The sequence below is a fragment of the Pipistrellus hanaki genome (assembly GCF_964339955.1).
Source record: "Pipistrellus hanaki genome assembly, chromosome: 1".
Lineage (NCBI taxonomy): Eukaryota > Metazoa > Chordata > Mammalia > Chiroptera > Vespertilionidae > Pipistrellus > Pipistrellus hanaki.
In genome coordinates this window covers 194130400-194202488 of record NC_140503.1, presented here as the reverse complement: position 1 = coordinate 194202488, position 72089 = coordinate 194130400, and positions in this window count along the sequence as shown.

Genomic DNA, 72089 nt, shown 5'->3' with positions numbered 1-72089 from the left:
AAATATCATTTAGTCATAAAAAGGAATGAAGCCTGGATGCATGCTACAACATGGAAAAACCTCTAAAAAGTTATGCTAAGTGAAAGAAGCCATATACACATAGACAAAAAACAAACAAACAAACAAAAAAACCACCACATATTATATTATTTCATATAGATGAAAAGTCCAGAGTAGTCAAGTTAATAGAGACAGGAAGTAGATTAGTGGTTACCAGGGGCTGGAAAGAGGGATGGGTGGGAGTGACTATTACAGGTACATGGGTTTTTGGGGGGTGATGAAAATGTTCTGGAATTAGTGGTAATGGTTTGATAACTTTAGAACATACTCAAAATCATTGAATTATACACTACAAACAGGTAAATTTTTGAGTATGTGACTATCTATATATTTAAAACCCTAATGTGCAAAAGACTAAATGGTGGATCAACTGTACAACTGAACTGAACCGGTCACTGTGATGTGTGCTGACCACCAAGGGGCATATGTGGAACATGGTGGGTGTTGGCAGCAGACAGCAGAGTGTGGAACATAGCAGGCATGGGCCACAAGAGTATGGTGGAGTAGGTGAGTGGAGGCAACAGACCAAAGCAGGGTGCTGATCATCATCCTTGGGGTGAGTCTCTGGTGGTTACTGAAAATTATTCATTCCCACTCACCTCGGTCCCACCAAGCTGCCAGCCCCTAACACCTCTAAGGGCTTCTACACTTTCCCCTGCTCCTGAGGGGTGATCAGAGGGCAACAACCACTGTTTATACCCACTGCTGGTGCTGGCCCCAATTGCTCTGCGCTGTCAATAGGTGCAAGCAGGGTCAGTGCTGTCATTGCATGGGAGAGGTGGTGGTAGGAGTGAAGCTGCTGGCAGACAGGGGATATGGCCTTGGCAGTAAAGGCTGGGTGAGGGCTTAGAAGATGGACCAAGACCCACCTCTGTGCCCACTGAAGCCTCTCAGCCTACAGTTCCTTTCAAGGTGCATGAATTTGTACACTGGGACCCTAGTACCTCAGTAAACATTTATGATGGACAAATATGTATTGTTTGTCTTCTTAGTGATATATTTTATTTCATTGTAGATACTAAAAATATTCTCATAATTAACTGATCTATATTTGAATAGGAGAATCGCTGAATTAAAAGAGATGAGATAAAGGAGTGCTTTGAAATAATGCAACCCAATTTTTGTCTTTTTGCTTTATTATTTTTGTCAGCCTACCAATTGGCATACATTTTCTTAACAAGTACACCAACCGTAAGTACACAGCAGTGTGTGATTGTCAACTGCTGTGCTTGCCTAAAGAAACATGAAGAATGAAAATGAATCTACCCCTACCAATGCAGGTTTTCAGGTTTTGATCTCAATTTCTCAAAGACATTCCCTGCAGTTGTAGTTAGGGGTGGGCTGTGTGTCTTTAAAACTGCATGGATCCAATCAATGTGTTTAATGATGTTTTAACAACAAGAACGTGTGAATGGAGACACTTGAAGTTGTCAGTTTACAGATAAAATCTTGCAGGGGCAAGTAATTGGCAGTCTCCAGCCCTCTGCCTTGCAGCACAATCCCTGGTAAAATGACAGAGCATCTTACCTCCTTCCCTGCCCCCAATTTTAAGCTCAAAATAAGTAAATTACAAAGCTGGTGTTTGATCAGCTTTAGTTATTCACAAGAAAGACACAAGAAAGAAATTGGCAAACAATAACTCAAGGTTAAAACAAAATAAACAAAAGCAAAATCTGAGGTCATGCTATGGCAAAAGATGCTATTTTAAATATCAAAAGATAAAATCTAACATGTGAATATCTTACTCTTTCCTTCCAGAGTAATTAACCTCAAACAACTCAGCTTAATCCATAGAGGAGCCAACAGCATTTAGATAGAAAGACACAACAAAGATATCTGAATCCTTTTTAAGACTTGAATATGCTGAATCATCTATAGAAGCAAGTAATGATGTTGCTAAGGGATGCACTTCTGTCCATTAAAGTCTTTTTTAATTTGCTCATGGCAGGTTGCTGAAGTATATTTTAAATCAGTGTGTTATTTTTTTTTCTTTCTACTTTGTTGGTAGAGATTTCATATCCTTTCACTCATATCAATTTTTATTGAACATGCAAAAGCATTGCAGGGAAATGAGCAAACTGCGCAAATGATAGTCATTTATTGAGGTGGTCAAACTTCCTTAGCCAAGCACTTCCCTTTCCTATAGTTTAATTTTGCATTGAGAAACAAAGCTGACCTCATGTTTGTGCTGCAGAATGTACATGTAAGAGATTCAGTAAAACAGCATAATCCCATTCATATTGTTATCACAATATTTCAAAAATATATCCAAAAGAAGTAACTATTTTTATGAAGCGTTGTTCCAACAAGATGTGATTTTAAAAATGACATGTAGAACAGGCTGTGAAATAAACATGTTAATGACCAATTAGTCTCTTTGTTCCATTCAATTTCTTTCTTGCTAATTTTAGTACCAGTAATTGAATTTTGTTTCAGCAAGTTGGGTAGAAAATATTCTAAAATAAAACATTTTGTACAGAAAGCTTTTTTAAATTTTATTTTATTACAAATGAGTACTAAGAAGACATTACATCCTAAATATTTGCTGGTAATTATAATATTTATTGAGAAAGCATGCAAGGAAAAATAGATAGTAGTAAATATTTGTTTAGTCAGTCAACATTAGAGAGTGTCATCAAGGGGAAAGGAACAGTCAACATCTTAAAATCTTGATTCATTCTTTATTTTGTACTAGAAGCCCAATGCACAAAGATTTGTGCCAAAATGGGCCTTCCGTTCCCTGGCTGCCAGCACTGATTTCACTCTGGCTGGAGCCACCTTTCCACTCTGGCCCAGAGCAGTCTTTCTGCCTTCCTACACTGAGCAGCCTTGTATACAAACTAACCCGCCATCTTTGTTGGGTTAATTTGCATGCTCACTCCTGATTGGCTGATGGGCATCACAAGGGTATGGTCAATTAGCATGTTTGTTTATTATTAGGTAAGATGTGTTCATGGAAAAAAAATGTTTTACCTATCTAAGCCTTGATATCCTCACTTTTTAGGGGTGGGGGAAGTCCCAACTGAATCCTGGGGTTAGTATTGTAGAATCAGTGTTAAAGAATTAAGAGGAAAATGGAAAGAACTTAGTCTCTTGCCTGCCTCAAAACAATTTGTCTGCAAATCCTCCCTCCATTCTTTCCTTTCTTCTTTCCTTCCTCTCTTACTTCCTTCTTATTCCTTCTGATTTTAGTTATTTAATTTGCTAACAAGCAGTACTATTTTATCACCTCATTTAGCCCCACTCACCCAAAATTTTGACCATCTCAATCAATCTACATTACATCAATATGATAGACAAAAATTTAACAGATTTGTTTTTATAAATATGCAATTTATGATAATTTGATTTTAAGTTAATTGATTAAGTTCAGTTTTCCCACCATTACTTAGAAGTCAGTGAGTATTTTTTGAAAGACTTAGTGAGATATGTAACCAATGAAGTTTTCAGTTGAATATTAAATTTAGCAATGAAGTGAAATAGTTTTGCAAATACTTATTAATGTGAATTAAGATTCCTGCCATATTTTAAGATGGTGTACTCAGTTGTACATATTTTTCCTACCGTCAAAGAACTCTGTGGTCTTTTGAAAAGAGAGCATCTAATACACTGTGGATTGAGTTGAACTGTTGTTTGATTATTATAAAAGCACATTAAGTTATTGCTACTTACTATTGTGGTTTTACCAATTAATCTAACAAACATTAATTGTCACTGAAAAAAATACACACAATTGATATATTTTTCACATACCTGATAATGATGGAGAAATATAAAAATCCACATGGCTATGTGTACTCCATTGAATTGTCCATACTAACAACTACCTTCTATTTACACAATGGCTGCATTTAGTTAAATGTTGTTTTGGAAAACATCATTTGAAAACTCAAGGCCCTTGGATGCAGGCATAATTCATTTTCACAAGTCATGATTTTTAGGAAATTGCTTCAAGTCTAAGTGAGAGAATGTGTTACACAAAGTTATAGATGAAAAGGCATCACTTACAAGTAGTTTTCTTTTTCAAACACACAGGCTTTTTTGCCAACAAGATGCTTTTGTCTGGGGGCTAAGATGTTACTACTGACGTTCTGACAAAAATGTTTTACTCATTTTACAATTATACTAAGTGAAGAGGGGGCCGGGACAACACTGGTTAGATTGCACTCTATTTCTTATTTTACAAGTGTGTGTCCCTATACTTTTGAAGAGATCAAGAACAATGCTTCAAGACATCCTAAGGAATAGCAAGCAGTGTTCAGATTTGGAATGTTCTCATTTGGAGTATGTCTGATTCTAGCTGGGAAGTAGTTCTCTCACTTCTGTAAGAAGAATAGGTAAACTGTTTATTTGTCTGAAATTGTTACTTATTGGTATTATGGTGTCTGTTGGAAAGCCTGAAATAAATAAGTTTAATAAATTGATTCAATTTTGAGTCTGTTTTAATTGAATGGAAATTAAATTGTACAGAATTATTCTGGACACTTTAATTAGAGGCCAATTTCAGGTCAGTGAATTGTTTCATTTAGATCAGGGCATCAAAGATAGGAAGGAATTATATATTATAATGTTTTCCATACAGTCATTTGGGTTTTTAAACTAGTCAAAAGGTTTATCTCTTTCTCTCCACCAAGAACAAAGAGACAGGAATCTAGTCTTTCAGGAAAAGATACATGTGCTGACCACCTGCTCTATGCTTAGAAATGCATGATGGTTCAACTTATAGAAGAAAAATTATGCTCCTCTTCTCCCTGTATGTAGTAAGGGCAGGTAAGGAAAGAAAATTTTAATGATGACAATTAAAGGACAAAAGCAATATAATTTGTTAATTACCACAAGAAGGTAACATAAGGGTGAAATGGTACATCCGTTGAAGGTTAACATAAATCTTGAATTGTGAAACAAGCTATAACCATGTAATTAAGCTGAACTACTTACAGTTGCTCAAATGCTTTGCAAATTTTTCCATCTCAGATCCTTTGCTGAGAATAATCTTCACTCTGCCCTATTAGCTTGTTACTTAAAGTATTTTGAAAATTTTCATCCTTCTTTAAGTCTCCTCTGAACTAGGCAGAGCAAAATGAAATATTTCCCCCATTGTCCTCTCTTAGTACCAAGTACATACTTTTATCATATAACTATTTAGATACTTGTTTTTCTTAAATTATATTTTATTGATTTTTTTTTTTTTTTTTTTACAGAGAGGAAGGGGAGAGATAGAGAGTTAGAAACATTGATGGGAGAAAAACATCGATCAGCTGCCTCTTTCACACCCCCTACTGGGGATGTGCCCTCAACCAAGGTACGTGACCTTGACTGGAATCCAACCTGGGACCTTTCAGTCCACAGTTGAGGCTCTATCCACTGACCCAAACTGGTTAGAGCCAAATATTTGTTTATCTCTCCAACTTGACCTTAATCCTCAAGTAGGCAGAGTTTTGTGTCATCCATTTATTCTCTATCTCATTTACTCCCAGATCTTACTCCTTTACCCAAACCCTACAGCTGTATCTAGATAGAAATTACCTTCTGTTTGGGCGAATCTAATTTGGTGCTACTATTTTAAGTTGCAGCCCAAATTTCCTCCAATTATATCTCAGACTTTAATTTAATGGATTTCTCTGAATTTTGACTTATATTCACCTATCTCTGCCTGAGGGTTGATACAGGTGTCTTTAATACCACACTTTATAAACTCAGCTCACTTTTTCCATGAGCCATATCCCCTATTGTGTGTTTAAACTTGGATATTGGAAGTTGTCTTTGATTCTTCTCTGTTTTTAATTCTTCACATAAAATATCAACCATTATTGGTAATCATATGTCCAAATTTCATCTCCTTGATCTTCATCATTGTTTCCACCTGGTATTTTCTAACATCTTTCTCTCCTTTCATTCATTGAATTTCAGTTGCACTGGACTCTTCCATGAATTTAGCACTGTGACTATTACCCAGTCATTATTCATAATGCTTATATGTCAGAAAAACTCAAATTTGAATTCTTAGGCATGACTAGGTACTTTTCACTGAGTACTCAGCTTGATTTTGCTTCTCTGAAGCCAACACTGACTGTCCAATCTACATTGGAATCAGCCCTCACCCAACTGCTTTATAACAGAGCATTATCTATCTCCTTGTAAGCACTTATAAACTCATTATTTTGTACTCATTTATGCCTTTATATCTTAGTATTTACTCCCCTATTATAATTTAGGAACCATGAAGGCAGTAATCATCTCACTGATCTTTGCCAATCACCTAACACAAAGCCAAGAAAATAGGAAACCCATAAATATTTGTTTAAAAAGGTGAGTGCATAGATTGAAAAAATAATCAAGACAAATGACATAATCAAAAGACTAGAAAGAGAATAAACTAGAATAAATATGCTATAATGCAAGCTATATGAAGGCAAGTACATTTAGTTTTTAATCATTACATTTTTTGTCTAAGGGCATTTTGACATGTATATCTTCAATAAAATTTTTTGAATAAATGAAAGAATTGGAAAGGCAATGTTTAAAGTAATTTTGAATGACAGCATAAATGTTAGAATTGGCTTCCAATATAAATGAAAATTAAACTTTTTTTCTCTTTCATATACATGATGAATAAGGACTTCTTTATTTTCCACAAAAAATAACTTTATTCATTGACTTATGAACCAGTAATGAATAAAAGAAGTAAAAACTGTTATTTGGGTCATTGTATAAGATAATGTAATCAAGATAATGAAGAAGCCTAAAATAACTTAAAAATCAAGGTTTACCATAATAAATGTACTATCAGAAAGATTTTCACATGGAGAAAAAAAAGTGCCCATCTTTTAAACTTTGATATGTATGATACAAAAACAATATTTTTTAAAAAAATGTACACATTTGCAGATTTAAAACTTTTATAAAGATTGGTTTTCTATCATTTCATATAATAGTTATACAAACAAGACATTATTACAATAGTTTTGGCATTTATTTCTTCCTAAATCTATGCTTTAGGCTAGCTTCTCCTATCCCCCTAATATATTACCCACTATCTCCATGACAGTATGAAAAAGACTTCTAAGATAATTGCTGCTTTTATTAAATTTAATTTATTGGATAACATTGGTTAATACAATTATATAGGTTTCAGGGATACGATTCCATAATATATTATCTATATATTGTATTGTGTGTTCACCACCACAAGTCAAGTCTCCTTCCACCAACATTTATTCCCCCCTTCCCTTCTCCCACGTGTCCCCACCCACTTTCCTTCTGGTAATCACCACACCGTGGTCTGTGTCTATGACTGTGTTTTTCCTTTGCTTAACTCCTTCATCTTTTTCACCCAGTCCCTCACCCCAATAGTTGTCGATCTGTTATCTGTATCTAAATCTAAGAGTCTGCATCTATTCTGTTAGTTTATTTTGTCCATTAGATTCCACATGTAAATAAAATCATATGGTACCCTTCTTTCTCTGACTGGCCTAACCCACCTGGCTTAATACTCATTGCTCTTTTTTAAAAAAAAAAATCACAATGGAGAAAACAAAAAAGCAAACAACACATGGAGCAAAATTAACTTCTTATAATTTGGGTTTTAATTTGCAAATGATAAACAACTCTCAGTCTGATACTATTTTAGAAAGAATTATACTATAATGTAATTTAATTATATTACATTTTTATATAATTAAATATTCCTTCAATTCTGTAAGTTTCATAAACATAATATAAATAGATTTGAAAAAATAATATACAAGCATGATTTAAATCATAATCTTTCATAAAAACAAATTGAATTTAATCCTTATGAAGTTGTACATATATTAGCATAATGGTCAGTGAAGATTTCATAAAATACGTACCGTATTTTTCGGACCATAAGACGCACCGGACCATAAGACGCACCAGTTTTTAGAGAAGGGAAATGAAGAAAAAAAGATTCTGAAACAAATAGTGTCCTAAAATATTTTATGTGCATTAAAACCCAACATCACAGTCATAAACACATGTAATCAACCCTGTAAAGTAAACAGCAGCATTTAGAACCATTTAGAACCATTATTAACAAATACAGTCAGCAAAAGACAAAATGTACTGTAAAACACAATAACGAGAGACTTCAGTAATAAATTAGAATAAAGTTGAAGATTTATGGTAAAGGTTCTGCTGAGATCTACAGTACGCCTACCCAGTAGTCAAGCATGGCAACAGAGGGTGGACAGGAATGATTGGGGGAATAGACGCGGCATTCTTCCGGGCACGGAGTACTGGCCAGCAAGGGGTACAGGCGATGATTACGGTTTGGATTATGCATTTACCGTACACCACACCTGGGCTGACATGGAGATATGGCTGCGGCGAGGGCATGGAGGCTGACTACCATACATGGGAACTCCTCTACCACTCGGGGTTTACAGAGCGGGGCAGACACTCTGGGCACGGAGGAATGGACAGTGGCTGCAGCAAGCACACAGAGCCGGGCAAGCACACAGAGACCACACAGAGCCGGGCAAGTAAAAAAACTTTTTTTTTAAAGTATATGTGTAGGCTATATTTGGACCATAAGACGCAGGGACTTTTTCCCCCCACTTCTGGGGGGAAAAAAGTGCGTCTTATGGTCTGAAAAATACGGTAATTTCCATTAACTATTCTCAAAAAACAAGGGTTTTGTTTTGCTTCTGATATATTTAATGATATTTGTTTCATGGTGTATCAAGAGAGATACTAGGAAAAATTCCCTTCATAAGCGTCAAGACACTTGATACCACCATGAAGAGGTTCGTTTTTAACTTAGAAAACAGATGGGATTCATAAATAGTGATTTTTGGCTATTATTAATAACAAGGTACACAAAAGTTTCCTTGTAAAACTGAAATTGTATAATGCAGGAGGGTTTATTATGGACAATGATAAATTTATTATGGTTGATAACTCATAAAATCCTGGTTTGGGGTCTGGATCTACTATTTTCCTTTGAATAACAGATTCTTCCCCAAATCACTTGAACCATTTAGTCTGTAAACTATAAATAGGATAGTGTGATTTTGTCATAAGAGATTAAATTTAAGCACAACAATTGTGCTTCCTTGAAAAGAGTGTAACGGGGCTATGATGACATAATTCTAAATGTTGTATTAGGTGCCTGAATATTCCATGAGTGAAGAATTGGCTCCTCTAATCCAGAGCAAAGCTTCTCAACTTTGGCACTTCTTAATTTTGGACTGGATTGTGTGACCTGTCCATTTTAAGATATTTAGCAGCATCTCTGGAAATATATATATATATTTCCAGATATTACCAGATAGAAGTATCCAAAAAAACAACAACAAAAAAACAAAAACAAACTCTGAGCCACCCCACTAACCACTTAGAAGAACATGCCCTCAAGCTCCTCTCTGAGAAACCTTTGGGAAATGGGGCATGTTTTCTTACTTGATGTCAGGGCTGCTACACATCATGGTAAATAAAATATATGTCAAGTAGGTACTTGAAAATTCATTTTTTCAGCTACTTTCTTTGAGCAAATGTGGTTGGATTATTTATAATGTTAGAGACACCAATGACTTTCAGTTGTGTCTTGTTTGTATTTATGTGATTTTGACAAAATCAAGAGTTGAAAATATTAGTGTAAAGTTGATTCAACTAAAGAAAAATAATAATTAAAAGGCTAATCAGTATTATTGACAGCAACACAAACTATAATTTTATGACTCACATGGTAATTGTTTAATAATGCCTTTCATAACATGGTGAAGAAAATGAAGCCCAGCGTTACAATGTATAGAACTATTAAGAGTACTTCCTATGTATTGACACATCTCTGATTTTAATGATGGTGTCTAGAATTAGAAAGTATAAGGTTATAGCCTCAGTTTGTTAGATATTTAATACCATGTTTTAAGAAGAAACCACACACATTATTTTTTTTAGCTCAGTGTACATTCTGTTTCACCAAACATGCTAAATACTTCTAGAAATTAAATAGAAGATTATTTCAATTATACAGAGAATGGTTAGGTAAGGCCAGCCAAGTATTCTGGCAAAGAGATAAAAGGATTAGTCACTGACTTTAGGAAGTACCTACAGTGTAGATTCTACACTAAAGCAAAAATCAGGTGTCAGGTTATTACAAATCATTACAATCCATATGGAAATTGACCGAACAGCGGACCAACCAGTCGCAATGATGCACACTGACTACGAGTTGGCAGCCCAACAAGGATCATAGGCTTCAGTTACTTTTTCCACTTGTTCATTTGGAGTGGAGCTACCTCCTTTCCTCACCTTTATCTCATTAAAGGTTTCATAATGCAGTGCCCACCTTGATTGCTTTGGACAATTTCTTCGACATCATTGGGGATTGATTCAGTGTCCCATCTCTGTGTCCAGATACCATATTATACTTTCCAAAGGCATGTGATATTGGAGCACAGTGGGTTTGTGTGTGTATTTTTAAGTGAGGGTGTTTAATTTTTTCCCCTGACAGATAATATCACTGTCTTCAAGAAAATGCTCTGCAATTAGAAGAAAATCCCCCCCCCCAAAAAAGCTTTCCACAGCCAACTTAAACCCACCCTGTCCCCCATAAAGCCCTTCGTTATTTTCTTCAATCCCACTAACTTTTTCCTCTCTTTCTTTTCCTCTTTTCCTCCTTTCTCTTTCTTTCCTTCCTTCCTTCTTCCTTCTTTCCTTCCTTTCTTTTTTCTTCAGTTCTTCAAAAACTTCTAGCCCCTCTTCACTTTATACACCAGTACAAGATTTTATCTAAGCCTGCAGTGTCTTTCTCATATTGGCCTGTCTTAAAATATAATAACTATGCTAAAAAAAAAAAAAAAAAGCCATTCAGAACATTTGTTCTAAAGCAACCATAGGAACTTCCTCAAGCAGCTCTCTATCCCACCACCCCATTTTGCTTCATTTGCAACAGTGTTTTATGTTCTAACATTAGCTTATTTCATTTTTAGTGTATCTCCACCAATTAGAACATAAGTTTTTATTTTTTAATTAATTAGCTTATTTTCAATCCTCACTTGAAGATATTCTTCCATTGATTTTTAGAGATAGTGGAAGAGAGAAGGAAAGACAAAAAGAAATATCAATGTGAGGGAAACACATTGACTGGTTGCTTAATCGGTTGCCTCTGGTACAAGCCCAGGCAGGGCCCAGCCCGTATATGACCAGAATCAAACACAAGACCCTTCAGTCAGCAGGCTAACACTCTATCTATTGAGCCTAACTGGCTAGGGCAGAACATAAGTTTTTAAACAGCAGATTCCCAGCCCTTTGGTATAGTAAATGCTCAGTGAACACATACATACATAGATTTATATTCTTGGATGAGTAATCTTTTTCTATCAATAGATAAACAAATATATTCATGTGGGTTGGAGAGGGGAGACTCTCTGAATCACTTATTTCACATCTAATTCTTCAAGAATGGGTGGTTTGCTCCCAGAACATATCTAAGCCAATATTATATTCCCCTATGTGTGAGGGAAGTTTACTCTCACTTCACTAAAGCCTCACTCAAATCTCCTTTATCTTAAAAACGTTTAGATAGCTGCTGTGCTACATATGGCGGGAGGGAAAAGGATAGAGAAAACTGCAAGCTACTTGGTTTATTGCCTTCCAAGTCAGTTATATTTTTCAATTTAAATGTGAGAGATAATCAATACCTCAGAATGTATTCCAGGTGTGTTTTCAAAACAGCAAACTGCAAATGTGATATGACCTGAGGCTGGCGAAGCTGTGAGTGTGTGGGTATCAGTCGATTTCAGTAACATTGCTGAGCAGAAGCAGCAAGAGGAATTCGGAAAGCTGGGGGATGCAGCTTTCTCAGTAGAGGCATTCTAAGCTTCAGGCAGGTCCTGATTTTTCTCTTCCCACACTACTGAAGCATCTTATCAAATGTCATTCACCACCTTTCAGGAATTTTTCTTTACTTATTTACCATGGCTATTGCTACTTAAGCTTGAGCTAACCCACTATGAGGAAAGCAATTTGAACAGAGACACAGTGAATTGTTACAAGGTATGAGTCACTGTAGGTTCTGATGGGGGGGAAAAGGTATCTATGTTACTCAAGAAATAACTTATGCATTAGGAGAATTGGATCAATTTTCTTCAGGAAACATGAAATATTTTAGCTAACTGCTCAGACATTTTTCAAATAATAAAATTTATTCTATGAAGCCTTTCATTACCTTTGCTCCCATTCTTCTTTTCTTTAAATTCCTTAGGCTTTTTATGAAGCTTTTTTTTTTATCAACTTCATTATAGTCTCTCCTTGATTCATTCACTCTATAAATGTTTGTTATGAAATTAACAAGGATCAGGTACTCATCTATACTAGTGAATTAAGCAAGTTCCTAGCCTCGCAGAGCTTGTGTTCTATAGGAATTCATTAGCTAGCTTTTAAGCAACAGTTATTACATTCCAGCATTCTCCTTAGTGCTTCAGGGGACACTATTGTTGCTGTCATTTCCCATCTGAAAGATAAGGAAAGCAAACCTCAGGCATGTAAATCACTTTTTTCAAGGTCACCAAGCTGGTAAGTCATAAAAATGATATGGAAACTCAGTTTGTCCATGCCTAAGTGTTTAGCTGCCACGTTATTTGGCCCTTTTAAGAGTGGACTCTTTAATACTTTATGTCTATGCTACTCATATACTTACTAGTGTTTTTAAATAAACTTAATGTTCTAATTATAAAAATATAATAACTTCCAGAAAATCTTAAAAATGTAGAAAACATTTATTAACTCATATTAACACCATGTTATAACAATTATAACATGGGAACATGTGAAGATTATTATAGATATCATTCTTTTTTCCTTTAATCTTAACTATGAAGATTAATTTAAAAAAATAAAAAGGCGTCTAATTTAGTAATGTAGTGCTGGTGAAAATGGGTGGAATAGAACAGGCTTCTGGACAGAATGACGCTTCTACCAGAGGTTTAAAAGAGGGCTAGAAATTGGTTGTTTGGGATAGTGTATTAGTTTGTTCAGGCTTCTATAAAAAGATACCACAGACTAGATAGTTTAAATCACAGATGTTTATTTATTTATTTATTTATTTATTTATTTTTAAATTTACTTTATTAATTTTTTACAGAGAGGAAGAGAGAGGGATAGAGAGTTAGAAACATCGATGAGAGAGAAACATTGACCAGCCGCCTCCCACATACCCCCAACTAGGGATGTGCCCGCAACCAAGGCACATGCCCTTGACTGGAATCGAACACGGGACCTTTCAGTCCACAAGCTGACTATCCACTGAGCCAAACCGGTTTTGGCTCACAGATGTTTATTTTCTCCAAGTTTTGGAGGCTGGACATCTAAGATCAAGGTGCCAGTAGTTGTTTTCTGGTGAGACCTCTCTTTCTGGTTTGTAGATGTCCACCTATCGCTATGTACTCAGAAGGCCTCTTCTCTGTGTGAACTCAGAGAGATAGAGACCTGTTATCTTTCCTGCTCATAAGGACACAAATCCTTATTTTTATTATGGTACTATATGTGTACATATCTTACCATTGTCCCCCCACCCCACCCCACTCCCATACATGCCCTCACCCCCCAGAGTTTTGTGTCCATTGCTTGATAAGAGACTTTTATAACATATCATCTAAGAAGAGATCCAATAGAAAGTTCCAATAAAATTAACAAGATCAATTTTATCATATCACTTGAAACAAAATAGGAAATCAGTTGTCTAACAGCATTTTTGGTTTTTAGATTTGTTTATAGTCAGGGTCAAACACGAATGATTAATTCACTTGATTATAAATTCATTCTGAATAATCTGCTCTTAATATTTTTGCAAAGATAATAAGAAAATTGTATTCATAAAATGTGAGAGAAGACTATATATAGAGAAGGCAGGGTAGATTGTTGACAAATATGTATCCAACAGAAGTCTCTAAAGAAAGTAAAAGTTTGTCAGGAGCAGATTCTTCTTTTTGGCCAACATCTGGACAAAGAGATTCATAAAGTGAAAATATCAAATTTATCTTAAACATATCACAGTGTTGTACAAACATATTGAAAGGCCACCTGATTTTTTGATATATGAAATTTCTTAGTATATTGAGGAGATAGATTCATAAAATATTCCTTTTTGGACCTGCAATATAGGTTAATATGACAGCTAAATTTTGTACATATTCTCAGAGAATAAAAAATGATCTTTAATAAAAATTTAACACTTTGATTTATAAAACAGCTGGAGATAGTAAACTGAAATAAATTAATCTATTGTGAATTATGAAATTATTAATACAGCTCGACTTAAACATCTGTGGTTCATGGAAATTACATGGAATTATTTATCAGTGCCATTTCCCCTTTCTGCCTTTCCTTAACCACATTTGATGAATGGGGTTGGCATATCTTTGTCATTACATAGAGAAACATATGGCTCAGGGTTTAAAAGTTAAATTACATGAATATTTATAAACACACTGTCAAAAATCCAGAAATTCTAAAATATTTAAATGATTGAGGTTTGGTGTTCAACTTAAAAGAGGGAGAAAAGTGGGATTTAAAATAGCTAATATTTCTTAATTCATTATTAATTGTTACACTGAGCTAACAGCTTTAATGCCTATATTTAATTTAACTGTTCAAACATTTTGTAAATAAAGATGGAGTAACTCACTGAAATTCACATTGCCAGTAAGTTATGAAGCCAAAATTTGAAACCTAGTATAACTGATTCAAAGTTCCAGGTGCACCTTTCTCATCTAGAGAACTGGAAAATTATAACGTCTTCTTTGAGTGAAAATAATTAGCAAGTTTTACTATTTAAGTTGTAGTAATATTATTTCTTCAGATGCGGTTGGTTTACCTACCTCATCCCCTCTGTTAGCTGTCTATATAAGGGAAACAAATACTATAAGTCTAAAAAGAAGCCAGATGGAAAGCTGAAAGAGAGTTCCCTTGTTGCCAACAATACAGTACCCAAAACAGTCAAGGTGGAAACACTATTTTTATCTATGTCATATTACATGTTAAAAGATCCAACCTGTGGTTCAGTGAAAACCTCCCAAATGAGTGGGATACAAAGTTCTTTGGACACCTGATGTTAAATAAGAAAAAAAGAAACTTTTTGGACAACTCCAATAAACCAAGTGACAGTGGTGCCATGTGTTTTTGTCATGGTTCAGAACAAGGAAGATTGCAGATGGTGTTCAGTGAGAAAGGCAAAGCTTGTACTTATTGAAATTGGTGGACTGTGGTAGTTAATATGAAGATAAACTCTCTTTTACTAATTTTTTACACCTTAATCCAATTCATTTGAGCCATTTCAAACAAGGATTCTTAATGTTATTCTTCCTCCTTTTCTTAATATAAATTCATTCTAACTAGCATTTATTCCCAGATCAGAGCCAGGTCAACTAAAACTCATTTAGATCCAACTTCATATATATAGAGAGTTTGGGACTTGAAGTTATATATATAACTCTATAGCTTAGATTTGAAGCAGCCCAATAAATGTCAAACTTATTTCCCATCAAATTTGAAACCAAGAGAGAAACACTCAGGATTCAGATAAAAGTGAATGCAAATATTAGTGTTATTAGGGATAGCACAGAATGAAAGGATGTTTTATAAATATGTAGCATCAATGGTATTCATGGTACCAAAATCCCACAAGTAACCATGGATAATGACAGATATATCTAGAGGGTCAAGACTTTTACTTTTTAATTAACTATGTGACCAAGAACTGTATGCTCTGTACATTCATCTATAACTGAGGGAAAGAAATGAAATGGACTAAATAAACATGCTCATGTCTGGATCTCAAACAACCAGTAAGAAATTTTTTTCTTTAAGAAACTAGAGAGGGTAGAGGTAATAAACAAATTATTGCTGATTGCCTGGCCAGGGTTGCTCAGTGTTTGAGTGTCTGCCTATGAACCACGAGGTCATGGTTCAATTTCCAATCAGGGCACATGCCTGGGTAGCGGACTGGATCCCCAGTGTGGCACATGCAAGAGGCAGCTGATCAATGATTCTCTCTCATCATTGATGTTTCTATCTCTCTCCCTCTCCCTTCTACTCTGAAATCAATAAAAAATATATATATTTTTAAAAATAGTGATTGCTGATTATGTTTCTTCATAAGGAAAATATAACATAAAAAGAACAGAGACTTATACAAATACTAGACTCAAAGTATATATATTCAGTGCCTAAAAGGCTTCTGTTTTAAATACATACATATATATATATATATATATATATATATATATATATATATACACACACACACATACTCTGAGAAGTATTCCAATTTCCTCTGAGACATGGGACCAATGTCTAAAAGAGAATTAGATAATCTCCTCAGATTGAGCCCATGTTCTCTCCCAAATCACTGAAGATAATGCAAAAAAAGGGATACGTTGAAAGCAAAGCCAAAATAACCTCAGCCAGAACTAGGCACAAAGGAGGAAAGATGAGGTCTTTCCTTCGGAGCTAACTGCCTAGCTGCAGCTAAGACAGAATCATGGTGGCTGCATGACCAACCATAAAGTGTACAGGAGGTGGAAACCCCTGCACTGGCTCATAGCGAGGCCTCACTCTATGTTTGATGTCCATTCATTCTCACACCTTGAATATCTATCTATCTATTCATCTATCTATCTAGATAAGCCCTAAGTAGTATTCTATGTGTTGTGCTCCTGTGGCTGGGCAGAACAAGGAACAGTGATACCCAGGAGGCTGGGCAACAGAGAAAAAATGTAAGACATTCAAGAAGTTCATCTGACCTGTTTTTTTGTTTTTGTTTTTGTTTTTTACTCTCCGGGTAAGAAATATGCCAACTCTCCTTGTAGTCAAAACAATTGGCCTCTGACAATGTTACTTTTTATTATTTGTGTCGAGGATTATACATAATTCATGGCATTAGCAGGTAAAAGCTATTTCTAGCACAAATAGTTAAAAAGGTGAAATTCTACTTTTGGTTGTTTTGGTATTGTGTTATTTGTATAACGAAAAATGTGGTTGACACATTAAATAGTTATCCAATTTTTGATTCAGAAAGATACAGAGCCCAAGATCCAGAAAACAAAAATGACCCAATTGATTTTTTGTCAGAATAAAATTTGTCCATAAGAAATCACATCAAATTTTGACCTTTGCAACAAAATCATCTCGTATTGAGTCTAACTCTTTCCATAAAATAATTACAATTAATCAATTGTGTACAATTATAGTTAATTTGTTAATATTCTGTTTTCTTATGTAACACTTGTTTTTTAAATATTATAATGCATGTGAAATGTGTTTTTAGAAAATAATTTCTGCAAGAGCCACAAATGCTTTAGATCTTAAGATTAAGTAAAAATTATGCTGAAAACTTCTGGGAAAATGCACACACCTTTTATGTCCGTATATTTTGATTAAATAGCTGCAGCGGTGACCAGAGGCCGTGACATTTGTAGAGAGCTCTACAGGTTGGCCCCGGTCTTGAATGAAGGGCGCTGCTGTAACAATTGTTAAGAGAAAGCCCCTCTCTGCCCAGGGTGAGTTTCACCAAACCTTTGCTTGGCTTGCTCCTATCAAGGTCGCACTGTTGAGATGAACTCTTGCAAGAGGCCTCTTTTGAACCCTCCTGTCACTCACTCATATCTCCCTGTTTAGTTTCCTCAGAGCTCTTGTCAGGCACTCTACATACACTTTTTCCATATAATGTGCTCATGGCTGTATCTTAACAATACCTGCTCAATAATGTGAGATGGATAAATATTTATTTGCTGAATAATAATATAAGGTACCAGAGGTTAATTAGAAGCTCTAATCAGAGGAAAAATGAATTTTTCTTACTTAAAAAAAAAATTCAATACAGAAACACCCCACTCACATAAATGAAAATCCTAAATGGAGACAAGAAATCTTCATTAACAGATTCATCGCCACACCCCCAAAAAGAGGGTTTTTGAGTTCCTTCTATTTTAATTATTATAATTATGTATCATGCATAACGTCATGCTTTTCCTTCCACATTTTCCACTTTCTACCTGTAACATGTTGTTGGTGACTCATCCATAGTCTTTGGAATTTTCATTGTGCTCTGACCAACTTCTGATTGCCAGTGTTCTCATCCATGTGCCTGAGATAGACATTCTAGGCATATAAATACCCTTGTTCCCTTTGTTGTCAAGTGAGAAAAATTTGAAAAAGGATTTTTTTCACTTAATATTTCCTCTTGTATTTCTATGATTTTGTCTATAGTACAGGAAACCATCAAGATAATAGATTTCCTTTATATAAATCATAAAACCCTTCAACTGATTATTCTGCAATTAGCAAGGCACAATAAAGAAGTTAAGTTCCTAATATTTGCTCGTGGTTTACAATTATGATGCCATTATAATTATCTGAGAAGTTGACTACCGTGCTGGGTATACTTAGTAATGAAAATAAGACCCATGTGTCTGTGGCCTAGCACAATGAACTACAATATATTGTATTTATGCAGCAACCTCTATAACATAAAGGGTGGAAGTAACATGTAAATAAAGCATTTTTCTTATATTTAGGGACTTTATTCTTGGATTAATATCTTAAAAAATGTTTTTAGTGTGCAATAAGTCTCAAAAATGTAGGTGATTCCGAAATACACATATGTTTATAAGCAAATATATTTAATTATTCTCACATCCAACACCCACACAGAAATACACAAAATATCTGTTATATGTAGTTATAAACATATATAAAATTTTTCTTTTTCATACTGAAACTATCCTATTTGTATTTTAAAAACACATTGCTATTATGCATCAAAGAAAGACTGCATTACTTATATCCTAAGAGATTATTGATCTTTCTGTGGAATAGGACTATTACTTCATGATCTATTATCTCTAGATACAGGCCCCTCTTTCCTCCTCTCTTGTAAAGGAGACATTGGAGAGTCTGTGTTGGTGGAGAGAGGTAGATGGCAGGGCTACTAAATCAAAGAATGAATACTCCTTCCCCTGGGTATTAGATAGAGATCTGGTACACAATATAACCCCATTCATCAAAAGAAAACATTTAGGGACAGCTTAAATCTTCTATAGTTCTGTATGTTAAAGGCAGTATGCTTAAGGTGACCTTTTGCATAGTTTCATGCTTTTGTGAAAAATAATTTTTGTCATAGAAGAAGTTTCCCCCTTGTTGGAAAAGGTCTTGCCATCAGGAACGGTCCCAGGATACTCAGAAGCATGCTCCATTAAAGAGAAGAACTTCCTCTATCAGGTCTTTGTACGTGTTCTCAGGTGAAGCTCCAGAAGGGTTTGAGTTATTTCAGATATTGCTCAGTATCAAACAGAACGGAGTTACTACATGGTCCCAAATAGACTCAGGGCCAACAGCATGAGAACTCTGAAGTCCACTTAGCTACCTCATGTGGTGACTACAGAACTCAGTCTCCTTTAAGACGTGGTGCCATTTGGCAAGAGGCTCTGTGGTAGGAGTATCTTAACCTACAAAAGACTTGTTCTTGGGAACACCGTGCTGTGTCTCAGCATCAACAAGTAAACTAGCTGCCAGATGAGACTAGAATAAGATTTAGAACTAAATTCTGGCTCATGAAAATTCAAAAGCATGGGAGAACAAAAGCAATGTACATATAAAAAGGAGCAGAGAGAGAGTGAGAGAGGCATGGTGTGGGACACCAAAAAAGACTGAAATCCAAAGGAAGAATCAACGTGGTGTAAAAATCAAGGGCTTCCTTGGCTAGCATAAGGTGACCAGACATCCCGCTTTTGGCGGGACAAATTGTTAAAAATCGGGACTGTCCCGCCAAAAGCGGGACGTCTGGTCACCTAGCACTATGCTTGTTATTTGTAAGTATTATGACTTTAGGCAGCTAACATAAACTTCTTTATGTCTGTTTCTTTGGTTATAAAATTGGGTTGATAAGGCTTCCTAACTCATAGTATTGGGTCGGCAGCTAAGTAATTGCGGATTTTTTAAAGAAAATCAAAGACAATTTTTTCATGGAACTAAATAACTTTATTCTGTAATGTATTGCCCATTTTGATCAATGACCTTTTGCCATCTTTCAGGCAGCATCATAATCCCACGTTCAAAAAACTTCTGGTTTTAATTAGCAAAAAACTGAATCAGGTACAATTTGACATCATCATCATTATTGAAATTTTTATCATTCAAGGAGTTTTGTAAAGATCGAAACAAAAAGTAATCAGATGGTGCAAGGTCAGGACTATATGGTGGATGTGGCAAAACATCCCAACCAAGCTCCATTAATTTTTGCTGAGTGACCAAAGATGTGTGTGGCCTTGCATTGTCATGATGGAATACAACACCTTTTCGATTTGTCAATTCGGGCCGCTTTTCTTCAACTGCATTGTTTAATTTCGTTAGTTGTTCAATGTAGACATCAGAATTGATCATTCGGTTGGGTGGTAAGAGTTCAAAGTAGACAATTCCTTTGTAATCCCACCAAACTGATAACAAAACCTTCTTTTGATGAATATCAGCTTTTGATGTTGTTTGAGTTGGTTCACCTGGCCTGCTCCACGATCTTTTCCGTTTGATATTGTTGTAAACAACCCATTTTTCATCGCCAGTTATCAGTCGTTTTAAAAATGGATCATTTTCATTACGTTTCTTTAGCAAATCGCAGCTGCTAATGCGTTGCGTTAACTGTGATTCTTTCAGTTCGTGAGGAACCCATGTATCGAGTTTTTGAAAATAGCCAAGTTGTTTTAAGTGATTTTCAATGCATGTATGTGATACATGAAGCTTCTCTGCAATCTCACGTGTTGTACTGTGACAGTCTGAATTGATTATTGCTTTGATTAGGGCGTCATCAACTTCAACTGGACGACCAGAGCGTTTTTCATCTTTGAGTGAAAAATCACCAGAACGAAATTTGGCAAACCAATTTTGACACTGCCGTTCTTTTAAGGCTTCGCCACCATAAACAGCACATAACTTTTTATGAGCTTGCGATGCGTTTTTCCCTTTGCGGAAATAAAAAAGCAAAATATGACGAAAATGTTCCTTTTGATTTTCCATTTTTCAACGAACAACAAACGAAAACTACAAAACAGATCAAAAAACTTTTTTTACTGATTAACAGCTGAATAGCCAACTATCAAATAACAAAATGTGTTTTACATTTGTACTACGTCTGCAAACCTAAAAATTCAACTGAAGCCATGTATGTGTGAAACCCGCAATTACGTAGTTGCCGACCCAATATTATTAGGATGGCTTGATGAGATAAAATATGTAATTATTAGAATAGCCTCTAAAATTTTATATTATATTTTTATGTTATTATCATTAACATCCTTATTAAGATTAGAACTTAAAAGTGGTCATTTTTTCAATGATTCTCTACGTAAATATTTTTATTATTATGACTTTAATCCTTATGCCTATTTTCAGTTCAGGCTCTCAGGCACAAAGACTAAAATGTTGCTATTATTTTAAAGGGCTAACACATTCTCTTATGTGGAGATTACCCCACAGATGAAAACAAAATGATTGATAAGGCCTCCCTGTAGCACTTGCTGAAGCACCCTGCGTGATATTTCCCACTTCTAGAATTGTGTTAAAGGACAACATACAAATGACTTTCATTTAAGCCAAAAATTCTTCAGATATTCCGTCATTTAAAGACAGCTCATCCTAACTGAATCAGATGTCCGCTTTGGAAAAAAAAAAAAATCAGGATTATAAACGTTTCTTGCTTCACTCCATTACCTCTTTTACCAGGAAGCAGTTTTTGTTAATTTGTAAAATCAGAGAGTTTGAAGCTGCAGAAAAAATACATCAACTCTGGCTATAGAGTCTTCATTTTTTTCTTGTTTTGCCATTTTAAAAATATATATATTTTATTGATTTTCTTACAGAGAGAAAGGGAGAGGAACAGAGAGTCAGAAACATGGAGGAGAGAGTAACATTGATCAGCCACCTCCTGCACACCCCACACTGGGGATGTACCTGCAACCAAGGCACATGCCCCTGACCCAAATCAAACCCAGGACCCTTGAGTCTGCAGACAGACACTCTATCCACTGAGACAAACTGGTTAGGGATGTTTTGCCATTTTTTTTTATTTACCCGGAACCCTCCTTTTCTCTACTTCATTTACTTCCACTGATGCATTTTCAAATCATTCATCTTTCCTATCAATTAACAATAATTTATATCACCATATTTGGTTGAGCAAGATAAGAAATAATTACCAATGCTAATCCAAATAGCAGAAAATTCAACTATCACTGACTACACATGTATAGCATATAATTTTGTGCATTATATTTATCTTTGCAATTATGCTACATTTACCATAACATTAACATTACTTAGATTTCTTCTACCTGTGTCAATTGAGGACAAAGAGAAAAACATTCAGAGAAAAGCCAGAGCAAATTACAAAAATGCAAAAATTTACAAAGCTATAAGGTTAATAGAAACTACTTACTCCAAGTTCTTTATTCTGTTCATGAATATACTAAAAATGAGAGAAGTGAAGTAATGTCAACACTGGGTAGTAGTAGAGTCAAGATGAAACCAGGTTCCTAATTACTGACATGGCTCTCTCTAAATTGGATTATATGGCATGCTTTCACACAGAACATCTTGGGTCACTTGCTTTGCCTCTGAGATCTGAAGGTGAATTAGACTTAACCAAATGAAATAGCAAATGAAAAGATGGATGCATAAATGTGATACAAAATGAGGGACACAAAAAGGCTAATTTAATTTAGTTTAAAACAGTGTAGGTGAATTTTCTCTTTAATATAATCTTCCCTCAGGTGTCCTAGTTCCACGTTTATTCCTATCATTCCCATTTAATGCTAACATTGTTTGATTTTTTTCTTGTGTCTATGTGTATATTTTTAAACTTTTATCTCTCTACATATTAATTTAGCATATATCCAATAGAGGCCTGTTGCATGGAATTAGTGCACAAGGGTAGTATGTTCCTCAGCCCTGCCTGCACCCTCTCCAATCTGAGACATCCCTCTCACAATCCAGGACTGCTGGCTCCCAACCACTTGCCTGCCTACCTGCCTGATTGCCCCTAAATGCTTCTGCCTGCCAGCCTGATCACCCCCCAACCACTCTCCTCCCAGCCTGATTGAGGCCTAACTGCTCCCCTGCTGGCCTGGTCACCCCTAACTGCCCTCCCCTGCCAGTCTGGTCACCCCCAATTGCCCTCTTCTGCAGGCCTGGACCCCCCCTCCCCCAACTGCCCTTTCCTGCAGGCCTGGTTCCCCACAACTGCCCTCTTCTGCCGACCTGGTTGCCCCTAACTGCCCTCCCCTGCAGGCCTGATCGCCCCCAACTGCTCTCCCCTTCTATCCTTAGTGCCCCTGACTACCTTTGCCTCGGCTCCACCACTGTGGCTTTGTCTGAAAGGAAGTTGGAAGGTAGGAAGATGTCCAGTCTCCTGTTCTAATTAGCATATTACCCTTTTATTTGTATAGATTCTTAAGTGCCTTCCTTTTCTCCAGAATTTCAGATTTTAACTCCATCTAGTAGTCTATCTCTAGATCCACCTCCTTCCAAAGCAACTCACATTACATCACCCTACATTCAAAAATTTTATATTTCTACCTTGAATGAAGTCCAAGCTCTTTTGTTATATGACATTGACTAAAGTGATATTTCAAACTTCTCTTGTTTGGTATACTCAGTAGAAGAACTTTAAGCAAAGATCCAAATGCAGTATTTGGGAGATGATCAATGAAACAGAAGAGAATGAAAAGTGAAACAAAATGGAAGGCAGCCAATAAAGAATACATTACCAAGCAAGTTTCCATTGTGTGCATCTGGAAGTTTTTAATCCACATAAGGGACTTTGGGAATTATTGTAGGATATATGTCTCCGTATTTTCCAATACAAGGGGCAAGAGAAGGGACTTTTATTCAACAATGGATATAATGATAAGAATTATACATTTAGTAAGTATTTAGTCTTTGTTGGGCTCTGATTAGATATGTTCATATGCATTATTTAATTTAATATCATGAAATACCTATAAGGTTGATATTACAATCACTTCACAGTGTTTGTAGATGTCAGGTGACTTGCTTAAAGTAAAGGTACACACTGCAAATTTACTCATATCTGTTTGTGAGTTATGGTCAATAACTCAGCACTGCTCATTGGGCACTGCTTTTAGTGATAAGCTTCAGATCTTCATTGGAATCACAAGAAAGTAGTGCCAGTTTTGTGAATTGATATGCCATTTAGCAGCTGTGTCTGTGATCCATCAGATGACTTACTGACTCCTCAAATTCTGTAATCATTTTATCAGTTTCAGCTTTGTAGATTTATACGGTAAATTTTCTTAGTGCAGTGACAATTTTATCTACATTATTAGTAACATACAATTTAACATATAATTATTTACTATAATATTGCTCTAGGGTGTTGATTATAATTCATTTTATCTTTTATATTTTACGGAAACATTGTGTCTAAATATTTTATGGGCACCCAGCCAGTGTGGCTCAATGGTTGAGCATCACCCATGAACCAGTAGGTCATGGTTCAATTCCCCATCAGGGCACATACCCAGATTGCTAGTAGAGGTTGTGCAAGAGGCAGCCAATCAATGATTTTCTCTTATCTTTGATGTTTCTCTCTCTTTTGCTTACCTTCCTCTCTCTAAAATCAATTAAAAAACACATATTCAATATTTTTAAAAATATATTTTATTGATTTTTTTACAGAGAGGAAGGGAGAGGAATAGAAAGTTAGAAATATCGGTGAGAGAGAAACATTGATCAAGCTGCCTCTTGCACACCTTTTACTGGGGATATGCTGGCAACCAAGGTATATGGCCTTGACTGGAATCGAACCTGGGACCCTCAGTCCACAGGCAGACGCTCTATCCACTGAGCCAAACTGGTTTTGGCCATATTCAATATTTTATGAATCATTTTCAAAAGTTTTTTGATATACAATAGTACATCTACTATAATATTTTAAATTATATCTCTATTGAATTATTTATTATATAGGCTATATATATATATATATATAGCCTATATAATAAAAGGCTAATATGCAAATTGACCTAACAATAGAACAATTGGTTGCTATGATGCACACTGACCATCAGGGGCAGATGCTCAATGCAGGAGCTGCCCCCTGGTGGTCAGTGCACTCCCACAGGGGGAGTGCCACTCAGCTAGAAGCTGAGTTCAAGGCTGGAGAGTGCAGAGATGGGGAGCAGGCTTAAGCCAGCAGTTGGACATGCCCCAAGGGATCCCAGACTGCAAGAAGGTGCAGGCTGGGCTGAGGGACCCCTGTGATTGCACAAATTTTATGTTCTGGGCCTCTAGTATATAGAAGATTTGTGCAAGAATGGGCCTTCCTTCCCCTAGCTGCTGGCACTGCCTTCAGTCTGGTTGGAGCCTCCCAGAGCCACCTTTTCACTCTGGCCCAGAGCTGCCTTTCTGCCATCCAATGCTGCCCAGAGGCTAAGAGTGGCTGGGGTGGTGCGGAACGTCTGCATCCTACCCCTGACCATTCGGTGCCTGTGTATGCAAATTAACCCTCCATTTTTGGTTAATTTGCATACTCACTCTTGATTGACTGGTGGACATCACAAAGGTACAGTCAATTAGCAGGTTACTCTCTTATAAGTGTAGATATATTGATTTCAGAGAGGAAGGGAAAGGGAGAGAGAGATAGACACATCAATGATGAGAGAGAATCATTAATCGGCTGATTCCTGCAAGTCCCACACTGGGCATCAAGCCCACAACCCAGGCATGTGCCCTGACAGGGATTTGAACTGTGACCTCCTGGCTCATAGGTTGACGCTCAAACACTGAGCCATGCCAGCTGGGTTGGATTATATGTTTCCTATTCAATTTTCAATTCATTAACACTAAAATGTATGTGTATGTAAAAATATATGCATATATAATGATATGCATCTATTTTATTAAACACATTAAAATTAAGTTAGGATGCATAAATTTGGTTGCTTGAAGTACTATTAAAATATACTAATAAAAGCATCTTATTTAAGAAAATTTATATTTTATTTTTGGCAGCAATAATTCACTATGTATCTTTGTAGTAGATATTTCCTACAAGTATAAAGAAGCAATGAAGCAAAAGCATGAAAAGACATGTAATCAAAAGATTATTAGATATGTACAAAATTTTTAAAAACTTGGCTCCCTTTTTCTCATCAACAATGCTTATGTTATTTATAAGATAATGCAAATATTCCCACATTAATTCGCCACACTCTTCTTTAGAAATATGAGAAAATGTTAATGGGGTGAAATATGCAACACATTTTTAAATTAAGCTATTATGCTAAATTTATGCAAATATGACTATTGCTAGGTAAAATAATAATTTTTGAAATGTTGTCTTTGAAATGTTCATTTCATTAGCATGCGTGTTCCTTTTTTATGAAACTTATTGGGGTGACATTGGTTAATAAGATGATATTGATTTCAAGTATATATTGTATTTCTATGATATGTGCTCTGTATACTGCATTGTGTGCCCACCACTCAAAATCAAATCATCTTCTGTCACCATATATTCAGACTTTGTTACCCATTACTACCCCTTGTCTATGTTTTAGCTTTATATCCCACATAGCAATGGAATCATATGGTTCTTAGCTTTTTTCTGATGGACTTATTTCGCCTAGCATAATATTCTCAAGGTCCATCCATGTTGTTGTAAATGGCAGTATTTAATTTTTTCTTATGGATGAGTAGTATGCCATAGTATATATGTTCCTCATCTTCTTTATCCAATCTTCTATCGCAGGACACTTTGGTTGTTTCCAGATCTTGACCACCATGAACAACGTTGCAATGAACATAGGGGTACATACATGTGAATAAATGTTTTTGAGTGTTTTGGATAGATACTCAACAGAAGAATTGTTGGGTCACTCTATTCTTAATTTTTTTATTTGCATAGCTAGTGAAATTGAGCATCTTTTTTATATATCTGTTGGCCATTTGTATGTCTTCTTGGGAGAAGTGTCTGTTCAGGTCCTTTGCCCATTTCTTTTCCCCAGTCCTCAGCCAAGGACATATTCATTAATTTTAGAAAGAGGAAGAGAGAGAGAGAAACATCAATATGAGAGAGTAACATTCATTGGATGCCTTTCTTATGCTCCCCTACCAGGGACCAAACCCACAACATAAATTTTTTAAAATATATTTTATTGATTTTTCTTACAGAGAGGAAGGGAGAGAGATAGAGAGGTAGAAATGTCGATGAGAGAGAAACATCTACCAGCTGCCTCTTGCACACCTCCTACTGGGGATGTGCCCGCAACCAATGTACATGCCCTTGACCGGAATCGAACCTGGGACCCCTCAGTCCACAGACCAACGCTCTTCCGCTGAGCCAAACGGGTTTCGGCCCCACAACATAAATTTGTGCCCTGACCAGGAATCCAACTATGACCTTTTGGTATATTGGACAGTGTTCCAATCAACTGAGCCACACCAGTTGGATTGTTTGTTTGATGTTGGGTTGAATGAGTTCTTTACATATTTTGGATATTAACCCCTTGTTGGAACTCTCGTTTGTAAATATTTTACCCCATTAGGTTGGTTCCCTTTTTTGTTGTGGACAGTTTCTTTTGCTGTGCAGAATCTTCCCAGTATGATATAGTCACATTCATTTATTTTTGCTTTTATATCTCTTGCCTTAAAGGTCAAATTCATAGAATTTTCTCTAAGACCAAAGTCTGTAAGTTTAGTATCTATATTTTCTTCTACATAATTTATTGTTTCAGGTCTTACATTTGGATGATCTGTATAGAGCTGTCAATTGAGTATTTAGGTGCCTAGCTAAGATTGTGTGTTTGTCAGTTTCTTCCTTTAGTTCAAGGAAAGATTTTTGAACCCTAGATTAAGTTCCACTAAGAAGGTGACCACTGAGTAAATGTCTAAATGAAGCAAGCTGACTCATGATAATTTATTAGCAAAGAGTATTCCAGACAGAGAGAAACAGCAAAGTATGAGCCTCTCAATCAGAATTATGCATAGTGTGGCCAAGGATCAGCCAGTAAATTTCTGTAGCAGGATTAGAATGAAGAAAGGAGGTGGAAGATGGCAGCTGACAGATGGCTCTTAACACCAGCTACAGATTTTGGACTTTCAGAATAATGGGCAATTTATTATGCTTAATCCTCTAAAAAAGAGAATACTTCACTTTCTAAGGTGCTAATTTTCAGGTCCAGGTTGATTTGAATATATGTGAAAAAGTTTCAAGTGGCAGAGTTGCAATAGTGATCAAGACTGCAGACTTTGAAATCTGAAATCCCAGCAATACTAATTGGTAATGTATGACCTTTAGTAAGTGATTCAATCTTTTTAGACTTTAGTTTTCTCAATTCCAAAATGGAGATGATGACTATGCCTCATAGATTATTAGAACATTAAATGAACCATGCACATAAAGCTCTTAACACCATATATGTCAAGTAAATGCTCAAAAACTCTTTGATATTTAATATTATTACTTTAGCATTTTAAAAGTAGAAATAATAGAAAAGTAAGTCTAGTAGCATATGGTTACAGAATTATTAGGTTACAGAATTAGTAGGGCTGGTTTTGAGAGTTATTAAAAATGGTAAAGATGCAAACCATTTATACAAATATTTTCTTGAGATTCAGAAAAACAAACAAAAAGAATAATATTTGGATCACATTAATCAACTATACCCTAGGAAACATGTTGGTGATACAGAGGGATTGTAGACTTTTGAAAGAGAAAATTATAATTCCTAGGGAATAGTGAGGTTTGAGTAAGAGTAAATAATGCTAAATGAACCATGTAATGGAATTATTAAACAATCAAAAAGTTCGGAGAGATGCTGTAAGAATTACATATATTAATTTTATCAACATGTTAATAAATCTTATAATATCCTTATAAATGTACACTACCAGCCATAGACATAGTGTTGTCTGAAGTTGGATTCTCTGGAAAGCATTCTGAGACAGATTTCAATGCAGAAATTTCCTGGAGAGGGTTTATGGGTGAAGACCACAGGGCTGATTAGGAGAGGTAATGGAACAGAGGTTATACATTCTAGTTGATGCCTCAGTCTGATTCCCCAGGGAGCTCAGAAGCTACGGTGGCCACTCACCATTGAACTGAACTGAAACAAGGGGGCAGGGCTTTTCTAATTCTATAATCAGCCAAGAAGGTGGGGGTGGGCTGCTCTGGAAGATGGGCTGTAACTTTGGATCAGGCAGCTACTTTGGGTAAAGGCAATTACCAGAGAGGGACTCAGTTCATTCTGTAGAGAAACTCCTGGAACCCAAGAAGGTGAGGGTTGGTGATGGCCTGGGCCCTGAAGAGCAGATAGGAGACTATCTTTTCACATCCTCCATATAGCCCCAAGACTTAGTTGTGGCATTTTTCCAGCATCTCATTTGTAAAATATTCATATAACAGAAAGCTTAGAGAATTAATTAACTAATCCAAGACAGAATGGATATTACAAAAAATTATCTTAATAGCTCCTGAAACGAGTAAAATAACAATAATGTGAATGTAAAGTCTAATAACTTAGATTGAAGAACTGAATTATAAAAGTAAGATAGCTTAATGGTACAATATACAATAAAACAAAACAATATCTTACAAAAGTAAAGGATACCAAAAGTTTGGACTACATACTTACACTGTAAAATAGCAATATAGCATTTGTGTTAAAGAATCCTACTCTCCTTATACACAGAATATCCTGTTCAGTTTGGAAGAAATTGGATCTGTAACTAGAGTTACTCCAGAGCCTGCAATGGTAACTACTAGACCACTACTGATCTCTATGCTTGAACAATCCAAATATGTAACCTTGGCTCAATATAATCTTGACCAAATCACTTCATTTCTAGACCAATTTAGGAACTCTCCCTAAAATTTGTTTGTATTCTATCACACTTATATTTCTTATTTTGATGAGACAATATTGGCACTTCATGTGTATTGGGCTTGTATTAACTTTATTTTATAGTAATTATGTTAGCGTAAATTACTATATAATGTATGTCAAATTTTATATAATTTTGGTCTGAAGGTGAGTACATGTGTTTTTCTTTTATAATTGTTATGTAGACTAAATGCAGGCATTATAAATACTCTTTCATGTGAATACCATTTTTAATAGCAAAGGAAAGAATATATAATATAAATAAGTAAGACAAATAAAATATAATATTCCATATCTTCAAGTTTCAAGATGACCATCATTGATGCTTTGGAAAAAATCTTTGGCGCGTATGTATCAAAAATATTAGATAGTCTATAGACTTTATAACCTGCTTTTTTATACCATGAACCTGTTCTTATTTCAATAAACATTTGTTAACAGAATTATATTAATGACTAAAGAGTATTCTACTCTATAAACATATCACCATATATTCAATGATGAATATACCATTTATTCCTTCACTACTATTGGACATTTAACTTGCTTCGTTTTTTATTTCTGGTATAATGCTCTAATAAGCAATCTTTCATTTAAAGATTTTTTTGTGCATCCTTATTATTTCTTTAGGATACACTCCTAGGTATGTAATTGTTGAGTCAAAGTGGATCAATGTTTTCAGGGTTTCTTTTTAACATTTCTTGTTTCTGATATTGTTAGTAGTTTGATTACTTCTGCATATATATCACATTTTAACTCACTCATATTTAATTGTAGTCCAGTTAAAGTAAGAGTAAAATGGCAATGCCTAATACTGAATATTTAACATTAATTGAATTCTGTAGTAGATCATGTATAGAGCCACCAAGATCTTTCCTTCAGGACTTGGACTTAGTTCCCCAGCTCCTGGGAATGTTGCCAGTAACATGTCACAGCTATCAACCTGTTCTGAGAATTGCTGGTATCTGAAGACCCAGCTTTGCCTAGTGTCATATCTATCCTGGGAGTAGTCAGCTTCTGATGACTCTGATATTAGGGTACTAAACGCCAGCACCTAATCTGTTTATTTTGTTATGGAAGCCCACCCAAAGGCACTTGGGCAATCTTAAACATGGTTTTTGGTCCACAATGAACCTGTTTCCTTGGGCTGGCACAGCCCTCTGCTTTTATCTCATTACAACTTCACCATGTCGCTCTCTCTCCACAGACTGCAATTACTTTAGGAATTTAATGTGACCACATTTACTCTTGATTCCAGCCAGGTTCTCCCACATGCTATTTTGTCTATCTACCATTGTATTCAGTCCCTTTGCTCCTTTTCTCAATTCTAAAGAACCTTTATTTGTCAGATTCTTTCTTAATACTGAACACGTTTATAATTGCTAGAACATTTATCTTCCTAACATTTGTATTACAGTGTCTCAGGGCAGGGACAAGGTCTATCTTGGTTATTAATATATTCTCAGTGCTTTCCAGCATAGTATAGGGCACAGAGTAAAACCTCAGTGATGTTGTATTGGATGAAAGGTAACTAAAATTATCATTGAGATAAATGATACCCAAAATACAGACAGTGATAGATAGCTTAGAGTGTATATTTTAGATGATGACCAAAAATATATAGCATCATATGGTATCAGTTTCTGGTATGTCCTCATTAAATAAATGCTAATAATACTTAATAAACATAGTTAAGGGCTGATCTCTGTAATTATGGGCCTTAGAGGGTCTTTCTAACATTTACATTTACCCTTGTTCTACATAGACAGGCAGGATAGGAAATAATTTCTTCTTAATTTGTAAACCTTGTTACCAATTATATATAATTCTAAATCTTTCCATTGAGTCCTTAGAATTGTTCTAATACTTGATTTATTTCTAAATATAGGGGGACTTACTTGCATTCTTTTAAGGGAAAATCAATTTCCTGCTCTGAATGCTCTAGAAGTTTTTATGTTGTTTTTGTTGATATTATTGTATGTGTTTTGTGTATGTGTGTGTGTGTGTGTGTGTGTGTAAGGGAATGTTCTTCCCTTTACACTAAGAAGCCCATAAATTAATGGTTCTACTATTTATCTAGAATCATGAAAATTCTCATTTAATATCATTAAATTATAAATTTACTAATTTTAAACCAATGCAGTAGTAACTATCATTTATTGAGCCTTCTATGTGAAAACACAATGCTAGCTGCTTTATAGAATTATCTTATTTATTTTGTCAATAAATCTATGTGGAAAATACTACTAATAGTGTTATATTACTGATGCCAAAATCCCCAGTTCACATATGTTCATCCTTTTAATAAAACTAAACTTCACATATGTTCATCCTTTTAATCATTATACTCTGTTGTCTCAAAATTAAAGAAAAGAGCAATGAAATAATGTTAATTGTGTAGATAAAATACTCTTATAGATGTAGTCATTTTTAAAAATATAGAGCATGGAAAATTAGGGCCATGGGGGTAGAATAAGAGGGTCCCAATAATTAGAAGATATTTATGCTCATAAGATATTCCTATTCCTTCTACTGTCAATTTTGTGGTAGCTTTAAATATGGACTTTTATAATTGCAAATAAAGTATAATTCACCAGGCTTTAAATGATTCAAAGACATATCTTTGGTTTTCATTTCCAGTGATTTTTTTAACAGAATGATTTACGAAGATATAAATGAATATATGTTCTACGTAAAATATGACAATATACTGACATTCCTTAACTTTTCCCTACAATGAATTTCAAAGATACTCTACTCTTCTTGAATCAACTATGCTAATAATAATTTCTACATTAAAGTATTATATTTGTACTGCCATATTTGACTTTTTAAATCCCCATTTATGTCTGAAATTCTTAACAAGGATGCTTTTGGTAGAATAGGTATTCATAGCCCAGAAAGGGCACCTAAACTCATAAACCAAAGTGTATATCAGTATGACATGGATTTATGTCTTAATGTGCTGGACAGGTTGAGAGCAAGTGACTCAGGATTGCAAATGGGCTTTGGCTTGGAACACAGGTTCTGAATAGAGACGAGTGCTGTGTTTTAAAACAGAGCTTATTAGCTAAAAGCACTCTAGTTTACCTGGAATACAGCCTGATTTCTGAGAATGATTCAGGAAAATGTTCTGGATGTGCCTTTAAAGTTTATGAAAAATGGCTCCCTATTTTTGGTCATAAAAATCAATATCTTCATTGAAAATGTTGTCAGAAAAATCAATTTCCTCATCGATAATATTTCTAATGAACTTCACCAGTAAATCCAAAAACAATGTCATATATATATATATATATATATATATATATATATATATATATATATATATAAAAGCCCAGCAACCAGAATGACCAGTGGCTATGATGCACACTGTGACAGCCAACCAGCCTGATCTGGGCCCCAATCGCCCTCTCCCCCCGCCAGCTCAGCCTCCAACACTCTGATGGGGGTGGGGCCGGCTGCCAACCTCCCACAGCCCCTCCCCTTCACTGGCCCGGCCCAATGGGCCTCCTTAGGGCTGGCCAGCCAGACTCCACCTGTGCATGAATTCATGCACCAGGCCTCTAGGCTTAAAGTAATGAGTATAAGAATTAAAAACTTTCCATTACAATAACATCTGGTGTTAACTATCAACTTTTTCACTTTACTGGATTAAAAAATATATATGTTAATAGACAAAACATACCGTATAGCGTAAGTGATATAGGGACACTCAACTGGATTATTTGCTGCCAACATTATAAAATGCCCAGAGTTCTTTACTCATTTGTATGTGTATATGTGGGTTTACTTTTATTTTTTTTCTTCCTTATTTACTAGCTTTTGATGTACTTGGTGTTTTTACTGTCTGACTAGCTTAAGTGCCCTTGTCAACAGCTGAGTTGTTGAATGAGGCAAAGTGTTAGCTATAGTGTGAAAATCTGGTGGGCTGTCAGAGAAGGGAACTTGTGAATTTCAACTTCCAATGTTCCATAGCTCAGTGATACTGAAAAGCCTCCCATAGGAATCACTGTTAAGGGTAACATGATATATGTATTCATGAGCTTTGTAATTATGCATCATACAAACCTTCATCGGACAAAACTACACTTTACAATTGTTTGTGGGATTGTTTTGGGGTGTGTGTGTGTGTGTGTGTGTGTGTGTGTGTGTGTTTCACTTAAAAATATATATTAAATGCCCTGTAATGATAAAATGGCTCTTACTTTCAGAGATATAATTTGATACAAGATTGCATCTTGCAATGAATGACCTACAAAATCCGATGTCAACAAAGGCCATTTTCAAGATACTTTTTGAAGTAGGGAGCAATTGGAGTAAATTATATGACTGATAAAATACATGGAAGTTGAACGTTTGTATTAAAAAAATACCAGAGTGTATGGAGGTTCATGATCTTGCTTCGGAGTAGAGTACCTGGAGACTGCATGACCGGGGGCCATTTGGAATGGAAAATATTATGTAAGGACAGGCAGGTTCTATTCTTCTGTCTCTCAAACCACGGCATTATCATTAGACTCCATGATTATATGGAAATTATTCCAAGCATTCTTAGAAACTTTGAAACATCTGTGGTATGTGTAATTTTTGTAATTTAAAAAATATTTCGGTACCAAATATTATGTAGTTTTCAGAATCATTTCAAGCTCCTATTTACATAATGTGAGATTGTATGGAAATAAGATGTCTCCATAGAGTTTAAATTTAAAATTAACATTCATGGTCTAATGCAGTGTTTCTAAAATTTGGGGCCATTGTCATTCTGTGCTATATAATTGTTTTCTTCAGGGGCTGATCGGTGCCTTGCAATATGACCACTAGCACGAACCCTACAGTCCTGACAAGAAAAACTGTCTCCAGATAGTCATTGCCAAATGTCCCATGTTGGTAAAAATCATGTAGCTTGAGAAACGCGTGACTAAGGCAATGTTAGATCATTTGTTTTTAAAGCTGAGATAAAGATAAGGGAATCTCAATTCTTATTAAAATACCTTTCTGTCTCTCACTGCTTCACCTGGCAGATGATAACACTGAAATAGAACAAAGGTTCTCAAATGTGTTCTCCATGAGTTCAGGGGTCCCACAAATCTGATTCAAATTTTAATATGTGTTTAAGTAATATTAAAAGTGAAAAGTTCAGAAGAGACTAATGGATTCCAATATACTAACACTCACTTACGTCGCCACTGAATATTGCCATGCTGACTTCAGAAATCAGCCTTCTTTCCCTGCTATCACTGTGCATACAAGACTATTTTTTATAAATAGATTTTTGAGAAGAAAGGGTAACTTTCTGTAGTTGATTTTTTTAAAGACAGGTGTGTGCATGCCTGCTTATCTGCACTTGCCCGGAAAAGCTCACTGTGAAGCCCATGAGAGCCTGCTAAGCTGCACATCATTTAATTCTCAGGTACCTATGCTCTTAGCCACTTCAATGTTAGTAGAAATTGGTAATATTGGAATATAAATGCTGTGCTTACTTGTCAGCTTTGAGTACTTTCTGTTATGTTATTGACCAGGAATGAGAAGCTATTGAATTTTAACACAAAAGTCTCCTACTTCCATTTCAAACTTCTTCATTTAAGTCAGTAGTGTCTTGAGGTTACCAGAAGTCCTATGAGAACTTTCCCATTTGCTTTGATTGTGTGGATTCCTATTCTTCAGTATTGCATACCTGAAAAAAATGAGAAGAAATAAATTGAATACTGAAACTGGTATTTAACTTCAAGTGTTGCCCATGACAAGCAATAATATATACTTAGCAAAACAGGCTCATTATTTTCATAGATAGATTTATTTTATAGTTAAAATTTGAATTTATAATATATATCAATATATCTATATCTATCTATATATCTATATATCTATATCTATATCTATATCTATATCTATATCTATATCTATATCTATATCTATATCTATCTATATCTATATCTATATCTATATCTATATCTATATCTATATCTATATCTATATCTATATCTATATCTATATCTATATATCTGCAAAAAGCTTTATTGTTTCCATTTGGTCCAATGCATGGGAGAGGGCTTCAGGGTGGTAGGAAGAATGGCTACTAATTTCAGGGAGAGGCTCAGGTGAAAGTCAGACCCACAGGGATGCAGAGGGGCCCTTCAAAGGCCTCTGGGCTCGTGCCTGAGGGTGAGCCTGTCAAAGAGACACTCGCTCAACCCAGCCTGGGGGCCAGGCAGCCTGCGGAGGTGAGGCAGGTGTCATCGATCTTCTTGAGGAGTTTCATCTCCTCACCCCGGAAGTGGTTCTTCAGGAAGTCACAGCTGAGAGTCTGCAGAGGTAGTACCCAGGGCAGGCAGCTCCATGAGAGCCTGGGTTAGGTTCCTCTCCAAGGCCTTGTCAGCTTCCCTGGCGTCCTGATTTTGCCCTGCTCCTCTGGGGAGGCCTCAGCTCATCTTGGAACAGAATGCGGCCACCGTGTTGGTTTTGCATCTTTACAAGGTGCTCAGCGCCCTCGGGCTTCTTCACCAACTCACAGAAGTGGCCCATGCCCTCCAGGACCACCTTGTCCCAGTGGAATAGAAGCCCAGCGACAGGTAGGTGCGGGAGGCCTGCAGATGCAGGCCTGGACAGGTGGTTGACTGCAGCCTCCCCCTGGGAGGAATAGTTCTGATGAATCTGGGAGCTCCTGGTTGTTTGGCAATAAGGAATTAAGGTAGAAAAGAAACCGGTGAGCCAAAACCGGTTTGGCTCAGAGGTAGAGCGTCAGTCTGCAGACTGAAAGGCCTCAGGTTCAATTCCGGTCAAGGGCATGTAAGTTGGTTGCGGGCACATCCCCGTGGGGGGTGTGCAGGAAGCGGCTGGTCGACGTTTCTCTCTCATTGACATTTCTGGCTCTCTCTCTCTCTCTCCCTTCCTCTCTGTAAAAAATCAATAAAATATATTTTTTTAAAAAAAGAAAAGAAAAGAAACCAGTGCGTAGGCTGGTCTCAGAGATGGTTTCCAAGGAGGTGACTAAATAAGATGCAGGAAAGGGACTGGAGGCTGAAAGAAGGGGCATCCCTGGCTCTGTTCTGTCCAAAGACCGTTGAAGCAAGAGACAGATCCAGACTGCTGAGGGCAATGGCGAAATAAATGTATTCTAATGGGGCAATCATTTTATCTATTTTTATGTTAGAGGACTACTTAAGTTTAATGTAAAAAGTAGTTTTACTTTGAACAATATACAAAATCAACATTGTTAGACTGCAATGGTTCTAACTTCCAACTATTTTTGTGCAGAGGCTTGTAAACTGTGAAAGCATTTGAAGGAGAGAGATTTTTGCTAATGTCAAGCCACTTTTCCTGAAAGTCATTATTGTTGTTAAAAACAGAGTAACAGCCGAAGCCAGTTTGGCTCAGTGGTAGAGCATCGGTCTGCGGACTGAAAGGTCCCAGGTTCGATTCTGGTCAAGGGCATGTACTTTGGTTGTGGCACATCCCCGGTAGGGGGTGTGCAAGAGGCAGCTGGTCGATGTTTCTCTCTCATCGACGTTTCTAGCTCTCTCTCTCTCTCCCTTTCTCTCTGTTAAAAATCAATAAAAAATATATTTTAAAAAACAAACAAACAAAAACAAAACAAAACAGAGTAACAATACAGTATACAGTTATCTCACTGTTATCCAATCCATGGTAGTGGGTCCTTGAGTATCACTGATTCTTTACAAAATGGGTAAGAGATTTAGGCTGTGGTCTGTCCTATTTCAAACCTCCTTTGGCACAACCTGTAAACACTGAGTTTTTAGAATGTAGCTCCCAATTGTAAACAGATGCCAAAATAAAACATTGTCAGGTATTATATTTGGAAAAACGAGAGCCTAGAGCCAAGGGTGGTGCGAATTATTTCTCCGCAGGTATCTTTGCTAGTATGGGTGGTGAAATCTACTTGCTTCCTCACCACTGTCTTTCAAGAGAAACACATCGTAGTGCAGTTTTCACCTCAGAATTTCCCGTAGGAATTTGAATAAGTTGAAACTGCCTGAGGGAATGGACTATTGAATATTTTTTCACAAGATATTACAAACAAAAAGAGGGAGCATTTTCTAGACACTGCAGTAAACAGTCTTAGTCTCTTAGGAAACACCTATTTGCAGCTGCTACCCCTCACTTTTCTATAAAAAAATACAGAAACATTTTTTAAAAGGAGAGAAGCAGCACAATAATAGACATATGTCTATGATGCCAAGAAATCACTTTGAACTATGCGGAAAATAAAGTAGATGGCATGGTGTGCAGCGATTCAATGCCTAGGCTTTAGAAAGACAAAGATTTAAATTTAAATTCTAAATTTGTTTCTACTAACCAAAAACTGTGCTGTCTACCTTTTGCTGAGTTTTAAAGATGTTTTTGCTAAGGTCTTTCTCAATTACTGCTTACACACATGTACAGGATAGGTGTCATTGCTGCTCTTACACAGATGAGGAATCTAAATAGAGCTCAGAGAGGTTGACTGATGCCACAGGACCAGTTAATGGCAATTTCTGTTTAGAGCCAAGCACTGTTACTTGCCTATTTCCAAGACTTAACCAAGGAAAGATGAAAACAATTGGAGAAAAAATAATTACAAAAATAGCATTGTGCAAGCCCCTAATTTTTTGGATCATCAAATTATTTTTCCTTTACTTTCTTTTACAACTCTAAGCAAATGATTGCATTGTGTGGAATCCAATCCAATACTCTTCAAAAGCACTATACTCTACTCTTTCCCAATAATATAATGATCTACAGCAAGATAATTTCTCAAAATCTCATTTTCTTATCTTTATAAGAATTTAAAACCAAAGTGAAATTAAGATAAAATTATGTGTACAGTGCTTTTGCTAGAGCCTGGAAATCAGTAAGTTGATACAAAAGACACCAATTACTGAACGCTTACTGATTCACATTACTGGGTATACGGCATGGCCCCATCCTGTAAGAGGCTCTAAGGTAGATAAATGATGACCAGGAAATTCAGACTAAATTCAATTGTGGACTTCAGTAGATGGAAGAAATGGTCAAGTTACTCATCTTCTTAAGATAAGTTTGATCTATTCATTAGGCAGGGATTTATTGATATCTACTAGAGGTCAGGTGCATGAAATTTGTGTACAAGTAGGGTCCCTAGGACTGGCTGGCAAACAGGGCTGATCTGTGGGGTGACTGGCAGGGTGATTAGGGCCCCCACTTGCACCCACCTCGGCCTGGTGTTGCCCACTTGCTGGCCCTGCCTCTCGCCACCACTGCCAGTTGCTTCCCTCTACAGAACAACTGGTAGTATAAGGGGGTGATGGGTTGTTCGCACTAGCCTTGGCTGCCTTGGCTCCACCTGTTCGCCAGCCCTGGCCACTGCTGGTGGGGACCTGTGGGCTATGGGCAGCTCCACATTGAGCGTATGCCCCCTGGTGGTCAGTGCTCATCATAGTGACCTGTTTTTCTGCTGGTTGTTCCACCTTTCTGTCAATTTGTATATTAGGATTTTTATATAGATAGATTGCATGCTATGAAATAGGGAAATTATTGTTTTGAATGTGTTAGTTTCTATATAAAAAAATTTACAATGTGTTTTGCTATTAATGTTAATGACAACAGGATCCAGGTTTTGCCATGTCCACAACAGTTTAAGACTGGCATGACCTTAATATAGTAGAGTATGGCCTTAATATAGTAGAGCAGGGGAGATGGTAAGTGTCAAGCATCTGTGTTTTGACAGGGGGAAATGGTTGCAAACAAACAGCAGGAAATATCTCCATATTATGTTAAATTACTTGAATGAGTTCCCCTGTTCTTATCTCAGAGCCTTATGTTTTCTTTTGTCTGAAATCCTCCCCTGATTCCATGACCCAATATCCCAAGGCTTGATTCTTCACATGCTTCATGCCTTTGCTCGAATCATCTCTTTTCACTATGGCTTTCACTAATAAGCCATCACTCACCAAACCTTTATCCTTATCTGCTTTGGTTTTTGCCATAGGAATTTCATTCCCTAGGGGGAAACTTGCATGCTGGTTGACCAGCATCTAAAATGGTTCTTTCCACATTTTTGGTGCTCACTAAATATTTGCAGAATCAATTTTGAGTTTTAACAATAGTGTGTTCTTGAGGTCTCTAGCCCATGAAATCATGCTCATATAAACCACTCAATATAACCAATACAGTTAAACACAGAGGCTTCCTTTAATTCAAAAAGAGAATAGGAGGAGTGATATAGAAGCTATTTATAGGTATAGTATTCTTGGGGACTGCTTTACTCTCTCAAGCTGCTGGAGTGGGCTATTTAAAAGAATTACTTACAGCCCTACCTGCATGGCTCAGTGGTTGAGCATCGACCTATGAACAAGGAGGTTACAGTTCAATTCCCAGTCAAGGCACATGCCTGGGTTGCAGAGGCTGGGGTCCAATCCCCAGTGGGGAACATACAGGAGGCAGCCAACCAATTACTTTCTCTCATCATTGATGTTTCTATATCTCTCTCCCTCTCCCTTCCTCTCTGAAATCAATACAAAATAAAGAATTACTTACAAAGATTAGTTGGGCCTGCATAAATTAAAGACTGATATTTGGTTCCTATGTTGTATATTTATTTAGTCAATAATTCTACTGCTGTGTCCCTGTACTATCTTCAGAACTTGAGATAAATATAGAGACATCCTAGGTCAACAGAAGGGCAGAGTAGAGTGCCTGTGTCCCCGTTACTTAGCACGAGTAGGCTGACTGACTGGATATTATAGTTATCTGGGCTTGAGTCATTTGGTGTATATACCTCAAATAAAGGAATGTGTTGTTAGTCAAGACTCAGTAGCAGAAGGTCATGAGGAAGATGATGAAATAAAGACTTGCTGGAAAGTGAAGGCAGGGGTAGAAATTCAGTTTAGAAGCACAAAGTCTCAAACATCAGGAAAATTCGAAGTGGGAGGATCCCTGTTAAACCCCCTCTGAACCACTCTCACAAGCAGCACAGAGGAGCCGGCTCTTGGTCAGTTAGCCCAGAAAGGAAACTGAGTCCCGGGCAGTGTTAGCAAGAGAAACAGAACATCAACTACAAGAGAGGTCTGTCACTGGGCCTTGTTCAGAAAACAAATAGCTACCTTTCCTTCCTCACTCTTTCCTGTCACAGGAAGTGGAGGAGCTAGAGATTTAGAGGAAGTGAGATGTCTTGGCCCAAGGATTCCTTCTTTTCTCCATTAGAAACAGCTGGGTCCTCCCCTTCAGTCTGTAATTTGAGACAGGAAGCAATAAAGCTTTCAATAGAGATTGAAATTACAATGAAAGAGGAGTGGGTCTCAGCTAACCACAATGATGTGTGTATAATTGGAAATTTATAAATTCAGTTCAATTTAAAATTCATTATAGAGCCAGTGGGTATTATTTTAGCAAGTGTTGTTATAATAATGATGATTGTTAGAAGAAATAGACCCTCTTAATATTAGTAAGTTAACATGTTCAATATAGCTACAATGAGATCTGTATATTACTTAGATGGCATTTCTTTTAGGAACTTCCATTTTTGGCTTTTAGTCTTCCAAAATGAGATATAAAAATCAATGTCTGAAATATTGGTGAGAGTCTTTGTCTAAATTATCTCATTAAAAAGAGAGTACCCATTTTAATTCATAAAAGCAGTTATTGTTTTATTAGTATGTCTTAGAGGATCTAACCACTAAAATCCAAAAGGGAGAGAGAGAAAGAGAGAGAGAGAGAGAGAGAGAGAGAGAGAGAGAGAGAGAGAGAGAGAGAGGGGGGGGAAAGAGAGAGAGAGAGAGAGAGAGAGAGAGAGAGAGAGAGAGAGAGAAGGAATTCAAATACACATTGACTCTTCAGTGAGCCATGCTGCATTTAAGATATACCATAACCAATTGAGAATTTGTAGGTACACCAAAAAGAAGAGTTTCATAGGATGTCTCAGTAAATACTTGTTGAATGAAAGAAAGCCCTCCATACATTTGTGTTATGAATATGGCAAAAAGTACTTTAGTTGAAGAAAAGGAACAACAAACAATAAAAAAAAAAAGCAGTGAAATTTTAGGCTTTGTGGTCTTCTATGATTAGTGTTATTCCCTATAGTCACTCTCTCTGCTGTGGAGGTCACTTAAGCCATCAGGATTTGGACAGCATAAAGAGTGGCCACCCATCACATTTTAAAAATTGTTTAAAACATAGCAATCATTCAAATGGACACTTTACCCAAAGAATAATTTTAATGCATTAAAAAAATAGAGCAGGCGGTGAGGAGGAAGAAGTATTGAGTAGTGAGTGGTAAGTGGAATGCACATTTTTCCTCCTTGCATTTATGCCACAAGTAAATATCCTGTAACTACCTGACATTTCAGTTTTGCAGTTTCAAAATGAATGCCTTCTTTCTAATCAAATACTATTTCTGTTCAAAACAGTAGAGAATGCCTTTACGTTTTAAAGTTATACATCTTGTGATCAATGCATAAATGGATGCCAGAGATTCTACCAAATATTATACATAAAATAAATTCTAAAACTAGTATTCAGTCTTATTTATTCAGGATTTCTGAAAATTAGCCATTTTCATATAAAGAATAATCAAGGTGACTGAAGAAACTCATTTAAGTGATTAAGAAAAATAGCTTTGTTGGTAGGCAGAATAATTAATTTTCCCATCCCACCTCCACTGCTCCAAAGATGCTCAAGTCCTAATTTGGGGCCTTGTGAGTCTATCACCTTATATGGCAAAAGTGATGCTCAAGATGTTAAAGCCAAGGATATTGAGACAGGGAAATTAGTCTGGATAACCCAGGAGAGACTGATCTAATCACATGAGTCCTTAAGAGTAGAATCATTCTTAGTTGTAGTCAGAGAAAGAGATATGGCTGTAGAAGAAAGGTCATGTCAGGGACTTACAGTGTTGCTGGCTTTGATGCTGTAAGATAGGTGGCATGAGCCAAGGACTGTGGAAAAGGAACGGAAATAAATTGTCCCCTAGAGCTTCCAGAAAGGAATACTGTCTGCTGACATCCTGATCTTTGCCTTGAGAGACTTGGGTCAGATCTCTGACCTACCAAGTAGTAAATCAACAAATGTTTGTTCTCCTAAGCCACTGCATTTGTGGTAACTTGTTACAGCAGCAATGTAAATCTAATACACATTCTAAAATGGATTATATTAATTATTGCTAATTTATATAATTTAATTATTTTATTGAACATTCAAGGTCAAATCCATGCTTAGCAACTACAGTACTACATAATAATGTAAAAAAAGGCATTTTCTTACAGTTGGTGATACCAGACTGGCATACCCTATAAAATAAAAGAAGGGAAAATTTAATTGACAATAGTTTCTACAATCTGTCTGACTTGGGTACTTGTCAAACATGACATCATTAATTGCAATAAGAGTGGTGCTATGGTTTTCTTATTTAACAAATGAAGGAAGTGAGTCTTAAAAATTGAAGTCAAATTCCCAACTTCCAGAAGGTTATAAGTGATGGAATTTACATTCTAAGGCAGGTTTTAAACTTACTACTTTATGGTTCTATAATAATTTCTGTTCTTACTGTATTTTTTGAATCCCTTCCTTCCCACTCAATTTGCTGCATCTAATCATCCATGGAACAGGGGAATCAAAGGAACTAATTTTCTTAGAGTTAGATATGAAAATAGTGTAGACTAATAATGAGGACATGAAGGTCAATCTAAGAATGGAATTCATGAGCTTCCATGGATGAACTTTTTATATCCATATTCATGATATAAGAACTATGCAATTTTTGGACTCATGTATACTGTTATTAATGTACCTGTAATGGCAGGGACAACCCATTTAATAAGCTAAAGTTTGGGTGTTATAAATTGCATGTTTATTTCCCCTAAAATTGCAATCATTGAAAGCCTAACCTTCACAGTGATGCTTTTGGTGGTTGGGGCTTTGGGGAGGTAATTAGGTCATAAGAGTGGAGCCCTCATAAATGAGATTAGAACCCTTGCAGGAAGAAGCATGAGAGCTTGATTTCTCTCTCCTCTCTCTGCCACTGAAGTCACAATGTAGAAATAGTCATGTGCAAACCAGGAAGACTGCCCTCACCAGACATCAGATATTCCAGCTCCTTGATCTTGAACTTCCCAGTATCCAGATCTGTGAGAAATGAATGTTTGCTATTTACATCTATATATTTTTGTTATAGCAGCCCAAAGAGACTGACAGTTGTCAAGATCAAGATAAAGTATATATTAAGAAAATTGTGCACATTGCATGATTGAAGTTGAAGGTAATTTAGTTTCTTATGGCTACTGTAACAAAGTACTACAAATTGGGTGACTTAAAACAATAGAAATTAATTTTATCCCAGTTCTGAAGGCCAAAAGTCTAGAATCAAGGGCTTGGTAGGACCATGATTCCTTGCCTCTTCCAATTTCTTGTAACCTCAGTGGTTCCTTATATTGTGGCAATTCCACTCCAATTTCTGCCTCTGTCTTGATATAGCCACTTTCCCTTTATGTGTCTTCATATGGCATTCTCCTCTCCATATATCTTTGCGCCCAAATATGCCATATGGATTAGGACCCATCCTAATGGCCTCATTTTAAATTTATAACATTTCCAAATAAGGTTATATTCACAAGTATGAAGTTTGGGACTTTAACATATCTATCTCATTAAGGGCACACAATTCAACTCTTAACAAAGGTGATGAACAAGTTCTAGAAAAAAAGAGAAAAAAGTCATCTTAAGGGGAACTAGAATCCAAGTGACCAAAATATGAGCATGCATTCTTGAAGAGAAATTTTAAATTTAACCCTTAAGATGATGTATGGATACCATGGTACTCCTTAAGGCTCTGAGATCCATGATATGGTAGTTTAGTAGGTATCTGAATGAAAAGTTGGCACATACTTATTATTTTGTATTTTTTTTATGTTGTCCTAGTTTTTGATGGTTGATTAAATGATTTCTGGGTGAATGGAAACGACATGTACTTGATGACAATTAGAAGAGTGAGTACACATTGGACTTAGCTATAAAAAAGAGCCTGTGATTTCTCTATAAGGACTGAGATTGTTAAGAGACAGAAGAAAAGGATGGAAACAGATGAGTAATAGGAGGAGAGTGCACCTTAGGCAAAAAAAATGAACTAAGCAGAATAAAAGAACCAGTAACACACATGAAAAGGGAAACTTAGAGACAAAAGCTCTAAATAAAATCTTACATTTTAACTTCAACAGTGAATTCATGGATTTTTCACAGAACACAAATTACATCACCGATAATCGGGTATTTAACTACATAATTATGAAAATATCACTGTGAATTATTAGGCCATTATCTCAGCATGAAATATAATCCCATAAAAATATCAAGGATTTATGTACACTTGTCATCATCTTCAAGTCAATAATGATTTTATAATGAGTTTTATTTTTATCAATAGAAAATATGTGATAAAACCACAGGAGTAAACACATTCAGAAAAAAAGTGGCTATGCGAAATTTTCTGTGTAAACCCTTGATCAATGTTTAGAATACAAAGGAAGTGATATGCAATAAATTCTTTTTTGTGTGATATTATTTGTGCTCCTTAAACATATCAAAAATAAAATAACTTCTTTCTTTTTTCTATAGAAACCTCTCAGAAAATAGTCAACTATAATGTTCAGCTTATTCTAAATTTGCAAATTCTGTTTCCACTTATTTCTTTCTTTAAATATTTGCTTCTGGAAAATTGTAAATGGATTTCACCTATGGAATGTGCTTTTACAATCAAGTACAAGAGCTATGGAGCTATTTACTTCTACCGGTATTTGCTATTAGCAATGCACTTGCAAAGTTATCGTTCCCACGTTGCATTAACTTTATCTGAAATTTGAAAATTCACAAACTTACTTTCATGTCTATTTTTCATAACATTCAGTAAGTCCTGTATTTTCTGTTTAGCATAATAGCTAATAGCTTAGTACCTGAAGTCGGAATTCAGAGTTTCAATTTGACCTCTAAACCTATTCTTTCTGCTATGGAATGAGGTTAATAATGTTGCTGAACTCACAGAATCCTGGTGAGGATTCAGTCAGGTATATTTTTGAGGCATATATACCAGTACCTGCCATATAATTGGCAAAAAATAACTGTTACCTATTTTTATAATTGTGAAATACATTTTCAGAATCAACCATAATTTCAGTTTTAGAACTTCTAAAAATATAACTCCTATTTAGGAAAAGCAAAATTAAGAAATAAATAAAGAGGAGAAAGGCAAGGCAGATGGAAGAAAATGAGAAAAGAATTTTGCAATGAACCGTCACTACCCCCATCATAAGCAACAGCTCTTGTTCCCTCAAGAAACCCCTAATGATAGATATGTTCAGAGGCACACAGCACCACAAATATTACTTTTAATGTAACTCCTGTTTCCTGATTGGCATTATTGAATAACCTAAGTGTAACACATAGTAATATTTCTAAAATTTTACTTTTTCTCTCTATGCCTTGCAACAGCTACATACACAGTCCTTTCTTTGACATGATCCCACAATATCCTTCCCTAGTTAGTTGAATAGCTCTAGTCTTATTTTGTGACAAAAACATAATAGGGTTAAACAAATCTTCTGTTTAATGTTGTTGTCTATGTCTATATGTGAGGTCTTATTTGTTTTTCTTACTTGTTCATTTCTTGCTTTAGTTTTATATCCCACGAGTAAAATCATATGGTTCTTAACTTTTTCCTGTCTGCCTTATTTTATTCATCATGATATTCTCAAGATCCAAATATATATAATTTAAACCATTGTGGAAAATAGAAACTGGAGTATGAATGCCTGTTTTAGGGGCTAGGAGATTTGGGGAACTAGAAACTTGAATGTGTAGGTAGATAGGATTAAATCAATACCCTTTGTAAAACTTGAACCTTGAAAGAAGTAACACACTCTTAGTTAAAGGATGAATTGGAAAACAAAATTCACAGAGTTGTAAAAAGACAAGAACTTTTAAAAGTTATTTTTTAATTTATTTATCAGTTTGCTTTACCACAAGTAAAAGTTCACAAGAAAAGTCGTAAGTATTCAGAGGAAAATTATTTTTTTAATAATTTTATTTTCTGAGTCCATAAGCCAAAACAAGTTTAAGCCATTGGGACATTTGAGAATTAAGTTAAAGGCCTTCTGTGCACTCAGATATAAGTGATATTGCACAGCAATTAAAAATATTACCAAGATTTTTTTTATGTATAATGGCTTAATTTATTTTTATCATTAAGCTTTTATATGGAGCAACACATTTATCATACAGACTTAGAGAATTCTGATTAGGATTGAGTGAAACACATATATTATTGTACATTGGTCCTTTTTTAAATTATCTGAAATTGGAAAACAAAACCAATTGTTACAGTCTTATACTTTCAAAATATTACTTTAGCAATATGACATCATTTAATGTTTTTCATTTATATTCAATTAAGCTCTGATCTATGGATTCTGAAAGATATAAAGTCAAAGCAATTTACATAATTTGGCTATTTAAATGTAATATATCTTGTTACTTACCACAGAGGTTGTCACATTTGTCATCTCATTAATTTCTATATCGTTACATTACCCTTTCATGATTTCTTATACACACAGGTATTTTCTTTGTCCCTCACATTTAATGTGTCCTTTTCAGAGCACATTCAGCACCTCTGTGTCTGGCACCTCATTCACTATCTTGTTAGGGGAAAGTGCCAGGAAACCAGAGCAAAACCCTGCTCTGCCATGGAGGGAGATCCTCAGTTGCCATGTGCTAATTTTTTTGTCATTAGGGGAGGCCATATTTTCCCTGTTGATGAATTGCCACTAGGTAACTTTTTCATTAAAAACTTTGGGCCACAGAGACAACTTACATTTTACAAAATAAAAAATAATACATGAATAAATGAACAGGCCTTATGTTCTATACTAGAGGCCTGATGCATGAAGATTCATGCAAGAATAGGCCTTCCTTCTCCTGGCTGCCGGCACTCGCTTCTCTCCATCACTCAGGACCCAGGCCTTTCGCTCTGGCTGCTGCCTTCCACCTTCACTCCAGCTGGAGCCGAGCTGCCATCCACCTTCCCTCTGGCCCTGCTGCCCTCCTGTAGCTTCTCCATCTCTACCTCCCCCACCCCCCACTCATAGCAGGCATGCTGCCCAGAGGCCCAGAGTGTCCCGCTCGGCCACCACCATCTTTGTCATGTTAATTTGCCTAGTATCTCCTTATTGGTTGTGGGGGCCACCATCTTTGTTGTGGAGTGATGGTCAGTTTGCATATTCTGTCTTTATTAGATAGGATGTTTCATTGGCAAAAGGGTCAAGCAGCCTCTTCAGTGTTCCCAGAGAAATAGGAACAACTGTAGTTAAAGGTTACAGGTAGATGTGATGTAAAAGGAACTGCTTTATTTTTATGTTAAATATATTTTGTCTTGAGAGAGAAAGGGAGAGGGAGAAATAGAAACATCAATGATGGGAGAGAAACATTGATGGGCTGCCTCCTGCACACTCCCTACTGGGGGTGGAGCCAACACCCTGTGTATGTGCCCTGACTAGGAATCTAACCATGACCTCCTGGTTCATAGGTCGATGCTCAACCATTGAGCCACACCTGCCAGGTGGCACTGCTTTACATAGGCCTTTAGTGATGTGTTGGGGAGGTGTTGGGGGTGTTCTATAGCCCCATGATGAAGGCTCCGACTTCTAATGAGCCTCTGCTTCCTGACTGTGCATGTCACAAGTGTTTCAGTTCCCTTCCTCCTCCTCCCCATCCCCCCTTAGGTGCTGCGAGATGAGGGTCACCAGGTGTTTCTTTCTTCCCAGGTCAGTTAGGCTCTGACAATACCCCAGCAGGTTAAACTCTGGTTGATTCATTTGTCTGAGGGCTGGCCTTGTGATGAACAGAGTGCTCACTTGTATTTCAAACCTTCTCCTTTTTCCCTCCCGCTGCTGGCAGCCCCAGGGGATTTCTCTCTGATATTCACCAGGTTGAGCTCCTGAAAGTCACACTCACCAAGGTGTAGGGGCCTCCTATGACTGGGTCCCCTTGGAGCTTTTACCTCTCAGACTGGTCTGCAAGGAGCCTCCAGCAATTCATCAATTACAGTTCCGATTTTCCTACCCCCACTGTTTCAGAGATGTTTGCTTGTGAGTTCCTGCTGAAAAATAAGCCATGATGCCCTGTACATCAAGCATGTTAAACTCAAAGGCTAACATGGGTCAAATAAACAAGGTTTAAGTTTAGGGGGGGGGGGGGGATCCAATTTTCCTTTTTTTTAAAGAAGATATTATTTATTTTTTTAATGAGTAATCTTTCTTGATTTAATCCTCACCAGAGAATATGTTTCCATTTATTTTTAGGGAGAATGGAAGAGAGAGGGGAAAGACAGAGAGAAACATCGATATAAGAGAAATACATGGATTGGTTGCCTCCTGGGGGGAGCCTGCAACCAAGAATCAAACTGGGACTCTTTGGTCCACAGGCCAACACTTTTATCAACTGAGCCAAAGTGGCTAGAGCAAAAAGCTTTAATCTTCACCAAAACATAGGTTTATTTTGATTGAGCTATGATGAATACAAAGGGCTGAAATAAATAATTGTAAACATAAAATAATAGAACATTTTAATAAAAATTAATTTTTTCTTGAACATTAACTTACTAGACACTGAATAACTGCACAAAATAATAAGCGTAATGCAAATAAACCTATTTTTCTTGTTCTCTGAAAGCAAAATATTCCTGTTGCACACACCAACCAAGTCAGTCCAAGACTGATCACTTGGCAATTGGTTGCCAAAATATTTGAAGCTAGTATTAGTGGAGAGAAATGGTACACTTGTGTATAAGGGAAATGAATGCAACACAGTAATAGTTATCAGTCATTAGTGAACATTGTAGTTCATTATTAATAATTATGTGTAATAGTACTTGTAATAATTAAATTACGGAATTTTTATTAAAACGTTTCTTGCATACCGTTATATTGGCTGGGCCACAAAAATATTTGTTGTGGGCTGCACGAGGCCTACGGACCACAAGTTTGACATGCTTGCTATACATAGTCATCTGTTTCTACAGGTTTTTTTTTTATTATTTTTATTTTATTGGTTAATTTGAAAGAGAGAGAGAGTAGAAGAGAGAGAGAGAGGTAAATATTGCTTTGTTGTTCCACTTATTTATATGTTTAATTCTTGTATATGCCCTGACCAGGGATCAAGCCTGAAACCTTGGGTGGATGTTCTAACCAATGGAGCTACCCCAACAGGGCTCACTCCAGTCTTGAGGATAGCAGTTTCACCTCTATCCTCCTCTCTCATATCCTAGAAGGGTTAATTTTTCAATCTCTTAAGCTTTTACTTTTTTGTCAGAAGGGAATGGTGATTTCCAAGGTCCTTAAAGATGGAACTGCAACCCAAAGTTAAGGTCATTACTCTAATTCATTTTAGTGAAAGAAGGAGAAACATACATTTCACTCCACGGCATATGAGGACCAGGTTGTGTCCACATAAATGAACCTAGAACGAATGTCTTCTGGTCGGTACTAAGATGCAGTGTGTGTGCATGAGTATGTGTTTAAGGGGTTAGGAGCAACAGGGCAAGGGCTCTTCCCTCTTTGGACTTCTGAAGTTATTCTTAAAACAAAACACAGTGCATGTCATTCTTACATTTGACTTAATAGTATTTTCACTTGAACATGAAAGGGACATTATTGAGAAAACTTTAAAAAATATCTATATTTTGAAGTTCAAATTCTTCACCTCCTGAAAGTTATTAGAGAGCAAGGTTAGAGAAAAGTGATCTGCATACTTCATCAATAATTTCACTAAGTCAGAGTTAATGGCTTAGTTGACTATTACTGTCAGAATGAAAAATACCATAGGTAAAGGTTAAATATTCTTAGTATATAAAGTTGTACAAATTGCTAAAGCTTTAACTCTCTACCTAAGCATTTGTCAAGCTTTCTATTTATTATTATATTAACATTCAAACTTTTACAGCAGTTTAAATAGCAGCTATTGTAAGAAGCAATGTTGTTTTTTGGGTGTTTTTTTTATCTCATTGGCTGTACCTCTTCATTTGGCATTCATGATCAAGCCAATAAAATCTGGTGTCATCTTTACTACTCAATACAGTTCATCAATAGTCTCCTTGGTAAGTCTAGTGGCTTCTTCTCAGAACATATCCAGTGCAGCATTTTATATTAAGGGCAATTTTTAAAATATATTTTGCATTCTTGAAACTTCCCTGATTTCCATGACATCACTCCCAGTGCTTTCCTCTTTCTAGTTCCTCCTTCATTCTTAAGCTATTTTCCTGCCCCAGCTTCTAAATATTCCTACTCACAAAAATCCTGTCCCATCCTTGGGAAAACTCTTCATTTTTGTCCATGGTATCTCAGTCATTCTACTAGCTTTATCATTTCCCTTGAGCTCCATTCTTATTAGTAAATACAAATAACCTCTTCATATCTTATAGAACTTCTATAAAACACTTGTGAGTTTTTAACTCAACTTGTTGAACACTAAGGTTTTTTATCCCCAGCAAACATATGTCTGTTTTCTCCATCTCAGAAAATGGCACTTTTACTACTCCCTCCTTGACCTATCATAAACCACTTAGGAGTATGTGTTTCTATTGGTATCAATAACGCTAACATTGCTTTTTGATTGAAAAGCAATCAAAGGAGAATCTTCCGAATTGATTAAAATCACAAGCCAGCCGAAACCAGTTTGGCTCAGTGGTAGAGCGTTGTTCTGCGGACTGAAAGATCCCAGGTTCGATTCCAGTCAGGGGCATGTACATTGGTTGTGGGCACATCCCTGGGTAGGGGGTGTGCAAGAGGCAGCTGGTCGATGTTTCTCTCTTATCGACATTTCTAGCTCTCTATCTCTTTCCCTTCCTCTCTGTAAAATATCAATAAAATATATTTTAAAAAAATAATAATAAAATCACAAGCCAATCTATAGGGCTTCAGTGCCAAGAAAAATGAGTTATAACATCTTCTATTCTGCCACCAATTAGCAATGATGATGGTCCAATAAGTGAGGCTTCATTTAAACATGGCCAACTACTACTCTATGCACCTAGAGACAAAGCAAACCAATTCTACCTATAGAAATGTGTGCCTCGCTGCCTGCTCACATCAGACACCTTAGTGACCCCACTTCAACGATCATATTTGATTTAAGCAGCAGGTATCGTGAACAGCTCTGTACAATAGTTGTTGAATTACAATAGTTCTCTTTATTACATTTTTTCTGTTAAAATAATTGTTGTGATGTCTATTTTTCTGACTGAGCCTAACCATCATAACCAGCAAGGATAAAGAACAGAGATAGCCCAGCTGGTATGTCTCAGTGGTTGAGTGTTGACCTATGAATGATTTGATTCCTTGTCAGGGCACATGCCTGGGTTGTGGGCTCAATCCCAGTGTGGGGCTTTGAGGAGGCAGCCAGTCAATGAATGATTCTCTGTCATCATTGATGTTTCTATCTTCCTTCCTTCCTCTCTGAAATCAATAAAAAATATAAAATAAAACAAAACAGATATATATATATATATATATATATATATATATATATATATATATATATATATAATCATAGATCCATGCTAGAATGAATCTGTCTCCTCAAGGCCTCGCATATAGAGTTTGGAGTCCACCAAATAGGGGAGGATAAAGGCACAGGGAGTTGAGGTGGAAATACATGTTCACACACAAAGTTCCATTTATTACCATATAATTTCTATTCTTCACAGCTACATAATGGAGTTCTTTTTTTACCCATCTTTAACGGGCCTTTCTTAAGCTTTCTGTGCATCAGGCCTGGTCATCAGCCTGGATGGTGACTGGGAGCACAGCACAGCAAGCACGGGCTCCCTGTTAACCCAGTGGTGGATCCAACAGGGCAGCACCTGGACCTGCCAATCAAAAGCAGATCTGTGAAATGCATTTTCATGGCCAGCACACTAACTTCAATCTTTCTCAGTCCTTTCACAAAAGCAATGTTTGAGAAGATCACCTATAACCTCCATATTGTATTACCCCATGAAAAAATTTCACTCATTCTCATACTTTACCATTCAGACACATATCAAGCATTTGACACTACAAATGCTGGTCACATCCTTGAAACACTTTTTTATTTTTATTTTATTTCATCGACAGGGCCCTTTTCTGAGGGACCATTTTTCTCTGTGGTTGCTCAGTGTGTGTCTTATATGCATACTCATCCTCTTTTGTTAGCTACTAAATATTTCAAGTTCTCAAACACATGTCTATATCTTTTATCATCACATTCTGTATTCCTTCCATGGTTTATCTCATCTACATCATAGTCCTCTGTGTGTACTTATAATTCAGGTGACTCTTGAGTTCATATACCTAACTCAGATACCTCCTTTGAAATATAGATTTATATATCCAATTACTCTTAATATGTCATCAGTGCTAAAATACATATCAAAGCCAACAAAGAAATACTAAATTCATAGACTTGACTCTCTTCAACACCAATAGGTTACTTCTTCCAGGATAACCTGTTAGAATAAATATCATCACCATCTTTCTATTGTCACTAGAGATCTGGTGCATGGATTCATGCATGGTGGGGTCTCTCAGCCTAGGCTGCACCTTCTTGCAATCTGGGATCCCTCCAGGGATTTTGGAAAGCTGGTTTTGACCCAATCCCCGCAGGCCAGGCCAAGAGACTCCACTAGTGCATGAACCCATGCACCAAGCCCCTTCCCCTTTCATGTTGTAGCTACTGGACGGTCGACTGGTTGGCCAGTCAGCAAGTTGGCCAATCACTTAGGCTTTTATATATATAGATAAGCAATAATACTTCAAGTCATTTACATCTCATCCTGCTCTCTCACACTCACATATCTATTCATCACTCAATTTTATGGACTTTATAACATAAATATCTTTAGACTCTCTCTGCAATCCTCTTCTCTTTAGTTTGTGGTGTTTTATAATTCATCATAACTCAACATATACATTGAAATCATCAAAATCACAGAAGCCTTCCCTGATATTCCACACTGGGTGAAAACTCCTTAGTGATTCTTCAAAATACTCCTTTCGTATTTAATTTTAGATTGACTACTGTCAGCAATTGATTTATGTCTATCTATTTTATTATAACCAGATATACATAAGCTCAGAGAACTGTTAGAATTTTCCTTATGTACCTAACATTTATTTTCAAGATATAAATATCTGATTATATTTATGATAACAAACATGATCCTATATAAGCAAATATATGTATAAATAGTATTAAAAAATCAGTAAAGCACATGAGCAAAAATATAAAAACATGGTGGAAAAGAAAAATAATCTGTTTACCCTCACAGTTCATAAAAATATCAAAACTTTGCAATTTTTCATTATTTCAGATGTTTTCTCTTTGTAAAGTTAAGAAATTATGAATAAGCATAATAACTACAGCATATGGTTAAAGAAGGTGAGAAATTTAACTATTATATACAGGCATCAGCAATATAAATATCTTCATTATTTTGTGTATGTGTAGGGGGAGAAATAGTTCATTTACACTGTAACCTGATTCAAATATTTATTTATTGGATTTAGTAAACCATAAACACTTTCTCTTGAGTTTAATTGTGAATTATACCTGAAGAAGGTCTATGGCACTAGTTAGTTTCTCAGTTTATTATAAACTAGAGGCCTGGTGCATGAAAATTCATGCACTGGAGGGGGGGGTCCCTCAACCCGCCCTTCCCCCTCTCACAGGAGCCCTTAAGGGTGGGAGGCAATGCCCCCATCACACCTCTGCGGCTGCCACTGCCAGCAGTGCAAGTACGGCCGACCCTGATTTCCAGAGCCTCAGGCACGCCTGGGCAGCTGGGCAGCCACCATATGAGACTTGCCTGCATCTTGGGCCAGCCCTATGTGGCTGGGTAGCCACCGTCCGAGGCTTGCCTGCACCTCAGGCCAACCCTAGGCAGCACGGGGGCTGAGGGTGGGTCCAGCAGCATCATGCACCTGTCACTCCCTCTCCCTGTGGTGGGGCTGAAAGGCCAGGGAGACTCAGGCTGTGCTGAGGGGCCTGGGAGCCACCATATTGTGAAGGTGTGATGGTTAATTTTCATATTCCCTCTTTATTAGATAGGATTATCTTGAATAAGAGCCTTCACAGCTACTCTCAACCCTATAACCTATAGTTTTGTCATTGGTTGTGGTTGATATGATAGGGCTTTTCTGAAATGAAACTCTTACTTAGAGCTCCTTATCTACCTGGTCATGACCCATAACAGCATACATCCTCTGTCATTTCATTCATTATATGTCTTCTATTTATTGTATAGGTGGATAAGATATTTTGAGCCAATAGTTTTCTGAGTTATAAAATATCAGTGTTTCCTAAGTGGGTTGGGGTGGGGGGAAGATAAATGTAATCACACATAGGGAAGCCATATTTCTAAAGAGAAAAATAAGGAATGTTTTCCCAAAATATTCCCTTGCCTTTCTTTTCAATTAGAATAACATAATGTTGTCATAGAAATGGGAAATGCATGAGTAATAGCAAATATAATTTACATGGATGTCCCATATTCCATCTGGAAAAATGGAAGATGGTTTCTCATGGGATGGGAAGGGATTATTTACTTTGTGAGACTCTAAAATCCTGAGATAGAAACTTTGTAAACATATCACATGACACCAATTTAATTAGTCGAAAAATATTACATTTAATTTAAAAAGGCATTTGGTTTAATTTTGGCAATACTAGTTTGCCTGAATTCAACTTTATTTTACTAATTTCAGTATGTAGATTTTTATGTGTTTATTATTAACTTTAAAACTTCTCCATGTAATCTTTAAGTCTATCATATTTATTATAGGAATGTATATATTCAGTTAAATGCATTAAATAGATATTACATACAGATTTCTTTACCCCCTGACTTATAGCAGCTTAAGATTATATACTTAAAAATATTATGTGATTATATATTTGAAAATTTAAAAAGTAATTTCTGGAAATATATAATATTTTCATTTGCATTGGGTAAAGTTTAAAAAATGAGTGGTTAATGTGGATAGTAGCAAAGTTAAAATTTGGAAGTCTTTGGATAAAGTCAATTGGTGGAAGGCAAGAAACTTGGGTAATTTAATGATGTATCCTAATGTTGAAATCGTGTGATTTTGCACATCTTCTGAATACTTAACTCTTTTGAATGACATCTTCCTAGTTCCAGCATGACAAGGGAAACAAAATGAGGCTATTTTGGTTGGAGCACAATTTGTCTTTTGCCAGAAAAGAGGAGAGTATGTTCTTCAGCTGGCATCATGAGCACATTATGGGAATGTTTCATTATATTAATAGAATTGAACATTTTCTATAAATTCAAAGAATAGAAATAATGACCCACTAAAGTCAAAATTCTAATGCAAGATTATTCTTTAATTAAAGACCATTTTATTGTGGTGTAATATAAAAATATTTAATAGAGACAGAAAATATTTTAGTTAAATACTTTTTGGTTAAGTGTTAAACATAAAAATAACTTGGAACTTTCTAAAGTGTCTGCCTTCTTGACTGCAGGAGCCCAACTTTTCATTTTCATAATCTTATCTCAGATTAAAACATATGTAGCTTATAGCTTTGCGGTAGTACATGTTTTGTAATAGTTGTGCCTCCCCTACTCCACTATAGAATCATAGATATCATAGATATTTAGAGGCAATTTAATATAATAGCAACACAAATTTAAACACACACACATTTCTGCTATATCCCTAAGAGTTAATGAATATTAATTGATCAATTCTAGTCATGAATAACCTCATTATAGTGTGTTACATTTTTTAAATATCTAATTTTTTGAAATTATATGTTTTCATTGGTTATATATTTGCCTCCCTGAAAATAATTGATAATTTATCCTATTCTATGTATTTAAGGGAGGAAAAAATTTAAGCTATCACAGGAGATAGCTTAAATATCTGAAGCATTGAAATTCACTTGAGTTAGTTACATCTCCAACGCTTGCTATATTGAGTATAGTCCATGGTGCAGCAGTATTAGCATAATCTGAAAACTTGATGAATATACAAAAAAAGATCCCATACCAGAAATAGGGATTGGAATCTGTATACCTAAGACTAGATGATTTATATGCACATTACAGTTTGATAACAATGGTCTTATTCTGTCTTTCATATGTATGTCAGCATGTCTGGAACCTTCTAAATTCCAGCTATAGATACATACACACACCCATTCTTAATTTTCACTTTTATTTAAGTACTAGAGGACCAATGCATGAATTAGTGCACTTTGAAAGGAAATTAATTAGAATAAATATTTTAATATCACTATTTGCCCTTTTGCTATAATAGAAGTATCAACCAAATTCACGATTGACAATGACAGAAACACATGCATGCAGTTGTCACCAGTGAGAGCTTTACTGTATATGTATCATGCATGTGTGAGTCAACTTAGCCTTTTATAGATATAGAATAAACTTGCTTAATTAGACCTGCTTTCTGATTTAGCTAAACTTTTCCAGCCCAGTGAAGCACCCCAACTTATCTTACAGGTAATTGTCAGCAACACAGCAGTAAATATCAACATGAAGCAGATTGTTGTTATAGATTATGCAGGGAGATCAAAGGGTAAAATACTTAACTGAAGCAGTGTTTGACTAATTCTGCACAGTGAGAAAACCTGAAGTCATTTTTAAGATCCACCATTTCTTATTTCTTTTCAGTCAGGTCAAGTTTTAAACTTTCTAAATCTCTGTTTTCCAGCTAATGAAAAGAAAATAGGATTCCACTGAGTCTGCTATTCAGTACTTCAGGACTTCTGTTATGATCAAATGAGATGAGACATGGGAAAATGCTTCACAAACATTTGGTAAAAGTGTAGAATATTCCCACCTGGCTCCAAAGCAAGTTATGTTCCTAGGCTGAAGAAACTGCAAGGAGGCTACTCATTGCTAGGAAGAGGAAGTCAGGTGATGTCATTACCTGGATGGACACTTAGCATACCGTGTTTCCCAGAAAATAAGACATCTCCAAAAATAAGACCTAGTGCATGGAAAGATAAGACATCCCCTGAAAATAAGACCTAACACAACTTTGGGAGAAAAAATTAATATAAGACACTGTCTTATTTTGGGGGAAACAGGGTATTAGCCATATATATATATATATATATATATATATATATATATATATCCTATCATTAAATGCACAGATATTAAGTGTACAGTGAAATCACTTCTGATAAATCCTTATATCCATGTAATACAAGTTTCCATTCAGTATGTAAAAGAATTCCACCACTAGGCAAACAACACCACCTCTACCCCTCAGATAACTATTGCACTGACTGTATCACTAAAAGTTAGTTGGGACTGTTCTAAAACTTCATCTAAATGAAATAATTCTATATAAACTAATTTAAGCTAGATTTTTTTTCACCCAACATAACGTTTTGATGTTCATCTATGTTGCTGCAATATGAATAATTTACTCATTTCCATTGCTCGGTGACATTTCTTTGTATAAATATAATGCAATATGTGTATACATTCACCTGTTATGGGAATCTGGGCTTATTTCAGTTCTAGGCTAATATGAATACAGATACTATAGATATTCTTGTACAGCATCTTTTGTAAACATGTTTTCATTTCTCTTAGGTAAATAACTAGAAATATAATAACTGTGTCACTGTAGATGTATAATTTTTTTCAATGTATTACTATGGAAATATTCCAGCATACAGAAAACTTTAAAGAACTTTGCAATAAGTGTCCAGACCCACTACCTAGATTACACCATTAATATTTGAATATATTTGTGTTATCATGTATCTATATAGTTATTTTTCTCTCCATGCATCAGTCCATTTAAGTTTTTGATAAATTTCAACATAAATGGCAGACATAAAATGTCTCCCTCAAAAGTTCAGCACATAATTTACTAACTAGAGTTGTCTTTATTTATAGTTTTTATTTTATTTTATATAATTTACTTATAGTAAAACGTGAGTACACTTACTGTGTTTTAACAAATGCATCTGCTTATGTAATCCAAACCCTTGTCAAAATATGCATTAATATTACTCCAGAAAGTTCTCTCCTGCTTATTTCTAATCAAACCCCCACTGCATCTTGGCAAAAGCAACCATGCTACCCTTTTCTCTCGGCATCAATTAGCTTTTCACATTCTAAACTTTCATATAAATGTAAACTTACAGATATGTACCTATTTTGTGACTGGCTTTATTCATTTTCATTTGATTCATTTTAGAGTTCATTTATATTGTGTCTGCTAGTGTTTTTATTTATTTATTTTTTGGTTGAATAATATTTCGTCATATATAGAAATAGAAACCAGAGATTTGTTTTAAGATAGATATTTACTAATTTTGGAGAGGAAGGGAAATGGAGAGAGAGAAACGTCAGTGATGAGGGAGAATGGTTGATCGGTGCCTTCTGCATGCCCCACCCTGGGGATCGACCCCACAACCTGGGCATGTGTCCTGAACGGGAATCAAACCTTGACATCCTGGTTCAGAGGTCTTTGCTCCGCCACTTAGCCACCCCAGCTGGCAGGATCATTTTTAAGCTATTTTTCTATTGATGGAAACCTAGGGTGTTTTCAGTTTGGGGCTATTAAAAATCAACTCACTAAGCTTATCCCTGTGCTAGTGTTTGCATGTGCGTGTTTTCATTCCTTCTGAGAATATATCTAGAAGTGAAATCCTGAAGTCAAAGGTAGTGCATGTTTAATTATTGGAAACTACTGTAACTTATTCTAAAACCTTTACCTTCTCAAAAACAGTGTGAGGGATAAGTTGCTCCACATTATTACTAACAATTTGGTGATGTCAGTCTTTTATTTTTGTGTCAGATTTGAAGTGTGAAGTGAGGTTTATTTCCTCCAAATGAATATCCATTTTTGTGATCACCATTTGTTGAAGAAACACTCTTTTCACCTTTGGATTGCTTTGACTCCTTTGTTGAAAATCAATTGAGCATATAAATGCATGACTTTATCCTATTTTATTACTAAGCATGTTAAAATTGTCATTGATTATGGCTACATAAACAATAACAACCACATTAATCATATTAAAAACAAAGTTTATTTATCAGATTTTCTTATATTTTTGGCTTGCTATCTTCTTAAATCTAACAATAATGCAAAGTGTTATTTTACCCTCATTTTTACTGATAACAGTACTTTTTTATGATTTAATAGTGGCAATTTATTCTTATCCAGAGCATGCTTAGTAAGTTATACAAAAGTTTTCAGTTTAGCAAAGGGTTTACTATATAAATAAATATAGGTTATAATAACTTTAATTCAAAGTGATAACCAAAGTTGTATTTTAAAAACATAACAATTTCCTACAACTGAAAGAGAATATAACGTATTTTAAATGAATTTTAATATTTCTAAACATTAAAGTACAACACTTTTTAAAATTTTATTTTTTAATTACAGTCAATGTTATTCTGTATTAATTTCAGATATGATATTTTGACAATAAAGTATTCCCACAATTTCTAATTTCCTAATAGTAATTATAAAACTAAGAACCACACATTTATTTAAACATATCCTATATTAATAGAATATAGACTATTCTCACTAGACTTACTTTTTTACTTTTCTAATCTTGCATTTGAGCAAGAGAGCCTTTGAATTTGATAAAGTATTTAAATTTTGTATATGCATATTCTATCTTTATAAAGGTTGTGCATAGAAGAAATTTCTATATATATCCTGGTATCAATGCTTTACTTGATTTGTAAAATAAATCTCATATTACTTTTTTAAAAAAATAATCTGGAATACATTCTATTTTAGGGTATTTTTGTTGCTTTAAAGATTTGAACAAAATATTTATGAAAATAAGAAAGTCTTATGAAGGAAATGTTGACAAATGTGCATTCTATGGTTATTATTTATTTAAACATAATTCCTCAGAAAATTAATCACTGTATTCAAATTGTTAATCATCATATTATCTTTTTAAAAAAATCTCTCAACATCATTGCACTCCCTCTTTATTGATTATTTTTGGGTTCAGGATTTTTCTACTTTATTCACTCGTGTATTTATTTATTATGCATCTTAGTAATAAGATCTGCCTGAAATTTGCTTATTTTAACTTTTTAAAACTTAGCTTTTGAACAAGTTTAATTTAATTTTTACAATTTTAAATTTATTTAATTAATGCCTTTCAAATGTTTATAATTCCATTTTAATTATCTTTATAATTTACCTAATATGCTTCCCCATTATTTTTATTCCCTTGCTCTTTTCTTCTTAATGCTGGATAAACTTTTTATGTTTCTATCCCATTTTCTGGTTAAATATTCTGCAGGATTATTTCTGTTTCCATTTAGTTATTTTTAAATTTGTGCTTATCTCACCTATCCCATTTTAATATTACTCTCTTGATTATTTCTCTCTTTTTTTCTTTTGGTCTCATGTAATGGGTTCCTCCTGCCTCATAGACATCGTATCCCCTTATAAATGTTTAAGACCCTAAGCAGTATACTTTCCATTGTTTTATGTAATAAACTAGAGGCCATGCACGGGGAGGGGGTGTCCCTCAGCCCAGCCTGCACCCTCTCCAATCTCCGACCTCTCAAGGGATGTTTGACTGCCCATTTAGGCCTGATCCCGGGGGACATCCCTCTCACAATCCAGGACTGCTCGCCCCCAACTGCATGCCTGCCCACCTGCATACCTAATTGCTCCTAACTGCTTCTGTCTGCCAGCATGATCACCCCTAACCACTCCCCTGCCAGCCTGATTGATGCCTAACTGCTCCCCTGCCAGCCTGTTTGCCCCTAACTGTCTTCCTCTGAAGGCCTGATCACCCCTAATTGCCCTCCCCTTCAGGCCTGGGCTCCCCAACTGCTCTTCTTGCAGGCTTGATTGCCCCCAACTGCCCTCCCTTGCACACCTGGTCCCTCCCAACTGCTCTCCTCATCTTGTGGTGGCCATTTTGTGTCCACATGGGAGGAGGTTCTTTGACACAAGGGGGCAGCCATCTTTTGTGTTGGAGTGATGGTCAATCTGCATATTGCTTTTTTATTAGATAGGATAGAGGCCTGGTGCATTGGGGAAGGGAGGGGATGGCTGGTTTGCCCTGAAGGGTGTGCGGTATGAGGGTGGTGTTCCCTTTGGATGTGGGGTGGCCTTAGTTCTGCAGTATATTACTTAAAATATGCCTTATATTATCTCAATATGTTGATGTATTGAGAGTGAGAGGATACTTTTACCATATACTTGGTATTAGTCAAATACTCTTTCTTAGATCAACTATGGAGACATCCAACTATGCAGGACTCAAAACAATAACTCCCATCATATTCCTTTGGGAGTGTTGGTACCTTTTACATAATGTTTGAAAAAGAACATTTTGCCTTCATTCTCTGGCAAATTCATGTTCATTCTTTAAGTGTCTCCTCTTGAATAATGCTCCCAACATTCATGAGGTCCCTCCATATCTTTTTGTTCTTTTGTTTATGATTCACCAGCTTTTTAAAAAGTATATTGTTAATGATTTCAGAAAAGAGGGGAGAGGGAGAGAGAGATAGAAATATCAATGATGAGAGAGAATCATTGATCTGCTGACTCCAACATGCCCTATACTGGGGATCAAGCCCAAAACCCAGGCATGTGGCTAGAATCAAACCCAGCACCCTTCTGTCTGCAGACCTACAATCCACCTACTGAGCCAAATGGGTCGGCAAATTCATTAGTCAACAGAGCCAAATATCAACAGTATAACGATAGAAATTTCTTTTGAGAGCCAAATATTTTAAACTTAAATTATATAATTATATAGGTAGGTACATTGTTATTCACTTAATTAGGGTACTCCTAAACTGGCCTTTGCTGAAAACTCAAAGGGCCAAAGAGTCGCATTTGGCTTGTGAGCTGCAGTTTGCTGATCACTGGGCTAGGGCATGACTCACTATTTAGCTTTTTAAGTAAACTGTTTATGTATTTGCGAGTTCTCCAGACTGATTGTGAGTGCTTTGAAGAATAGGCTCAATCCAGTTCATCATGCCCCATAACAAAGAGAGGCCATGATTTCAGCAGCAGCCCCCTTGTCTAGATGAGAACTTATCAGGGACAGTGAGTTCCTGAAAGATGTGTGTCTATCTAAAATGAGAGGTGTGGGAGAAGTCAGATAACAGAATAGACATGAAGGTGCTATGGAAGATGAATCAGAACTTAAAGGTCTAAATATGGTCAACCTCTTATGTGATGGAGTGATACAGACAGGAATGGCTGTGTGAACTATTTTGAAATGCTTCTCATTGTGGTAAACACTCTCAGTTCAGTAAATATATAACTCTTTAAAATTACCTTTTCTCTTCCTCCAACAATTTTTCTCTTTAGTGGCAAAAAGAAATGGTTCTACCTATTTTACTTTATGTCCTGAGTATAAAACAGAATAGACAAAAGCTTTCAGACATTGGCAAGAAAATGCAATTAGCTATTATATAATTTTACCTTCACTCAGCTGTGTTGAAAGTAATAGAAACAGGTCTGCTACTTATAAATGCATGTTTAATGAACAATACTTGTTAAAGTAAAATAAATTATTCACAACAATATTTTAAAAATATTTTGAAAGTGATTGCAAATTTACCACCTTGTGAACTGTGAAAAATATTCAGTTTTCAAAACTGTCCTAATAAGAACGATTTTAAGGGAATTAACTTAAGGAATAATTTGACATAAGAACCTGCCAACACTGCATTAATCATGAATTTAACTTTAAACCTCTAAAGTTTTACTTAAAATATATAACAATGAAACTTTATTAGCTCTAGGGTGGAAAATAAAATCTAGCTGCTAAATCATACTGCTGAAATTGAAAACAAGATTAAACCATAATTAGAAAATTCCAGATTTGTTTCAAAGCTATTTTTCATGACTTGAAGAAAGAATCTATGTGGTTGCTCCCTCCACTCCCTTTTCTTACCCAGATTGATTGCATAATTACCCTGGTCTCCACTTCACTAAGCCCTTATAGTCACTGAACAATCATGGAAAAACAACCCTACTAATTGTATTATGTTCTGTATTTTGAAGTAAAGGTGTCTGGAAACCAATGGATAAAATAAACATGTTACCAGGAAAAAAAATGAATAAATGAATAAAAAATAAACAAATAACAGTAATTATTTATACAACATCTTATCCCTGAGACATTAATTTAAACTGTAGTAAAAACTGAAGGCAAGTTCTTAAATGTTATCAACTGCATCTATTCATAATTTTAATACTATGTATCGAGTATTATTGAGGACAGTCCAAATAGAAAAACAAGAATAAAAATAATGAAGGGTAATTGATGCTCCACAATATATGTTTTAGAGAGGAAAAAAAACATGTAAACATATAATCAAATAAACAGAAAACAAAGTGATGTGTTCTAGAATAAAATTGTAAAATCTGCCATGAGAATTGTAGAGTAGACATTAAGATTATGGAGGTGGTGGGCTAAGACTTCCCCATAAAAAATAAAATAAAAACTTAATGAGTAGAATGTGTTCAGTGGTTGGTTCTTTGGAAGTTAGAATCAATAGCATGTAAACTTCCAAAAATTAATGATCAAAAAAATAATTATTTTCAGGAAAAACTATGGTTTGCTTTTGTTGGGTTAAAATTCCAGGATACTATCTAAAGATAAACTTATCCTGAATGTACAGAAAGAATTAGCCAGGTGTAGGAGCAACAACATTCCACTAAAGAGATAATACAGCACAGGTGGCCAGAAAGGATGGAAGTAGAGGCATTATGCTTACAACTTTTCATGGGTACACTCAAGAATGTTCATCAGTATCTATAGGAATCATTTTCTCCTGGTATGTATGTGATAGAAAATTCATAATAGTCTTCCTTACTATTAAATTATATTATCAATTTAGGGAAAAAGTAGTGTGGTACATATGTTCCCTATAAAATGAGTTGCTCTTATAAGCATTTTTTTTCTTGTTTTTATTTGGCTTTTTAAATTATTTTAAACTTTTCTAAAAATATTTTTATTATCATTTTTAATCATGTATATTACGTGACTATCCTATATAATAAAGAGGTAATATGCAATGTACATTATGCCATGTGTAATGACTAGCGGAGAACTACAGGAAGGCAGAGCAGCCAGCTACTTGCAGCAGAGAGCGAACAGGCGGTGGGCGGGGCAGCCAGCTGAGGCAGGAGGCAGGGAGCTACTGGCACATGGATTTGTGCGCAGGGCTACTAATCTGGTTATAAATAACAACAAAACAGGAAATTAGAAACTTTAAAAATAATGCTCAATGACTTTACAACTACTGAAGACACACTGTGATAATTTTTCATTTTAGTTAATTACTGGCATACCCTCATGTTAAATTTACAACACAAACTATAGTTTTATTAGAGGATGGACTCATATTTAGCTTACCCCCAAGCTCAAATCCCAGCTATTAATACACTGTTGCTGTAAACTGAAGGATTTAGAGTTAGACATACATATGATAAAATACAAAACATAGCCTATGATGACCATAATGGACAATAAGAATTTAGCCACACAACTATTTACTGCTTAATAGTGTGAGTTAAAATCATCTTTTGCTCTAATTCTACACATTTTGATCTCTGTTAAAAATCTACACTTAGAAATGTCAGCTGTCTTGTTCTCCTTTCTATGTGTCTTGATTTCCCACTTTTATGTATGGCAAAAATGACTAATGTCTCATGTGGTCCTTGTGTGTTTCTTCTTTTGTGTTTCCTTTCTCTACTATGTAAGCCAATCTAAGGAAATTTGAATCATAGGAGCTTCCCTGCAATATTTTCAAGAGGTGAGATGGGTTCCGGGTTTTTGGTGGTTGCATCTATTTCAAATAATTTTTAAAATATACTTGATTCTCATTATTTTTAGATTCTATCTTTGTGGTTTTGCTGACTCACTAAAATGTGTTTGAAACCTCCAAATCAATACTCATGGGTTTTATAGACATGTACAGAAAGGTAAAAAATGTTAGCCCCTTGATAAGCATGCTCATAGTTGAGGTCAAACAAGGCTATTTTCTCTTTTCCTGTTTCAGCTCTCATATCATAAATGAGTAGAAGGTTGGGGGATGAGGGGGTAAGAAAGTGATCAACCGAAAGACTTGCATGCATGCATATGAACATAACCAATGGACACAGATGGGAGAGGAGTTGGGGAAAGAGCATGTTCGGGGGGAGAAGTGGGGGTGGCTGGGGAGAGGTCAATGGGAAAAAATGAGACTTATATAATACTTTAAACAATAAAAATATTATTTTTTTAAAAAAAAATGGTTGTAAAGCGAAAAAGTAAGTAAATAGAAATAAAAGTGTTGTTTTCCACCATCTATTTAATGCCACATTTTTTGCACTTTTTATGTTTTTTAATCTGTGAATTGGCTCTTTAAAATGGCACTCAAAGAAAGCTCTGAAGTGATGTCTCGTGTTTCAAGAAGGCTGTGATGTGCCTTCTGGGGAAAATGCAGGTGGTGACCTACATTCAGGCTTGAGTTACTGAGCTATCAGTTCAATGTAAATGAATCAACAACATGCTCCATCGGAAAAGAAAGAGGGCATTCACTGGTTTTTACAGTTTATGATGAAGCTACGGAAAAGCTGAAAGTGGCTAATGATTCCTTCTAAATAAATACTGTATGTAATTAATAATGTTTAAGAACTATATATTACATAAGGTGTCTATAACAGAAACACACATAAATGTATGTGTTTTGGTTTTGTGTTTTTTTAAAATAAGTTATTGATTTTTAGAGAGATGGGAAGGGAGAGGGATAGAGAGATAGAAACATCGATAAGAGAAGAACATCATTGATTGTCTGCCTCGGGCATGCCCCATATCCCCTACAGGAGATCAAGACTACAATAGAGGTATATGTCCTTGACTGGGATGCAATCTGGGGCCCTCCAGTCCACAGGCTGACACTCTATCCACTAAGACAAACTGGCTAGGGCTAAATGTATGTTTAATTGGTAGTGAAAACCTGTGTATTTCTCCTAGGAGACATGGCTCAGTATTCTCTAAATCAGAACTTCATCACCAACTTAGGAAACACATTCACAGAAACTTTATGAAACATAAATACCATGAAAAAGATCAAATGTATATAAAATGTGGTTAAACTCTTTTAATGGACAGAAAACTTTAGTTTCTGTATAGTTTTTTCAGTAACATGTCTCTATATAATCAGTAATTAAATATGGAATAACCTGAAACCATATAATAAAAGAAAGCTAAATATGAAATAAAATGAAGTTATACTTAGTGTTCAGAAACAAGACTTTTATAAATACATTTCATGTTAGAAAATTCTACTTCTGTGTCTTTTAACTTAGAGAAGATATATTTATCTTCATAGTTAACCAATGAGATTTATATGATTTAATAGATTATTTCATAACTCATTTAGGAAATTCATGATGTAAAAAATATTTTAAAAGTTAAATAGACATAAAACTTAGAAAAGGTATGAAGGAATATGCACTGAAAACTAACTGGTTTGGATGAAAACATGTACTTGCTTTAATTCATGAGAGCAAATTTTTTAAAGTCTATGAGGACATGCATCTTGTACTTTGTTTCATAGTTCGTATTGCCATACTAAATTGCATTCAGAAACAAATAAATGTGTATTGGATAATTACACATTTGAAGGCAGCCAAATAGTCTCTAGCTAACTATAGTTTTTATTACCAGCATTTAAAAAAATTAGTTCTTTAAATTCAAATGAATGCTTTTAAAATTGGTGGAAATATTTAAGTTACTTTCAGAGTTATTTAATGCTTCATATTTACATGAAGAAAGCCTGTGAATTTGTAACTTTTTTAGAAAGAACCCAAACCTAGTCTATAAACAGCAAAAAGTAATCAGAAAGCAATGTCAAATATTATTTCAGGCAATCAAATGCATTTTTCTCACTCTTAACTCACACTTGATATGTTCTTCAACATATTCCTTTGGGTTCCATTTCTCATGTGAAACCCAGTAGCGATGAATAGGGGAAAGAATGACCTACATTGCTTTAAAGTAGTAACTCCTTAAATTTCAAAGTATATGTGTCTTTTGCACAAAAATGAATAAAGATGATGTGCCCCCAGGGAAGAACATTGAAGTCAAGGTTTTGCCATAATGAGATTTTTCCTTTGTGTTACAAATCTGTACAGAAGTTATAAACCCTGAAATATGACAGACTTCATAAGCATGGCACAGGTGGTGTTGTCATACTACAGCAGGCACTTTAGGAAACACCATAAAATGAAATTGACAATGTATGTTATTTTCAGTAAATACAGTTTCAGCAGGAGCCATATTCAAATAATATTTTCAAATAATTTAGGTAAAAGACATATAGCTGAGTTTTATCTTTCTTAAACAATTTCCACAAATACATATATCCAGAAGCAATATCCATGAGCAATGATATTATTATAGACCACCCAAAGGTATCCAACATCTCTAAAAAACAGGTATCTCCCACAACTGTTTGGAATATGACTGGTATACAAGTAAAAGACTTCCATTTTGGAAATTTAAGTTCAAATTAATCAGTTAAACTGATTTATTTAGTGAAAAAACTCTTACGAGTCTTAATATGATCAAGTTGGTAATTAAGCTTCAGAATAAGGTTTATCAAATATTAACTGAGCATAGTGGTTTGGGTCAATTTCTGGGTTCTCTATTCCATTGATTTTATATATATATATCTGTTCTGTGCCAGTACCAGACAGTTTTGAGAACAGTGGCTTGGTAATATAGTTTGATATCTGGTATTGAGATCCCTCCTATGTTGTTCTTCTTTCTCAGGATTGCTGTAGCTATTCTGGGTCTTTTGTTATTCCAGATGAAGTTTTGGAGAGTTTGTTCTAGGTCTGTGAAATATGCCATTGGTATTTCAATGGGGAATGCATTGAACCTATAGATTGCTTTGGGTGAATGGACACTTTAATGATGTTAATTCTACCAATCCATGAATACGGTATGTTCCATCAGTTTATGTCTTCCTCTATCTCTTTTTTCAATGTCCTGTAGTTTTCTGAGTACAGGTCTTTTACCTTCTTAGTTAAGTTTATTCCTAGGTATCTTAATTCTTTTGGTGTTATGGTAAATGGAATGCTCAATTAATATTTGACAAAGGAGGCAAGAACATACAATGGAGTCATACAGTTTCTTCAATAAATGGTGTTGGAAAAAATGGATAGATGCATGCAAAAAAATAAAACTAGACCACCAACTTACACCATACACAAAAATAAACTCAAAATGGATAAAGGACTTAAACATAAGATGGGAAACCATAAAAACATTAGAGGAATCTACAGGCAGCAAAATCTCAAATGTATGCTGAAGCAACATCTTCACCGATATAGCTCCTAGGGCAATGGAAACTAAAGAGAAATAAACAAATGGGACTAAAATCAAAATAAAAAGCATCTCCACAGCAAAAGAAACCATCAACAGAACAACAAGAAAACCCACTGCTTGGGAGAACATATTTGTCAATGTTATCACCAATAAGGGTTTAATCTCTAACACTTACAGGGAGCTTATACAACTTAGCAAAAGGAAGATAAACAACCCAATCAAAAAATGGGCAACAGTCCTAAATAGATATTTTTTGAAAGAAGACAGAAGGAAGGCCAAGAGACATATGAAAACATGCTCAAAGTTGCTAATCATATGAGAGATGCAAATCAAAACGACAACGAGGTACCTTCTCACACCTGTCATAATGGCTATCAGCAACAAATCAACAAATGACAAGTGCTGGCGAGGATGTGGAGAAAAAGGAACTCTCATGCACTGTTGGTGGAAATGCAGACTGGTGCAGCCACTGTGGAGAACAGTATGGAGTTTCCTCAACAAATTAAAAATTGAACTCCCATTTGACCCAGTAATCCCACTTTTAGGAATATATCCCAAGAAACCAGAAACACCAATCAGAAAGGATTTATGCACCTTTGTTCATAGCAGCATAATTTGCCATAGCTAAGAATTGAAAACAGCCTAAGTGCCCATCAGCAGATGAATGGATTAAAAAATGGTGGTACATCTATAGTGGTACAATGGAATACTATGCTGTGGTAAAAAAAAAAAAAAAAAGAAAAAGAAAAAGAAAAAGAAAAAGGAATTCTTTCCATTTCTAACAGCATGGAAGGATCTGGAGAGCATTATGCTAAGCGAAATAAGCCAATCAGAGAAAGATAAATATCACATGATATCACTCATTTGTGGGTTATAATGAGTAACATAAACTGATGAACAAAAACAAATCCAGAGACAGAGAAGCATTGATTAGACTGTCAAACCTCAGAAGGAAAATAGGGGAGGGTGTGGGTATAAGAGGGAGAGATGAACCAAAGGATTTTAATGCATGCATATAAACCTAACCAATGGGCACAGATACCAAGAGAAGAGGGCATGAGTGGGGGGCAATTGGGAGGATAAGGATACATATGTAATACCTCAATCAATAAAGAAAAAATAAAATGAAAAATAAAACATAAAGCATCTGTTTAAACCTTAAAAATACAATAAAAAATAGAGTTTATCTTTTCACTAATTGATTTAAACACAAAAGCAGGTGTGTGTGCATGTGTGTCTCTGTGTGTGTGGGGGGTGTCTTTTATGGCACTTCTGTACTGTAGAACAAACCTTGAAAAACTTTTCCATAAAAATATGTGATACTTGCCCAGCTGGTGTTACTCAGTGACTGGACATCAATCTATGAACCAGGTTGCAGGCTCCACCCCCCGTAGGTGGTGTGCAGGCAGCAGCTGATCAATGATTTCCTCTTATTGATGTTTCTGTCTCTTTTTTCCTCTCTCTTTCTTTCTGAAATCAATAAAATATATATTTTTAAAGTATGTGATACTTTCCAATTGACCCTATACAGTGTTTTATTTCAAATTTTTGTTGACTTACTTGAATATAATATCTGAGGAAGTTAGGATCAGTCCATTAAAAATATATCTAGAAAAATGTGTGTTGTGATTATTTTTGTAGATATTTTGATTTCCCAGTATAGAGAAAAGAACGAAATAAGATATCTAGAATTATTTGGTAATGAAATTAAATTAGGGAATTAGTAGGGTTGATTGTTACAAAAAAATGTTTGGCACACTCTCCATTAGTATTCAGTCATCATAAATGTTTGTTGTTTCCATTCAGCAAACCAGGGGACCTCATTCTTTCCATGGCCCATCACACAAGCTCACTTATCACACAAGCACCACCTCAAAACACAAACTTTCTAAAGTGCTGGTACATTTACACAATGGAATACTATCCAGCCATAAAAAAGAAATAGTACCCTCTGCAATAGCATGGATGGACCTGGAGAGCATTATTCTAAGTGAAATCAGCCAGACAGAGAAAGACAGTTAACATATGATTTCATTCATAGGTGGAATCTAACGAACAAAATGAACTAACAAGCAAAATAGTGACTGACACGTTAGGTAGGGGGTTGGGGAGCTAGAGGGGGTGGGGAAATTGAGAAAAATAAAGGAGAGAGAGAGGAGAGAGAGAGAGAGAGAGAGAGAGAGAGAGAGAGAGAGAGAGAGAGAGAGAGAGAGAGAGAGAGAGAGAGAGATAGTTCATGGACAACAGTGTGGTGATTGCCAGGGGAGGCAGCAGTGAAGGATCCATGCAGGAGGGCATTGGGGGATAAATGGTGATGGACAGGCACTTGACTTGAAGTGCTGAACACCAATAAAATGTACAGATGATGTGTTGCAGAATTGTGCACCTGAAACCTCTATTATTTTAACCAGTGTTACCCAAAAAAATTTTAAGAAAAAGGAAAAATACTACTCTGTATTTAATGCACCATTGGTACTGATTGAGGTTAGGATAATATCCACTAAGAACAGAAAACAAAATATTGACTATTGTTTTTGAGTCACCTAAATTCACTAAATTATATTTATACTTAAATACATTATATAGAAACATGATGATTAGTTTACTGGTATATATGTCAAAGCACTTGTTAATAATGTTTATTTTAAATTTTATCTTAGAAATATTACATGTAAGAATCTTCATTGATATTATAAAAATTTATATGGGGAATAA